The sequence below is a fragment of the Ochotona curzoniae genome, unplaced genomic scaffold (assembly GCF_017591425.1).
Source record: "Ochotona curzoniae isolate NIBS_2020 unplaced genomic scaffold, NIBS_Ocur_1.0 contig_523, whole genome shotgun sequence".
NCBI classification, from domain to species: domain Eukaryota; kingdom Metazoa; phylum Chordata; class Mammalia; order Lagomorpha; family Ochotonidae; genus Ochotona; species Ochotona curzoniae.
Window position 1 is genome coordinate 9,091,081 of NW_024466459.1, and position 66,443 is coordinate 9,157,523.

Consider the following 66,443-nt stretch of genomic DNA (forward strand, 5'->3'; position numbering starts at 1 on the left):
TGTTTTTTGTTTTTTAAGCATTGCTAATGGCTTTGAACTAAGCTGATGTTATAATCTTTAGCTTGGGCTCAACACATTAACTCAATTGACTAATCCTCCTTCTTCAAGTGCCAGAATCCCATGGGATCCTGCATGGGAGACCCAGAAGAAGCTTCTGGCTCTTGGCTTCAGATGGGCTCAGCTCCAGGCTTTGCAGCAGCTTGGGGAGTGATTCAGTCAACAGAAAATCTTCCTCTCTGTCTCTTCCTTTCTCTATATATCTAAATTTCCAATAAAAATAATTTAAAAAAAGATTTACAGAGAGGAGTACTAAAGATCTTTCATGTGTTGATTCACTCCCCACGTGATCAAACGGCTGGAGCTGAGGTAATCTGAAGTCAAGAGCTTTTTCTGGGTCTCTCCTGAGGGTTCTCTCATGAGGGTACATGGACAAAGTTATAATAGAAGCGAAGACCATTTCCCTCAGCTGCAGATAAGGCTTGCAAAACAGGCAGGCCAGAATCCACTACACTCAACTCCCATTTGTGCTGCAGAGTGAAGGTGGGTCGTGGGCCCTCCCTCAACGGAGAGATAAGCAGGACTGGGGGTGGGGGGAGCGGTGGAAGATGCAAGTTCATTGAAGCACCCAGGCTGGGAAACAGGCTGCCTGCTCTGAGATCTCCCAATCCTTGTGAGGCACTGGGAAAAGTCCGCAAAGCTGTGTCCTCTGGCTTTTTCTGACCCAACACTGTCTCCAGGGCAATTTTCCTCCTGTCAGAAAAAATGCTCAGGCCTACAACAGGATTTCTGCTCTTCTTTCACCACTCTGCAGCTAATTTTTAACTTTTGCTGTCTCACAAAATTTTTCCAAAGATTTATTTTTTTGTTGCAAAGACAGATTTACAGAGAGGAGAAGAGACAAGGATCTTCCATCCTCTGATTCACTCCCCAAGTGGCCGCAACAGCCAGAGCTGAGCAGATCCGAAGCCAGGAGCCTCTTCTGGGCCTCCCACGTGGATGCAGGATCCCAAGGCTTTGGGCCGTTCTTAACTGCTTTCCCAGGCCACAAGCAGGGAGCTGGATGGGAAGCGGCGCAGCCAGGACCCAAAACACCACTCACTTAGGATCCTGGTTCTTGCAAGGGGAGGATTAGGCACTTGAGCCATTGTACCAGGCTGCTTGTTTTAAATCTATTTTTAAAAGATTTATTCGTTTGTTTAAATTTGAAAGGCAGAGTTACAAAGAGAGCAGAGACAGAGAGCTGGATCCTCCATCTACTGGTTTACTTTCCCAAAGGCTGTAATGGCCAGAGCTGACAAACAAAGCCAGGGCTGGGAATGCCGGAGTCAGGCATTCCATTCTGGTTGCCCACATGGGTGATGGAGGGTCATGTTCTTGGACCATCATCCCCTGCCTTCCAGGCGCACTAGCAGGGAGCTGGATCCAAAGTGGAACAGCGAGGACCAAAACTGGTACCCTAGTAGGACGTTGGCACTACAGCAACGGCTTATCCTGCTTTTACCACAGCACTGTCCCCCTATACATGTTATATATACATATACATTACATATACATATTTAATGAAAGTATATTGATATTCCATCTTTCAGATAACAAGCCTTGGCAATCTTTTCCTATGAACACACAGAAGCTGAGTTTTTTTTTTTCTTTTTAAGATTTATTTTATTTTTATTGCAGTCAGAGATATACAGAGAAGAGGAGAGACAGAGGAAGATCTTCTGTCCGATGAGTCACTTCCCAAGTGAGCACATCGGCCAGTGCTGGTGAAGGCTTTGGGCCGTCCTCCACTGCTTTCCCAGGCCACAAGCAGGGAGCTGGATGGGAAGTGGAGCTGCCGGAATTAGAATCGGCGCCCGGTGCCCATATGGGATCCTGGCGCGTTCAAGGCGAGGACTTTAGCTGCTAGGCCATGGCGCCGGGCCCTGAGTTGTTTTTTAAAGGCTGTATAGATGGTACGTGACAAAGCCGGGAGCAGAAACCATGGTGGCCATGCACCACAAGGTGCAGCCTGGCGGGTCTCGCCTGAGGCTGCTGTGTTTCCGGCTCTTTCCCAGGGCCGAAGTCTCTGGCTCTTCACATAGGAACGCATCGTCGCCTGCTTACAAACAAGCTCTGAACCCGTGAGATTAAAAATTCACCACAATCCACCCTGGGTCAGCGGACAGCGAGGCCGGACACTCGGCCTTGGTGAATCACGAGCTTGCATGAGTCAGCTCGATGGTAAGCCAGGGTGTCTGGCTGCCGGGCTAGTACCGCGCCTGCTTTCAGTTATTCCGAAACTTGTTTAAATTTTCCTGTCAGCGGCCGGGATCAGCCGGACTGCAAAACCAGAACATTCTAGAGCGAACAGCGCCACCGCGAGGCCAAGCTGTGGCTAGACGGCGGCGAGGGAACCTTCCCTTTCCTCGCTCAGGGAATGCGGGCGCGAGGGGCACAAGCCTCACAGCCCACCCACCTCGGAGCGTCCGGGCTGACTTGCTTAAAGGGGCGGTTGTGTTTTCTACCTGACCCGGCCTAGCCCAGCACCGCGGCCCTGAGAACAGCTGTGGCGGGAATGTCGACTCCACAGTCTGTCAGTATGGACTATGAATACGCGTCCCTGGCCTTCAGGACCAATCCCCATGAAGAGAGGATAGACTGTTACTTCCTAGCCGTCGGGGACGCTCGCGAGCCGATTGTTTACCAAAGCCAGAAGCGTCAAGCCCCGAGAGACTACAGGTTCCAGAATGCATTTGTAGAATGCAGTTCTTCCAGTAGCGTAGAGAGAGCCCGGGGCGGAGGGGAGCATGGCCTCCTGGGAATTGTAGTCTTCAACTTGTTTGTGACGCAAGCGGAACCGGGAGGAGTCGACGGAGGGAGTAAACTATTACCACGTGACACCCGGCAATCACGTGTCGGCCCCGCCTCCGGCGGGAGCTGTGATTGGCTGGCTCTAATAAGAACGACGCCACTCGGGGCGGGCCGAAGACGGGCGCAAGCGTAGTGCCTTCTGAGCCTCGGGACCCCCGTCTCGGGAGAGACTATGGCGCTCAACAAGAATCATTCGGAGGGCGGCGGAGTGATCGTCAACAACACGGAGAGGTGGAAACTCTGCGGAGGGAGCCTGGGGGGATGAGGGCCGGGGGTCGAGGGGGTGGGAGGTGAAGGTGGGCAGGGGGAGGCGGCGGAGAAACGGGAAGAGACTGGATGGGGGTGCCGAGTGGGGTAACGGCTGGAGGCGGGGCCGCGGCGGTGGGGGCCTTGGGGCGGAGTTGTGGGGTCGTGACGGGCTCGGGGCGACCGCTGGCGGCCTAGGGGGGCTGACCCCACCCCCAGAGCTGGGAGGAGCCTGAAGCAAAAGTAATTGTAGTGTATGGAACCTTTACTACGCGTCCGGCGCTGGGCCTTTTCTAACTTCTTAGGGTGGAGTCTTGTGCGAGGAAGCTGTTACTACCCAGGTTTTCCAGGCAGGCAGGATGGGGGCGCACAGAGGATGGGTGATCAGATGTGGGCGTCTCAGGGAAGCTGTCTCGCCTCTGAGCTCCAGGGCTTCCCTTCCAGCAATCAAACTTGCATCGTATCCCAGAAGCTATGGCTCCAGGAAAGGAAGGAGTTGAGGGCCAGAGGTCAAGTTTGGCACCTACAGCGAGCACCCCTCCTCCACCCCCGTGCCTTTTGGTCCCGAGTGCCCCGTTGGCCTGGGCTCTGCCAGCAGGCGCCAGACTGACAGCCCAGAGAAGCCTCATGCTGCTCCTGGGCCCTCGCTGGGATCCGCTGCCTTCTCTATTCCCACCTCTGGGCTCCTGGATGTCTCTTTGGCCCAAAGCATTGCACCAGCCAGTGCTGGGTGGACTGGGCTGACCCTGTTTCCTCCTGTAGGCAGAAGGGGGGACGTCCCCAGAAGGGCCTTGTGCCTGTCCCAGGCCACCACCCAGCCTGCCGGGATAATCTGGCATCAGTGGGCCGGCTTTCCCTGCATCTTAGGGCTCAGTGCCTGGCGGTCACTGCTTTGCTCTGAGCTGCTCCCTGGGCTGGCCCAGTTCTTCCCACTGGCCCTTCCCTGGGTCAGGAAGGTTGTTCTATTTGGAGTGGGGACAAGGTAAGGGGAGAAAGGCACACGCAGCTGTGAGGACTTGGACCCTTTTGTTAAATCCAGTAATCAGAGTAGCCTCACTTGGCAAACAGGTTTGTTTTGTCTGTGTCTCCTGAGCTTAGGCAAACACTTCGGGTGTGTACTTGGCCTGTCTCTTGGGATTTTTTTTCCCCCTAAATTGGAGCTTAAAGATGTGTTTTTCTGGGACAAGAGTGTGGCTGTGCTGCGGGGCCTCGCACCTGCACAGGCCCCAGACTGCAGAAGGCTGTGTCTGCTGCTCGGCTTTGGGAGACAAGGAACTCCCACCCTCTGCTGTGTCCCACCTCTGGCCAGCCCCAGATATCCACAGTGGCCAGTGCTGGGTCAGACTGAAGCCAGGAGCCCAGGATTCCGTCTAGGTCCCTCCAGTCACTGGAGCCATCCCGGCTGCTGCCCAGGGTGCCCTGGAACCAGGAGGTGAATGCTGGCTGTCCCATGTGGCCTGCAGGTGTTCTAAGCCACGTCTTAACCACCACACTTAAAGCTCACCCCAGGAGGCTCATTTCTGGGGAAAAAAATAAATAAATAATTCATGCTGGTTAAATGTTTTGGGTTTGACCCTTGAGGGGATGAAGGCCTCTGAGTGCGGAGAGCCATGGGATCCTTCCAAACACCCCGCTCGCAGGACAGTCCTGAGGGCTTCGCAGGCAGCGGTCCTCCAGACGGACCCCTCGTGCTGTGGGCATTCATGCCCAAGACTAACCCTACAAGCATCTGTCTGTCGACTTAGATTACAAGCCGACAACACGAGACTGACCCGCAAAGGACTTTGCGTAGAACAAGAACCCAAATGAAGTGACCCAGTCCAAGGCTGTGTGAGCGGGAGCCCAAGAGCAGAGTTGGGCCCCACCTTGCTTGGCTGTGGGTTTGTGTTGCTGAAAGGACAGTGGGGACGGTGTGCCAGGCCCTACAGGTGAGGCGGGCCTGCTGTGTTGGGGTGAAGGACCCCAGCTCCACCCTGTCTCATTTGGGCCTCTTGTCTCACCACAGCATCCTCATGTCCTTTGATCATGTGGAGCTTACATTCGACATGAAGAACATGCCCGAGGCTTTCAAAGGCACCAAGAAGGGCACCATCTATCTTACCCCCTACCGGGTGAGTTGGGCAGCGGGACAGTTGGTCTGGGGCTCAGTGGTGGGCAGCTCTTGTCCTGGTCATGGATTAGCCGAGGCCCCCTGAGCGGAGTGGCCTCTGGGTCCTGTGCAAAGCCAGCTCCTGACAGCACCTGTCCTTTGTCACATGCTCCTAGCAGCCTAGTGGGCAACCAGGCTGTGATTCCGTGCTGCCCCTGCAGCCTCCCCAAGTCAGACATGGTGCTGGGGCACTGCCGGGGGCAGGGTGCTGGGAGAGTAGCCGGAGAGGCCTCTGTACACAGCTTTGGCGCTGCATGCAGTAAACAGGATGCAGTGTGTGGCCCAGCCTCCAGGCTGGGCAGAGAGCCAACAGGGCTGCAGGGTGAGCGTGCCAGATGGCAGAGTGGGCCCAGCCACCGCATCAGCCACGTGGACTCGGAGCTGTCAGGGGAGCTCTGCGAGGCTGAGATGGAAGGACAGCCATGAACTGCAGAGCCAGGGGGCTTAGTTATTTATTATTTACTTTTTTAAGATTTACTTATTTTTATTGGAATGGCGGATGTACAGAGGAGGAGAGACAAAGAGGAAGATCTTCTGTTTGATGGTTCACTCTCCAAGTGACTGCAATGGCTGGAGCTGAGCCAATCTGAAGCCAGGAGCCAGGAGCTCTTCTGGGTCTCCCACACGGGTGCAGGGTCCCAAGGCTTTGGGCCGTCCTCGACTGCTTTCCCAGGTCATAAGCAGGGAGCTGGATGGAAAGCAGGACCGCTGAGATTAGAACCAGCGCCCAAATGGGATCACGGCGTGTTCAAGGCGAGGACTTTAGTTGCTAGGCCACGCCGCCAGGCCCTGTTATTTACTTTTTATTGTTCATTTTCATCCACTTAAAAAGCAGAGCCCACATGCATGAAGAGAGAGGTCTTCCATTTGCTGCCTCGCTCTTCGATAGTAGGACCAGGTCAGGTGGAACTCACACGTGTGTGGCAGGGGCCCAGGCACTTCCACCATACCTGCTGGCTCCCAGGAGGCCTCAGTGGGCAGCGGCACCAGAAGCCAGACAGCGGAGCCTGGAACCAGGGCTCTAATCCGGAGAGTGGGCCATGTTCCTAAGTAGCGGCCCGACCCACAGCACCTGCCCTGGGTGTTGGGGCTGTAATTGCCCCTGGCTTGGCAGAGCCAGGGGAGGCTTGAGACCCCATGTGTGGAGGCCAGAGTATTTGGTATGAGCTCCAGGAGGTTCTGCATGTGTGCACAGGCCAGCAGGGCCCCATGGCTGCATGGGCCGCAGTGTTCACAGGGAGGCCCTGGCGGCTCAGCAGCTGCATCTCCTCATCTCGGAGCCCCTGTGGCCCTGATCTACTGGCTGAGGCCCAGGGCTCTTCTTGGGGCTCCTGCCCCTCCCCTCTAGCAGTATACCCTCCAACCCTTTAATTGCTTTTATTTGTGGGAAGGAGAGAGACTGAGTGAGTGCTTGCCGGTCTGTGCTGTGCTCCTCGTGTCCACAGCAGTGGGGTTGAACCACTGGGAATCTGTGAGCTGGGAACTCACTTGGGTCTCTCGCGTGGGTTGTCAGGTGCAGGTGAGCAGAAGCTGTAGTTTTGAGCAGAGCCTAGTCTTTAAAGGTCTTATTTTTATTTAAAAGGCAAGGTTATAGAGAAAGAAAAAAATCTTCCATCCCCCCCAAATGGCTGCAATAGCCAAAGTTGAGTTGGTCCATCCAGAGCCTGGAGCCTCTTCTGGGTCTCCCACATGGGTGCAGGATCCCAAGGCTTTGGGCCGTCCTCCACTGTTTTCCCAGGCCACAAGCAGGGAGCTGGATGGGAAGTGGAGCAGCCAGGACATAAACAGGTGTCCATATGGGATCCCTGCACTTGCAAGGCGTGGATTTAACCATTGAGCCGTTGCGCCAGGCCCTCTGGTGACATCTGCTGTGATACGCACCTGCCCCTCCTTGCCTGTCCCATTTGAAGGACAGTGGTGTGTCCTGTGTGCCCTGCCCATGATGGGCTTGCTGTTCTTGGGAGACAGGTCTCCAAACCCCACCTTAGCCATCTGCTACAGAAACTGCCCTGGTTCCTTCTCTGTCTCTCCTTCTCTCTGCAAATCTGATCTTCCTTTCCAATAAAAATAAATTCTTGAAGCTTCCCTGGGAGTGTGTTGTGCAGAGAGAGCCCTGGTGCCCTGCAGTGTGCACTCCCTGCCCCCACCCTAGAGCCAGCAGTGACGACCCTCGACCCTCGCCCTTCGACCCTCAGGTCATCTTCCTGTCCAAAGGGAAGGATGCCATGCAGTCCTTCATGATGCCCTTTTACCTGATGAAGGACTGCGAGATCAAGCAGCCCGTGTTTGGGGCCAACTACATCAAGGGGATGGTGAAGGCCGAAGCTGGAGGTAGGTGATGGGGGCGCTCGGGCATGGCTCTGTGTGGTCACCTGGAGGCTATTCCTTCCAGGCCCTTACTTGCCCAAGCCCTGGCCTCTCTTGCTGGCCGTAGGTTGGTTTCCAGGAGAACACCTGGGCTACCAGCTGGGTGGCAGAGATGGACTTGTGGCTGCCAGGAGCTGGGCACCTGCTGGCACCGCAGTTGGCAGCTCTGTCCTCCTTGCTGACAGTGGACTCAGCAGAGCGGCAGGGGTTTATGGGCCAGGGAGGGGGCACACGGGTTCCTTTTGTGTGGGAGAGGCCTGCCTTGGGGGCCCGACTGTTCAGTCAGTAGGCAGCTCCGTGTCCCACTGGTCCTGCTTGCATACCCAGCCAGGCTGTAGCCTTGTGGGGAGGCCCACCTGGCCCTCTGTGGACGGAAGCCAGTCCAGAGGGGCCTGGTGTGATGGTTAGGCCCCTCAGAATGAGAGCTGTGCTCTGAACTTGAACGTCAGTTAGTGCCGAGTGTGCCTCCCCCACCCCGTGGTGCTGCCGGGATTGATTTGGCAGTAGCCACCTTGGTGTGGCTGTGTACCCTTGATGGGCAGGCGCCCAGGACAGCTTCGTACCACGAAGGAAAAATCCCCTTCTACAGAGAGGGCAGTCAGTGCTGAGTGTTCTTTGGGCAGCAGGCAGAAGTTTCCACATCTCTGCGTGGTACGCTGCCTCCTTGCAGCCTCCAGGCATTGCTGCGGACCTGGTGGGCTGTCTTGGGGGCAAGGCCTGTTACCTTCTCTGTGCTGTTTGTTCACTAACTTTGGCCCTCCTCAGGTGGCTGGGAGGGTGCTGCATCCTACAAATTGACCTTCACAGCGGGGGGCGCCATTGAGTTCGGACAGCGCATGCTCCAGGTGGCATCTCAAGGTATTTGACTGTAAACCTCAGGGGCCAAGGACACACTGGTCATTGGGAATTTTGTTGCTTCTCTGTTTTGTTTTGTAAGTTCTCAAATGTCCAGACCCTGGACTTGGACTTGGGGCCTGGGCCGGGAGCTGGGAGGGAGCCTGTGGCACAGGTGTGTGGCTTCTGACAAGGCTGTTGGGACTGAAGGATGTTATCCTAGAGCTTCCTAAAAAAACAAACACCTAACCATCAGCATGCCCTCACACCCTCATTTCCGGTTAAAACCCGGGGCTCGGCCGGACCTCAGCAGGCTGCGTCGTAAAACCTTCGTCCCTCCAGCCACCTTGCCCTTCCTTGCCCTGTCCCCAGTCCTCTTGGCTGAGGAGGTAGACCTGGGTGCGAGTGGAGCATGGCGTGGGGTGGTAGGCAGCGGGCCGCCCTCCCCGACCCCTGGACAGCCCCATTCATCTCTCTCTCCCCTTGTGCTTGTAGCGTCCAGAGGTGAAGCCCCCAGTGGAGCCTATGGGTACCCTTACATGCCCAGTGGGGCCTATGTCTTTCCCCCGCCAGTCGCCAATGGAATGTACCCCTGCCCTCCTGGCTACCCCTACCCACCGCCCCCACCTGGTGAGTGTGTCCCCTGCTGCCCACCCCCAGGCCAGGGCCTTAGGAGGGGTCCCAAGGAGCCAGGCCGGGCGGCTCCCTAGAGGCAGCTCCTGTGGGCGCCAGAGCTGCTCCTCACAGGGTCCCTATTACTGTCTCTGAGCAGAGTTCTATCCAGGACCTCCCATGATGGATGGGGCCATGGGATACATGCAGCCCCCACCACCACCCTACCCTGGGCCTATGGAACCTCCGCTCAGCGGCCCCGACGTCCCCTCCACTCCTGCAGGTGAGTGGGCTGCAGAGAGTTCTGGAGGATGCCAGAAGCCACTGGAAGCTTCCATGTGGCCAAAACCCCAGCCTGGGGATCACCCATGGGACTGGTGGGGCATTGGCCTGGTAGCTGGTAAGGGTCCAGGCCCCTCTGTCCTTCTACTCCCATTGCTTCTCTGCAGACATGAGCTCTCATGGCCACTCAGTGGGCTTGTGTCAAGGATTAGATGGGGCAGGATTGACAAGGACTTGGAGGGACCCTGCCAGCACATGGCAGATGCTCAGGAACCTTAGATGGTGCTTTTGTTGGTGGCACTGGGTCCCAGCACCTGCCACCCTGGACCTGTGGCGTGGAGGGTTGCCTGGCTGAACACAATTCCTGGGAAGCAGCAGGGGATAGGGGCTGGCATCGTGCGGCACAGAGGATAAAAAAACAACTTGTGTTGCAGGCAGCCCATAGTAGATGGCTGGTTTGATTCCCAGCTGGTGTGTTTCTCATCCAGCTCTCTGCTGATGCATCTGGGAAGGCAATGGGGGATGGCCCAAGTGCTCGGGGCCGCTTCCACCCAAATGGGAAACCCTGACGGGGTTCCTGGCTCCTGGCTTCAGCCTGGCCCACATCTGGCTGTTGTGGCCATTTGGGGAAGAAACCAACAATTGGAAGACACATCTCTCATGCTCCTTTTCATAGAGAATGAATAACTCTTAGAAAGAGTGAGGGGGGCTGTCATTAGCACTGTTTGTTTTCGCAGCCGAGGCTAAAGCCGCAGAAGCAGCTGCCAGCGCCTATTACAACCCAGGCAACCCGCACAACGTGTACATGCCCACGGTGAGTGCCCAGGCCGTGGGGGTGGGGAGATTGCCTCCCTCTGAGCCTTCTAATGTGTTTCCTCTTTTTTCCCTTTTCAGAGCCAGCCCCCCCCACCCCCTTACTACCCCCCAGAAGATAAGAAGACACAGTAGACCCCGCCCACTTCCCTCCCCCTCCCTGCCCCCTGCTCTTTCCCACCGTTCCAGGCGGCCTCTGGGGTGAGGGAGGGAGGGCCTTGGTCTTCCTCTAGGTCTGATTATAAACAGTTCCCAGGAAGTGCTGCTGCCGGAAGGGCGGGGCCCTGGCCTTGGACGGCGCCCCAACTGCCCGCTAGCTCCAAGCGCAGGGCTGACCAGCCTTCAGCCCAGCCTGCCGCTCCCAGCCCTGGGGCTTTCCTGGGGAGCGGAGAGGGCCCTGGTTCCTGTTCCTCTCCTTTAGCTCCTCCCCATGGAGGGACTCTCTGGCCACCTCCTCCACTTCAGTCCAGCTCCTCTGCTTCGCTCTTGACCTCCTGGGCTCTGTCAGACCAGCTGTGTGTCTTCCCCACCGGGCCCTGCAGGGCCTGTCACATTCCCCACGCTGGTCTGTCGTGCAGCCCTGGTCATGCCCAGCCACATTGCCTTGTCCTTGCTTGTTCTCTGCCAACCTCTGACTTTGGGGGCCCAGTGGCCCAGCAGACAAGGCCACTGCACCTGGGGAGGGAGCTGCTCTGCTTCCTACTGGCACCCCTAAACCTGCCTTCCCGCCAGATGGGGCTTCCTAAGGGAGTTGGAGAACGCATGTGTCCCCTCAAGCTGGCAAGCAGAGCCTTGACCCCGTGCGCTGCCCACAACCTGCCACCTACCCTCAGCCATCCTCTGCCCTGTGCCCTCCGCCCCTGGATGCACTAACATTTTGCTTTACATTTGTTCCTGGACTGGCCACTAAGTGAGGAGATGGTTATTTAAAGAGAATTCCCTATTTATTTGACAAAAAGAATCCAGTTAATATATTAATGTAAAATAAACCCTGTTTGCACCTTGGTTTGTTTGCTAAAAATGTGAAATAATAAAAATGAAGTAACTGGATGCTTTGGAGGACTGTGTGGGGTGATCTGTGGCAGGGAGGGAGGGGTGGTTGGGAGGAGACCCTGCTCTCCAGGGCAGCGTGATGCCCCGGGCTGCAAAGGAGGTGAGCTGCAAAGGAGGTGACGCCAGTGGCAGCCTGCCCAGCACCTCGCCTTGCCCCCTGCTGGTTGCTCTTGGGATTGCAACTTTGCCCTGGACCAGGCTGGAGGAAGCTAAATTCCCTCCCCCCAACACACACACAGGGTATTAGAACTTGTGGGGACTGAAACACTCCCCACCCCCGCATTGTGGCCTGTCGGTTACTCTTGAACCTAGGTGGGAGGGGTGGATGGGAAAGAAGTCCTACTAAGCCCTTCCTCCCCGTCAGACGCTAGGCACGAGGCCTGCGGGTCACAGGGCTCTGAGAAAGACTGACCATGAGTGGGTTTTCCTGTCCCTGGCAGAGATGGACAGTGGGCCCTTTTCCTTCAGCTGGCCCTGCCCCGCAGCCCTCAGGGGTTCAGCTGCTCCCCCCAGAAGGTGTCTGCAGGAGCACCTTCCCCCACGGGGGCGGGGTGTTGAGGGCTGAGGGCAGGGACTGAGGGCCAGCCGTGGCCGGCACAGCCCATTCTGTCACCTCCATGGAATGTCACCTGTGAGGTGGAACAGGCTGTGCAGTTGGCTGCAGGCTGGGCGGACATAGCTCACACTCAGAGCCCAGCTCCACCCCTGCCCCAGGACAGGGCCAGGTCCACGCTGGGCGGGTGTGGTGCTATGGGTGGAAGGGGCTGTCCCGCCCTGCCTTCTCAGCTGGGAGTGGCAACCCCTTCCTTAGGGCCTTTAAAGGAGAGTGGGGTGAGGCGGGCCAGCCCATAGGGCCCACCTTCTGTGCCAGCCTAGGGGAGAATCCTGTAGGATCGTGGCTGGAGCAATACACAGGGCCCTGGTGAAGGCGGTGACACCCTGGCCCTCCTGCCCCGCTCCTGCCCGCCCCTCCCCCACCCCGGCAGAGGTGGCAGCCTGGGCGTCTTTACATCATCCTGCGGCTTTGCTGTTGTCACCCAGAGCAGGGCCACTGCAGAGGGAAGGGCAGAGGGGCCACCATGGCCGCACACCCGGGCCACCCCCAGCGGAGGGCCCCTCTCTTGCGTCAGGCGATCAAGATAAGGCGCCCCAGGGTCAGAGACCTGCCCCAAACGACCCAGGAGGTAGGAGGGACCTCAGTGGGCAGAAGCACCAGCCCGGGACAGGGAGGGCGGGTGGCTCTGTGGTCTCGGGCCTTGGAAGCCCCGGTGTCAAGGCCCACCTCCATGCCAGCTCTGCTCCAGGTGGGGCCTTCTGGGGCAGCAAAGAGGGGGGATGCCTGACCGAGCTCTCTAAGTCACTGTGAGCCCCCTCGCTCTAGTGGGGCCGACCCCCACAACCCTGCTCCTGCAGCCCCAGAGTCCCTGGCTCCCTGAGGGGATGGGTCCGCGTTGTTAGCCAGGGGTCAGAGTTGGGGCTCCTGCTTGGGCACCAGCCCACCAGCCCCCGGCATCCCCCTTCATCTCCCACCTCCACTGCAGGGCCTCGCTTCCGGCACTGGGGTGAGGAGCTGAGACCGCCCGATAAACTGAGCTGCTTCCTCTGGGGCAGGAAGGGAGGGTGGGGGCCAGCGCCGGGTGGGAGGAGGACTCGTGCCGCCAGGTCAGCTGAGCACCCATGGACCCCAGCGGCAGCAGGCCCGGGGAGCAGCTGAGTGGCCCCCTGGTAGACCTGCTGCAAGAACAGGTGCAGGGCAGCAGGGGTGGGGCTTTGAGGGCCAGCCGTGGGGCGGGGGCCTGGTTGCCTAGACCTCAACGTGGCCAGTTCAGGCCCGGAAGGACACCCGTCTCTCCTCTGTGCTCCTCAGACAGAACCTCCATCACACCACTTACCCCCAGAGGAGGTAAGTATGGGTGGGGACAGGCACCTGATGCAGAGAAGCAACTGGTCTTCTGGCTGGGGCTGGAAAAGGGTCTTCCACTGCCCGAGGGGTGCTTGGCTGAGGCTGGAGTGGGCGCCTGAGCTGCTGCTCCTGCCCCAGCGGGTCCTGCTCTACGAGGAAGCGCTGTACACAATCCTGCACCGCCTGGGGCAGCCAGAGCCAGACCACGTGAGTGAGGCCTCGGAGCTGCTGCACTACCTGCAGGAGGTGAGCCCCCTCCTCCTGGCAGCCTGCCCCCGAGGGAGGGCCCGCTCCCATCCTGGCCCCCAGTCTCCCTTAGCCCCAATATCTGGCCTCCCCACCAGGCCTTCCACATAGAGCCCCAGGAACATGAGCAGCTGCTGCGACGGGTCCAGGAGCTTGAGGTAGCCCCGGGCCGCCCTGTCTCATTCTGGGTTTTGGGAGGGGAGGGGCGTGCCAGAAGCCCAGCTGGTCTCTCTGGGACTCAGTTTGGTCCCTCCTGACCCTTCAGAAGCCGACATTCTGTCTGAAGGCCACAGTGAAGCAGGCTAAGGGCATTCTGGGCAAGGATGTCAGTGGTGAGTTGGGGCGTGGTGCCACCCCATCGCCCCAGGGGCTTCTCCCTGTCTGTGGCCTTTGCCCATCTCAGCCTGAACCCCAATCCCCTGGGGCTAGCCCTGTCTTGGCAAGGACTCCTGCAGCAGTGGGTGATGTCAAGGGACAGTCTGTGTTGGCGTGGGTAGACTGACTCCCCTCCTCCCCAGGCCTCAGTGACCCCTACTGCCTGCTGGGCATAGAGCAAGGGGTGGGCGTGCCCGGGGGCAGCCCCACCTCTCGGCGCAGGCAGAAGGCCGTGGTGCGGGATACCATCCCAGAGGACCAGACCCACCGCACCCAGGTCATCACTCAGACGCTCAACCCGGTTTGGGACGAGACCTTCATCCTGTATGTGTCTTACCCTGACTGCTGCTCCAGGCAGGGTCTTCCTGGCTGACTGCGGGGTGGGGTGGGGTGGGGAGTGGGTGTGTTGGTCCCTTGCGCAGACAATGGGGTGGATGGGGACAGAATGATGACACAGATGCCATGTGTGTGGTGAGGCAGGAGGGATGTGGTTGCTAGGGAAGGTGGATAGGGGCTATTGCAAACACTGGATCTCGCAGCTTCTGGGGACAGGATTGGGCTGCTGGAGACGGGTCTCCTCCCTCAAGACTCTTCCTTCATTCCTTTTGTCCCTTCAGGGAGTTTGAGGATATAGCCAGTGCCAGCTTTCATCTGGACATGTGGTGAGTGCTGGCCCACCCTAGGGCTGGGCAGGGCAGAGAGAATGGGGGGTGCTCTGCCACACCGAGTCCCCAGGAGACCATGCCCCCAGCCTCCAGCTCTGCTTCCTTTTCACTAGGGACTTGGACGCAGTGGAGTCGGTGAGACAAAAGTTGGGCGAACTCACAGACCTACACGGGCTGCGAAGGTAGGTGCTGCTGGGGCCTGGGCGGGCTGGAGCTGGCGGAGGCCAGCCTGACCCTCAGGCACTGAGCCCAGCACCCTCACGGACTCCTGAGCAGGATCTTCAAGGAGGCGCGCAAGGACAGGGGCCAGGACGACTTCCTGGGCAATGTGGTTCTAAGGCTGCAGGTGAGGGAGAGGAGGCGGGGCTGGAAAAGCAGCAGCAGCAGGCAGGGATTGAGGGGAGTAGGAGGGGCTGCAGGGTTACCCCCACTGTCTCCAGGACCTCTCAGCCACAGACCCAGCCTTCCCTCCTCCCCCAGGACCTGCACTGTCGTGAGGACCAGTGGTACCCCTTGGAACCCTGCACCGAGACCTACCCAGACCGTGGCCGCTGCCACCTCCAGTTCCAGCTCATTCACAAGCGGGTAGGTCCCGGTGGTGGGGGGCGAGAACAGGGGACAGACCTGGGGTCCAGCTGGGCTGGAGTAGAGGAAGGCTGCAACTGGAGTGGGATCCCCTTTGCTCACAGCCCTGGGGTCCCCATTGCAGAGAGCCACTGCAGCCAGCCGCTCCCGGCCCAGTTATGTTGTACACCGCCACCTCCTGCAGCAGCTGGTATCCCACGAGGTCACCAAGTACCAGGTACTGGCCTTGCTGGGCAGGGCACAGCCGGGGCTGTCCTCGGGGCCTGACACCACTCCCTCCACCCCCATACTGTTCCCCTTAGGCGGGCAGCACCTCCTGGGATGGATCCCTGAGTCCCCAGGCTACTACCATCCTCTTCCTCCATGCCACGCAGAAGGACCTGTCCGACTTTCACCAGTCCTTAGCGTGAGTGTGCAGCCCTGTGCAAGGCCCTCCCCCACCCTGTCTGCCCCCTGCATGCTGGCAGCCCCCGAGCCTAGCCCTCTAGAAATAGGGAAAGAATTTCTTAGCCCAACCTGTGTGTTGATTTCTTTATTTGGAAGTCAGTGGTACAGAGAGAGAAGTGAGATCTCTATCACTGGATCACTCCCCAAATGGTCACAATGGCCAGAGCTGAGCTGATCTAAAGCCAGGAGCTTCTTCCAGGTCTCCCACTTTGGGTCCTCCTCCATTGCCTTCCCAGGCCATAAGCAGGGAGCTGGATCGGAAGTGGAGCAGCCAGGACAAAACCACTATGGGATGGCAGTCCTGCAGGCAATGATTTTACCAACTCCACCACAGCATCAGTCCCAACCAGTGGGCTTTAAGTGTGAACTTGGAGACTTTGTGCCCTGACTGGCTGCTCAAGACATAGCACTGGGATCACAGAGTGGCCAGAGCATAGCCATGCATCCTCCTGTGCCCCTTCCAGGCACCCACCCGCATGTTGGCCACTCCTGCCCTGGGCCTGGCCCCACTTCCAATGAGGTAACTTCAGAGCCAGCCAGACTCCGTGCTGATTTCAACAAGTGCATGTGAGAATTGGTCACATGCCTCCACGTTCTGTCACATTCCAGGAATGCCACGAAGAGGCACGCAGACATGCCCAGAGCGTGTGAGAAGTGTAGCAGTAGGGCACTCCCAGGCTCCTGGCTGGAAGCTCCATGGGCCTGGACGGAGACTGCTGCAGGGGTGGCAAGGATGGCATTGTGGCTAGTGGATGCCCTTAGGCAGATGATACCAGCTAGAGAAGGGGATCTGGAGACTGGCCATGGGACGGAGATAGGGCGTGAGGCTGCAGATACGGCAGGCAGCAGATGGTGAGGGGTCCAGCTTGCTTACAAAGCCAGAGCACGTGATGTAGGTGGCAGCTGTGTCCGGCTGAGCCCTTGGCTTGTCCCCAGACAATCCTCTCTCCCCATCAAGTCCTTCCATTGTGCAAACAATACTGAAATTTTAAACTCACCAATATCCTGTCAAACAGGCAATTTGAGAAGCACCTGCGGGTGCCCCTTGGTGCCAGCCTGGGCTGGTCGGGGTGGCTCTGCAAGGTGGCTGTTCCTCCTGACAGGCTGCATCCTCTCTGTCCCTGCAGGCAGTGGCTGGCCTACAGCCGCCTCTACCAGAGCCTGGAGTTTCCCGGCAGCTGCCTTCTGCATCCTATCACCAGTATTGAGTACCAGTGGATCCAGGGCCGGCTCAGAGCCGAACAGGTGGGCGTAGGGCAAGCCGGTGGCTGTTGCGCAGGCAGGTGTCAGGGAGGGGCAGGGCAGGGGAGGTTGTTTGGACCCCATAAAGCTGTTACTCCTGCTGGCATCTTCCTGGCCCTGCAGCTGGAAGAGCTGGCCACCTCCTTCAGCTCCCTGCTGGCCTATGGCCTTGCCCTCATCCGGAAGTTCCGATCTGTCTTTCCCCTGTCCATCCCCGACTCCCCAGCCCGGCTGCAGTCTCTCCTCAGGTTAGTGGCTGCCCCTGCCACTTCTGCAGAGGGCTTGGGGTGGGGTTGGGGGCCTTGCTGAAGGAAGGAGGGTAGCCACAGGGAGGTGGGATGTTGGCACTGTCTACCAGGGTCCTGGCACAAATGTGCAAGATGAAGGCCTTCGGAGAACTGTGCCTGGACAGTCCCCCATTGCCTCAGCTGGTGACTGAGGCCCTCCAGGTAAGGCTCATACCTCCAGGGGCAGGAAGGGGTGGGCTTGCCTGGGCCCGCCAGCCTCTCCCTCTCACAGCCTCTGTGCCCACAGACAGGCACAGTTGAGTGGTTCCACCTGAAACAGCAGCATCACCAGCCCATGGTGCAGGTGAGGGGCTCCCAGGCGGGAGGGCGTGGGAGTGCCTGCCTGTGTCGGTTCCCACTCAACGTGCTTACACCCCACCAGGGCGTGCTGGAAGCTGGTAAGGCCCTGCTGAGCCTGGTGCAGGATGTCCTTGGCGACCTGCACCAGTGCCTGCGCACCTGGAACAAGATCTTCCACAAGTGAGACCAGACCACTGGGGCGGGAGGGAGGGGTCCCACGAGCTGGACCCAAGGCCCAACTTCCTGCGTGCGTCCCTGGTCACGCCCATCCCTTTTTTTCTCAGTGTCCTCAGAATCGACCTCTTCTCCACGGCTTTCTGGGAGCTGCAGGGCCTGGTGAGGCCTTGGTCCCTGGGCTGCGCCCTTGCCCAGATCTGTCACCCTAGCCCACCTCACCCACCGTGCCTTGTCTTGCAGGTGGCCAAGCAGGCACAGGACCACATGGCGACCGTGTGCCCCCCTGTGTCCCCAGAGATGGGCGAGAGTCTCTTCCAGCTCTATGTCAGCCTCAAGGAGCTCTGCCAGCTAGGCCCACTCCCCTCTGAGAGGTGGGCAGCAGGCTGGCACATGAGGAGAGGGAGGAACCACAAGGACCTGAGGCCTCACCCAGGCTGAGTCTCAATTCTCCCCAGGGACAGAGTCCCAGCCCTAGATGGCTTCCACTGCTGGTTTCAGCCAGCCATCCCCTCCTGGTTGCAGAAGACGTACAACGTGGCCCTAGAGCGTGTGCAGCGCGCCGTGCAGATGGACCAGGTGGGTCTAGGGGAGGGGCTGAGGCCCTGGGCGGTGGGCGAAGGTGCCAGATGCTGTCTTTTTACATCCTTGGTTGGGCCTGATGGGGAATTCTGAGTAGAGCCTTGCTTGCTCCCTTGGCAGCCCCCTGCCCAGGTCCCAACTTGGCAGCAGTAGCTACTCTGAAGGGGAGAAGAGGGTTGTATTTAAACTCTTCTCCCTTCCTTATTTATTTGACTAGGATAAATATATATATACATAAAGTAAATATATATATATTTTATATTATATATGTGTATATATATGCATGTTGCTTTGTTTGCTTTTAAGATTCATTTGAGAGTTACACAGAAAGACAGGGATCTCCCATACCACTGTTCACTCCCAGAGGGTGGCAATAGCATGGTCGGGCCTGGCCAGAGTCAGGAGCTTCTTCCAGGTTCTTCACATGGATGCTGGGGCTCAAGCACGGCTCATCTTCTGCTGCTTTTCGCAGGCATATTCGCCCATTTAGCTAGATCAGAAGCAGCTTGGTCAAGACCCGAACCGGTGCCCATGCCGGCTCCGGTCTCTTTCTTTCTAAGTGCTCTCTTCTCCCCCAAGCTTGTGCCCCTGGGTGAACTGACCAAGCATAGCACATCAGCCGTGGATCTGTCCACTTGCTTCGCCCAGATCAGCCACACTGCCCGGCAGCTGGACTGGCCGGACCCAGAGGAGGCCTTCATGATCACAGTCAAGTTTGTGGAGGTACAGTGTCTCCCCTATTCCCAGGACAACCATGCTGTCCCCTCACCATTGTTCCTGGTCTGGACACTGGCAGGGCTCCAATGCCTGTGTCTGAAGCCCTCTAAATGCCCTCCTTCCACCTGCTCTTCCTGGATGCCCTCCCGCTGACAGACCCCCTCGGTCCCATCCCATCCCCTCCCAGGACACCTGTCGCTTGGCCCTGGTGTACTGCAGCCTTATCAAGGCCCGAGCCCGGGAGCTGTCTGCAGGCCAAAAGGACCAGAGCCAGGCAGCCGACATGGTGAGGGCCAGAGTTGGGGGTGCAAGGCACGGGTGGGGCCTGGCCGTCCTGGCGCTACACCCCATTCCTTTGCCCTGCCCGCCCCAGCTGTGTGTGGTGGTGAACAACATGGAGCAACTGCGGCTGGTGACCAACAGGCTGCCCTCCCAGCTGGCCTGGGAAGCCCTGGAGCAGCGGGTCGGGGCTGTGCTGGAGCAGGGGCAGCTACAGAACACACTGCACGCCCAGCTGCAGAGTGCTCTGGCTGGGTTGGGCCATGAGATTCGTACAGGAGTGCGCACACTGGCTGAACAGGTACATTGTCCCCGACCCCATTTCTGCCTCCAGCCTGGTCCCAGTGGGACTCAGGCTGTGTCCAGTGACGAGCACTCTTGGCCTCTCGTTCCCTGTCCCCAGCTGGAGGCGGGCATCGCCATGCACATCCAGAAGCTTGTGAGTGTCCGGGACTCTGTCCTACCTGAAGATGTGAGTGTGCTTCCTTCTCCATTGCCCTACCAGCTCTGTGTGTCGGGGTTTGGGCCATCAGACGTCAGTCCCCCAGCTTGGGACGAGCCATGTCCTCTCCGAGCCTCAGCGTCCGCCTTAGATGCTCAGGGAGGCGGCTGGGTCACCTCATAGATTCTCCTAACATTATCAGTTACCGGGATGACAGGGGCAGGGGAGGCTGTGGCCTTGCAGCCCCATGGGCCAGGGTCCTGTGTCCCTCCTGGCAGCTCTGTGTCCTGTCTGTCCCCTCACTGGGAACATGCACACCCTGTGAAAGAGGGCTGGGTTATTCATGACTTGTCAACTGCTTAGGCAACACCCAAGTGGTCCCAGGCAGTGATTTCAGCAACTGGTGCTTGATCCATGGACAATGTCTAGACAATATCTAGCTAAGCTGCGGTCAGACAGGGGTGGAGCAGGAGAGCTAGCCTGAATCCTCACAACAGTGGTGACTGGAGCAGTGATTGTGTCATAGAGTGCAAACGCAAGCACGCTAGAGGAGGGGTGCTGCAGAGGGCTGTGAGTGTAGACAGTGGTTGGGTGGCTTGCCTCTTAAGAGACCGGGAGCCCAGCCAGGAACCCCAGGACGGAAATGTGGAGCCCTGGGGATTTCCATGGGAAAAACCAGCAAGGGCAAAGGTCAGGGCCTGGCAGGTTCAAGGGCTGGACCAGTAGTCTAGTCTGGCTACAACAGCTGGAACCAGCTGGAGAGGAAGGCTGAGAGGCAGGCAGGGGCAAGACCTGCAAATGGGAAAAGCCCGTCCACACAAGCTCTGAGCTCCTTGTCTTGTTTCCTGACCCCTTCCCAGGCCATCCTGCCTCTGATGAAGTTCCTGGAGGTGAAGCTCTGCTACATGAACACCAACCTGGTGCAGGAGAATTTCAGCAGGTGCACAGCAACCCCGCCCCCTCCCACACACTCCGCCTGTATTCTGGCTCTTAACAGTGGACTCTAATTGCATTTGTGTGAGATTTCAAATCACTCTCAGGCCACTATCTCCCTGCGCAGTGGCACATGCTGTGTCTGCTGTTTCTGGAGTGGCCATCCTGTCCCGGGGAGACCACCTGCCCCTCCCTTTGAATGACTACTTGTTGGGGCTCCGATGTTCCTGAAGAGGGTTCTGCACCCATGTTGAGAACATGTTGGAAGGAGGCACCTGCCCCCTGCTTGCCTCCCATCTCCATCTGTGGGGCACATGGAGGAGCAATGAGAGGAGGTGGGGTGGGCCTGGGTTCCCTAGGTCTCCCCTTTCTCAAGACCCCTCCCTCCTCCCTTTGTCACCCTGCCCTGTGTCCGGCATCCCTGTCCCTAACCCAGCCTCCTGAGCCTGCTGTGGACTCACACCCTGGTGGTGCTGGTGGAGGCCGCCACCGCCCAGCGCAGCTGCCCCCTGACTTCCTGCAGGCTCAAGACTGCCCTGCAGGTAATACTGGGCCAGCCTCCCTGACGCGTGGGGATGGGGACTTGCAGCGAGTGCTCAAGGTCACCTCTGCCGTCCTCCATCCCGCATCCCCAGAACCTGGAGATTTGTTTCCATGCTGAGGGCTGTGGCCTGCCGCCGGAGGCCCTGCACACAGCCACCTTCCAGGTAGGGGGTTTGGGTGAACTTCCAGGTAGGCGGTGGGGACAAGAGAAAAAGGTGTCCCCTTTAGTCAAAAACGAAAAACGTCACACTTTAGAGCTGGGCAGTCATCCCAGCGCGGGGGCCCTGAGCGCTTGCGCAGGTGCTGACGGGGCTTGCCCAAGAAGCCGGGAGTGGGGGTGGAGGAGAGGGGGGTCAGGGCCCCAGCCCGCCTGTGTGCTTGGGCATTCCTGAGGAGGGCGCAGGTGCTTCCGTGAGCGTCTGTGGACGCAACGACTCAGGTAGATTCCCGGCCGCGCCCGTCCCCAGGCTCTGCAGAGGGACCTGGAGCTGCAGGCGGCCTCCAGCCGGGAGCTCATCCAGAAGTACTTCTGCAGCCGCATCCGGCAGCAGGTGAGGCAGCCTTCCCTTTCGCGGCTCCGCTGCAGCCCGGGGCCCCGCCCGCTCGGGCCCCAGCTGACCCTGCGCATGCTCCTCACCCCAGGCAGAAACCACCTCTGAGGCCCTGGGGGCGGTCACGGTCAAGGCCTCCTACCGCGTCGCGGAGCAGAAGCTTCGCGTGGAGATCCTCAGTGCTTCCAGCCTGCTGCCGCTGGACTCCAATGGTGAGTGTGGGACCAGGGTGGCCCTCCTGAGGGGTGGGGGTTGTCTCATCTCCGGGTGCATTTCCTCTGGGTGCCAGGAGGGGTCAGTGCTGCTGAGCATGAATTTTTGAGTAGTGGGGCTAGCGTGACCCCGGCCCCCAAGTCCACCTTTATGTATTTGAAGGGCAGAATGGGAGAGGGTGTCCATCCGATGGTGAACTCCCCAGACAGCCCCACGAGCCTGGCCGGAGTCAGGCACTTTATCCAGGTCTCCCATCCCTGTGTCACGGCCCAGGAACCCATCTATGACCTTCCCCCCAGGGGTGTGGTGGGGGAGAGCTTAACAAAGGAACTAGGCAGTTAGGACTCCAACCGGTGCTCCACACAGAATGCTGGTGTGGGGCGGCCCGACGTGCTGCAGCACGCCCGCCCCTCAGCCAACGCTGTTCTCACAGGCTCCAGTGACCCCTTCATCCAGCTGACCTTGGAGCCCAGGCATGAGTTCCCCGAGCTGGCCCCCAGGGAGACTCAGAAGCACAGGAAGGACCTGCACCCTCTGTTTGATGAGACCTTTGAATTGTGAGTGGGTCACCCCTCTGTTGGCTCTGTCCTCGAGTCTGTTGCTCCCAAGAGCACATCTGGACTGAGGGGAGGGGTCCGTTGGACAAGCTTTTGCTTCCTATATTTTGCACTCAAGGCTTGCAGGTAATGGTCCTGTCCCTAGGTCCCCAGGAACCTGGGGTCACAGGCGTCACGTGATGTGGCCAAGAGTTCTCAGCAACCCCTCTCAGGCTTGTTCTGTTCCCTGCAACCAGGGATGGGGGATGGCAGTAACCGGGCAGCTAAGGCCAACTCTGTCCTCTAGTTTGGTGCCAGCTGAGCCTTGCCAGAAGGACGGGGCATGCCTCCTGCTCACCGTGCTGGACCATGACACGCTGGGTGCTGACGACCTGGAAGGGGAGGCCTTCCTGCCTCTCTGCTCAGTGCCTGGGCTGAGCGGCTCCGAGGAGCCTGGTGAGGTGCCTCAGACCCGCCTGCCCCTCACGTACCCTGAACCCAACGGTAGGCTGGAGCCCTGGGGTGGGCAGGGACGGGAGCCTGTGCAATGGTGGGGTCTAGTTCAGAGAAACATCTGAGGCGGAGCACAGAGATGCTGCTGAGGAGTGTGGCCAAACTCAGTCAGGAGACCATGGGGAATCGAGGTGTTAAGGGGATGGGGTTCTCCCAGGAGCTGGTGGAAGGCCTGTGGCTCTGAGCAGGGGTGCATCTGTGATGAATGCTCCCATGTGCGCCTCTCACACATTGGCTTGGTCCATCCTTAACCAGCCAGTGAGGTCGATGCAGTATCACAGCCACTTCCAGTGAGGGAACCAGGCAGGGCCACCAGCCAGCTTCAGGCCCATAGGACACAGCAGCAGGCACCTCTCAGCTCTCTCGGCAGTGGCTCAGTGTGGTGGCTGTTTCTGCTTCGTGCTTTTGGATTTTGCTCTTAGGTCAGGTGTTGAGAGCTTGGCTGGTGCTGTGCACCGCCCCCCTATCCTGCACCCCTTCCCTGAGGCTGAGCCCCATCCCTCTCTCCGTCTCCACAGGGGACCCAATCCTGCAGCTGCTGGAGAGCCGGAAAGGTGACCGCGAGGCCCAGGTCTTCGTGCGGCTGAGGCGGCTGAGAGCCAAGCAGGCTTCCCAGCATGCCCTGCAGCCAGGGCGGTAGCAGTGGAGGCTGAGGGGAGGGCGGGGGCCTGCCAGGCCATTTGCTTGCCCTCCGAGGTCCTCCTGCAGAGCAGAGCCCCTGCGACGGAGCACCAGCCGCTGTGTTTGTACTCCTTCCCTGCCTCCCCACCGCAGCCCTGACCTGGGTGCCCTGGGCTCCTCTTGGAAAAACTAGTTTTAGCGGAATGGGGTCTTCTAGTCCACCTGTTTCAGGCTCTGGAGGGGGCCAGGCCCGCAGAAGTGACAGCTACAAGGGACAGGAGCCTGGAGAAGCCCTTGTGGCTCAGGACAGCAGGGGATATGGAGGGACCAGGGAAGACAGAGCGACGACAGCACTTGTCACCTAGGATCCTTAGCAAAACTAATAAACCATCCAGTCACCTCAGAAAGTACATTCTTGGCCTGCAGCTAGTCCCCAAGGCTGGCCAGGCTGGAACACCTTCTCTTGGCCCTCAGACGCAGAGCTGCCCCCACAGCAGAGCACGGAGGCAGTGTGAGCCTAACCGCCCCGGCACGAGGCTGGAGGGAGGCTGGAGGGAGGCTGGAGGCGTGCGTTCACCTCGCACACGCATTCCTGGCTGCTGCTCAGGATGGGGTCCCAGGCTGTGGGTCAGACGGTGCTCTACTGGCAGGCACAGCAGAGCCGGGTGCTGTCAGCTGTAAACCACTCAGCCTAGCCTGCACACAGTGCCGGCGAGGGGTTGGGCGAGTGCCCCTCCCAGCACACCACCTGTGGCCCACTGAGACAGACCCCTGCCAGGGTGTTTCCTTGCCAGGCAGGGCTCCCGGGGGAGGGCTGGCAGGAAGGCAAGTAGACCACCCCTATGTCTTCTGAGCAGCATTCCAGAACCACAAGTAAACCCATCCTAGTGGATAGGCCCTGACTACAACCTGGGGAGGGCTCAAGTCTGAGGCTCCAGTGCCTACCTCAGCAGCCCCCAGGCTCTTACCACAGCTCAGTCGTGGGCTAACACAGGAATCCTGGCCCACCCCGGATAAACAAACCACCACTGAAGTTCCTATTTTATTTCCAATAGGTTTGGAGCTTTGTTGATTTTTGCATTTTTGTAAAAAAGGAGAAATTCTTCACTTAATTCATTGAAAGCCCTTTCGTGCTGAGCCCAAGAGAGGAGCAGGGACTGGGCTGGGCCAGACCTTGGCAGCCTCTCGAGGACACCGGTGCTGGGAAGTGCTGGGAACACAGTGGCTTCCCTCCACCCCGCACCCCTGCTGCATCTCTCTGTATAGACAATTTAAAAATGGAAGCTAAGACACAATACACACGGGACAGGCACGCACACACACACATGCACACAGGCGTCTGCCCACCACGGGCAGGGCGTCAGCTGCACTCAGAGAGCACCAAGGAATGCATAAGAGCCCCTCCTGGCCAGGAGGGCGGGGCCTGCGCCCCCTTGGTCCTCAGTTCACACTCCTCCCCACCAATTGTCCTGCTAGCTGCCAGGGGGAGGGGTGGACAGCACACAGGCAGGCCAGGGCAAAGGGGAGGGGTCGGTGACAGCTCAGGACGGTGCCCACAGAACAGGGAGGCTGTTCTGAGGGGTCCAGGAGGAGCCAGGTGGGCCCCAGGCCTCTGGACCTGAGCGATACAACAGGCTTTGCCCGTGCGCTTCAGGAACCCAGTTGTGGGCCTGGGCTAACCCTGCAGCTTGGGCCTGCCAGGCCCTGCTGTCCTCCCGGGCAGTAGCTGGCCCCTCCCTCGGTTCACAGCTGGGAGAAGGAGGGCAAGCAGGGCCTGCCCTGAAGGCTTCTCTCCTCCCCCTCAGCCTCTTCCCCTGCGCAGGCCCAGGAAGAAGTTAAAAATAGTTAGTTTCTACATTAAAAAAAGAGAACAGAGGATCTGTCAGAGGCGTGGGAGGACAGGGGAGGCCTGCCAAGTAGGTCTGTAAAAAGTGCTTGGTAAGTCTGCTTTAAAGTGTGTGTCTACATCTATGTACAGATATACACACAGACACTGCTCACACGGCGGCCACCACGCATACCCACACAGCAATGTATACATATATATAATCATATACATATACACACATACATACGTACATACATACATATATATAGATAGATATATCCTTTAAAAAGTCCTAGAGGAGGAGGGATGGGCTGGCCGGGCCAGGCCGGGCCAGGCCCTCAGGGTCACGACTGGAGGGCATGGGCCCGGCTGGGCTGGCAGACAGGACACTCGCTGCCCTCTGCGCAGAGCTCGCACAGGACGGCGTGTTGGCACGGCAGCACCGCCCGGTTCTGCTCTTGACACTTAAGGCATTTCACTGACTGCATGTGGAACACAGCCTGCAGGGAGAGTGACACTGACATCAGGGCTGTGGTCTAGCCTGCCAGCTCAGCCCCAAGGCGACAGGGAGCCACCCTGACTCTGACTGTAGCATCTTGTAGCCAGGGGATCTGGTGGGTGCTCACAAGCACCCAGCCACAGAGGGCCACTATCCCTGCTGTGCAGCCCCATCCCTGAGGGCTCATCCACAGAGGATTCTGCCTCCTTACAGGAGAGTGAGGCCCAGAAAGGACTGTGACACACTCCAGGATTATGTGGCCACCCCGGGGGAACTAAGGGACTCAGGCCCCAGTCACCTTCCCAGGCACCCAGCAGGACACCCCTTGATACCACAGCCATTCTGGAATGACAGCTAGCTGTGGAGAGCTTAGTGAAGGAAGCCACTTGGGACTCAGCTACAACATGGGTCAGCCCTGGATCCCTCCCTCCATCAAGGCCCTCCTGGGAGTGTTGGCTCAGGGCTGGGTAGTGGCTCTCAGGAGTGTCACGACACCCAGAGCAACCTGGGCCGGGACACCCCCAAGTGCTTGCTGAGGCCACCCTACAAGCCCACCCGGTGATCCGTGACCTTCTGGGCTGACCTTGTCCACCTGCTCCAGGTGGGCTCGCAGCTGCTTCTGGAGGGAGTAGAGGGTGGAGAGAGAGAGGGCCTCCAGGTCCGAGAAAGGGGGCAAGCTCTGGGGCTCGGTGCCCACATGAAGCCGTCCTAGTTCCTCTTGTAGCTTCTTCACCTGCACCTCCAGCGCATCCCGCTGCTCCCGGGCCAGCTCGCACTCAGCCCCTGCGGCACTGGCCCGTTCCCCAGCTTCCTCTGCCTCCTTCTTCCAGGCATCACAAGCCTGTGGGCCCAACACACAGCACCTCGTCACCGTGGCCCCCGTGTGTGCCTCCCCCTCCCTGAGAGCAACTCCAGCAGCCTGTGTGGGCGCTCTGGCTATAGGGCCTGCTGGGAAGCTGGGCTGGCTGGCGGGGAGGGGCAAGCAGAATGCTGCCTGCCAGGTTTCTGAACCTGCAGGAGATCCTCTGGCAGAGGAAGGAGGGGATAGGGCCTTGCCCTGCAGGGGTGCAAAGCCGACCGGCATCTTGTGAGGACCCTCTGCAGCTGTAGAGGCTATGTCATGGGACCTGGACCCCTGGGTGGGGGTGGGGCTTCCAAACCCAAGCAGGGGTCCTGGGTCTAGGCTACACAAGCTGCTCACAGAAGGCATCCCATGCACGCGACGCCAGCCACGCAGGGTCCTGAGTGGCAAGGCAAGTTGGCTGCAGGGGTGATGAGGACAGTGGACAAAACTGAGATCCCATTCTGTTCTTATGGCCCCTGCTCCCCCCACCCCTGTGCGTACTCTGAGTAGGACAGGCTTGGGCTGGATGCCACCAGGCACTGGGGTCGGCAGGTGGGCATGGGGCCCAGTACCTGCTTGGCCTGCTTCCAGGACTCCTCCCACTGCTTGATGGTGCCGTTGGCTTCATCTAGCTCTTGCCGAAGCCGGGCCAGCTCAGCAGCCCCTGGCCCTGACAGGAAGGCAGGGGAAGTGCCCGGGGAGAAGCTTCCAGAGGCAAAATGCTCCCAGATGCTGCTGTTCATCCCGTTCAGACCTGCCCCAGGGAGGGGGGGACATCAGCTTGGGAGGGCTTTGGCACAGGCCCTGGCCAGTCCTGCCTTGGGGCTCTCAGGGGCTGGCTACACACTAGGTCAAGGTATGCCCAGGGATGGGAGAGCAGACAAGGAAGGTGCCATTGGCTGTGGCAGACCAGTTCTGCTGCCACCTGCCACTCCCAGTCTCAGCATCCGCTTCTGCAAAGTGGGGCTCCCATGCTTGCCTCACAAGGAGATTCCGGGGCTTTGGGGAGTCCCCGCCAGGGGCCACTTATGCCATGACTTCACTCTTAGGCCAGGGTTCAGGCCCAGCAAGCCATCCTGTACTGAATGTGAAGTCTGGATACCATCGTATGTGAAGGGAGCTTGGGCACACTCCCTTTGGTTTACAGAGGAGGACATGACTGGCAATGTGTGGGGCAGGGCACAGTGGGCACTGGCCTCCAAAGGCCTCCAGCTCCTGGCGCCTAAGCTGCCTGCTCTCCCCCTCCCCCCTCCACCCTGTGCTCACTCAGGGAAGGTTCCTGAACTCCACAGGCTCTGCCCTTGCTCCTGTGGGCACTAACATCACCTCTGGGATCGTGCACACATCCACCATCTTCAGACTTCGTAGTTATCACTCCCTCAGCTGGGACATGCTCCCCTCTGAGCAACATGAGCACAATGACACACGCGGGGCACCATCTTGTGTGGAGCCACCTGTCCCACAGGGTCTCACGGAAGCTTCAGGGTCAGGGAGGCCTCCCCGGTCCTTCCGGCTCAAGGGTGTTGACTGCCTCGGAGAGGAGCCACTGACTTGTGGGCCCTGTACTACTGGACTCATGCCTGTACCTGGAATAATGCGAGGACGAGGTCCTGATGATTCCTGAGCCAACCTTACACACAACAGAGGGCAGCTCCCACCCTGCAGTAGGGCGGTAGACGCAGCTGTGCCTGCTGTGTTGTGCAGAGGCCCCGGGCCCAGCCCCTTGGAGGCTGTTTCTGACCTCTGAGAAGCTGCAGGGTGAGTGGGAAGTAAAGGCCACTGCTGCTTAACAGGGTAGAGCCATGCAAGTGACCTCCGGCCATTACTTCCAGGATCGTCCTCAGCCCTCAAGCCCCCACGTGGGGCCGAGCACCCTGGCTGTAGTGCCAGAACCCACAGGCCTCCACATATGCCAAAAGATCCTTTGAGGTCTGGGTCCCTTTGCTTAACTGTACGCTGGCAATAGGCTTCTGGCTAGACCTCGGGTATCCCAGCTGAGCCTGTGCTCAATCTTTACCCACTCTCCTACAGGCCTGGCTGGTGTGCGCAGTGGCGGGAGCTCCGGTAACTGCCAAGGGAGGGCCGCACTGCTCCAGACCAAGCCTTCACCTTGGCGAGTCTGCTGCGTGCAGCACTGGCCTGTGCCTAGAGCTCCACCGCCACCTTCCAGCCACCCCAGGGGGTGGGCTGTTTGGTGGGTGCTGCCATCACAACCATTCCTTCAACACACACAAGTGGGGGCAAGGGTGGAGCCTCCAGCCCAAGTGATACACGGTGGACACTGTGGACACCCACGCCAGCACCCACGCCCCGCCATGTCCTCTGAGCCATGCTCCCTCTTACCTAAAGATCCATGTGATGCTGAGGTGCCCAAAAATGTGTTTTCTGACTGGCTCAGGTGGGCCTGGGGCTGCTGCAGGAAGTGTGAGGAGAGGCTGACGGGAGGGGACGGGGATGCAGAGTGGAAGGAGGTAGAGCTGCCCAGGGAGCCGGGGATGTTGACGGGTGCAGAGCTCTGCAGCAGACTTCCACCTGCAAGAAAGGGTCAGGGCCGCTGTGAAGCCAGGCAGGCTGCACTGGCCACAGTGAAAGGGGACTAGGTCACCTGGGCCCCTGAAAGGCCCTCCAGCCACCCACCCCCTGCCCAGTACCGATTGTGATGCTGCCTGGGTGTGGGCCAGTACTGCTATCAAATGTCTTCTCCAGGGCAGCCACCCCAAACTCATTCAGGTCCAGGTCATCCAAGGCGGACTCTAGGGGCAGAGAAGGACATGAGCCTGCCGGCTTCCAAAGGGTCCCAGACCACCCTGACAATCTCTTCTCTCGGTCACTCATACCTTCTAGCCATACTGGGCAGGGTTCTCTGCCCACCTAACCTCCAATGCCACCTGCCAAACCAGCCCACAGGCCTCTCTTCTGTAAAGCCACCTCTGGTACTTCTGGTCCAGGGTCCTGCCTCTGACAGTCTGTCGCCTGCTATTGCAGCTCCTGGGTCTCACTGAGCTCACTGGGGTGGTGGGGTAAGGGGTATTTCTTGGTGGCTTAGTGCACAGGGGTGTGTGTTGGGCAAGTGCAGTGCCACCTGTTCCAGTGGACTGCAGGTAAATAATTCTCCTAAGAGGCAGCAGCAAGCCCTTATCTGCCTGTCCAGTGCGTGCACAGACTGTCTAAGGATCCCTAGTAAGAACGTGGGCACTGGTTTACACAAGTCTTGGGATGAAGGCAACTCTAACACCAAAGCGTGGCAAGAGTTGGTTCTGGCTCTTCCCCTCACACTCCTTTCTCCTTCGGCTGAGGACCCTACCTCTGACTGCCTGAGGCAGAAGTCGAGCTGACCAGCTTGCTGACCTAAGCCTCACTTCATCAATGTGACTGTTTCTGACCCCTGACCCACTCCTGTGCCTAGCAACTTCATCAATTACCTATGACCGACTCTACTGTGTCACTGGTAGGGTAGAAAGGCAGAGCATTTGCATTCATGCCAGGAACACTGCTGGTGCCCACAGGACTAGGGGGAGTAGCTGCCAAGCTGGAGGTGATACTAGAGGAGATGCTGGAAGTCAGGGGGCTGCCCACAGGGAGGATGCCCAGCATATCCTGCAATGAGACAAGGAGGGGAAAAGGCAATGGGAAGCCTGCACAGGAGGGACCAGGGACATACACCCCCAATTCTCATCTGACGCTCACATGCCCTGCTGGACTACCCACCAGTCTGCAGGCTGAGACTAGAGCTAGTTGAGTGGCTTGGAGAATGCCAGGCCATCAACTCCCTCACGGCTATCAAGGAGGGAAGGTAGGCACACTGCCTGGCCCGGGACAGATGCCAGTCAGTGTGCTCTCACTGGATGAGGAGTCTGGGAAGTGAGGGGCTCCAGGACCTGTCCCCCACCCTCCTTGTATTTGGGGCAAGCCCCAACTAGGTCCCTTTTTGCAGTTATAGGAAGTGGCACTTCCTAAACACTCTTGGGGGCTGAGCCTGGCCTGTTCACAGCAGGTGCTGGAAGGTAGGAGAACAGAGGGCTCGGTACCTGTTTGGGCTGAAGCATTGGTTGCTCTTGACTCCTGGGCTCTAGTGAGTGGGGTTTTAATTTGGCCTAGAACAGAAAGGCAGGGAGCTGAGGTGAGGGTGGAGCTGTGGGCCTCCAAAGCCAGAAATCCACTGAGACCTGCATGGCTCAGTGATGGCAGATCCATCACCTGTCATGCCTCCCTTTCCTCCTCCCCAGCCCTACTCCCCTCCTAAGCAGGGGACTGCTCCTTCCACATGACTCAGCCCAGGTAAGCCCAGAAGGTTCATCTCCAGGCCCAGTTGGAGACCCTCTGTGCTGCTCCTCAAGGCCCTCCTGCTCCCTTCAAGGAGATCCAAGGCAGGGGAAGGACCACACCCTCATGCCGTCCCCACTCCTCCCTGCTCTGTGACACTGACAAGCTGCTAGACCCTCCTCCTGCCTCCAACTGCAAGACAGCTTCCTCGACCTGCTCAGTCCTGAAGAGGTGATGAGAGGAGTCCTAGCTCCGAGGCCTCCACCCAGACCTGGGCCAAAGGCTCCTCCGAGCCTTGACTGCTAGCCTCACTAGGCGTTAGATATCTTGCCCCTCCCATCCCTTACCTGGCATTTGAAATTTTTCAGGTACTCAGCTCCCACCTGGTCTTCCCGTTCAAAGCCAGGGGCCTTCTTATAGCTGCCAGGGGCGAGGCCCGACTCCCCAGGGAAGACCATGCCCTCGAGGTTTGGGGGCTTCCTGATGGAGCCTGGTGGGGAGCCACAGAGATTGGAGGGGCTGCCTAGGCTGCTGTTCCTGCAGAGGAGCTGCAGAGAAGGGGAGTGGCTGGTGGGCATTTGCAGGCTGAGGCACAGCCCATCTGCCATCCCTCTGCAGCGGGAGCCTCTTTAGCAACAACCACCTGGGGACCCTAGAATCTCATGAGGGAACTGGTAGGCATGGGACAGAAGAGTGACAGGGGCCTTCTTTTACCCAGCCCTTCCCAGCTTGGTTAGCACAGGCTCTGGGGAGCACCTCCAGCCCTCCCTCCCCAATTTTGACAGAACAGAACCCTGAGAACTTTGGGGCATAAAGGAAGAACCCCTTGGCCTGAGGACAAGAGGCTGGAATGGGCTCTGGGGCAGGCATTGGTGCCCACCCCTCCCTAGGTAAGGCACGTACGGCACTGAGGTCAGGGGCATGCGGGCTGGAGGGGCTCACAGGCACCGAGTCTCCGGCAGCAGAAGGCATGTACAGGATGGGACCTGGCTGGGTGGGGCTGGACACAGCTGAGGAAGGCTGGAGGTCATCACTTAGGGGTGGCTCTGCAAAAGATGGGGGCAGGGGTCAGCAGGCTTCTAAGCCAGTCCCAGAAATGCTCTTCCACATTGAGGGACGGTCCCTACCTTACTTCTATCACCCTGGTCCCAGCACTGGGCATCAACCAGGACTCTCCACAGTAACTAAAGATACAAGAAACATCAGGCTCTTCATCTCACAGGTAAGAAAACAGAGGCAGAGAGGTAAGTTAAATCCAGCAAGCCCTTAGAGCTAGAGTTGGGACACAGCTCCGACTCTACAGCCTGAACCATCTGCCTGGGTCTGCTGTGGCAGGGTGTGCCAGTGCCAAGAACACGCTTTCTCCTCCCAGCACGCTCAGTCTGTTTTGTACTCTTGACAGGCTGAGCTCACAGAGGCATGAAGAGAATCAGAGCAGTGGCCTGGGGAGGAAGCAGGGGTCAGGGGTACTACCTTGCACCCCATTGCCAAGATTGGGCGTGGTAGCGTTGAAGATCTATACTCACACCACCCTGCATGGTGGCCACAAGCCATGAGTGGTGACTAACCCCTGAAATCCGCTGGGCTGAGCTAGAATGTGCATTAGGTACTGGCTTTCTCAGGCTTAGCAGACACAGAAATTATCTTGATATTCTCCTACACTGATTACATATTAACATGCTATTTTACATTGGGCTAAATAAAAATGTTGTCAAAATGAGCATTTCTTGTTTAAAAAACAAAACAATATGTAAATTTTAGAAATGGTACATGAGTATCAGGACCAAGCACAAGGGCAGACCTGGTGAGATCTGTCTGCCACCAGGTCCCAAGTATGCGGTTTGCGATGTCAAGTCAAGGCTGAAGAACTTGCCCCAAAGCTGGGATAACTGTGTACTATCAAGTTCCTTGCACACAACGGTAAAGATTCTGCTCCGAAGGAAAGTAGAGGCCTATGGGGCTGCAGTGCATTCTGCCCGAGCAGCTCTGTTCTAGAGGCCTGAGTAGGGATCAGAAGGGAAGAGCCTCACAGGCCGTTAGTGATGTCTGCCAGGGGTGATGTGACATGCTGGCCAGGACGACAGTCCCTACTAGTCTCACAGACTTGCAGGGAAGGGGAGCGCCCACTGGACGAGGCCCCTGGTGGGTAGAGGGTGCCTGTGAGCGATGTGTTGCCAGTGCCCACTCCTCTGCCTGAGTCTCAACAGAAGGGCGGGCCACCACCCTAGGGTCAAGGAAATGGCATACGTTCTACGTGGGCAAAGGCGCAGAAGGGTCCTCGGGGACAGCTGCCCGACTGCTGCATGTCGTTGCATTTGGTGGATTTGTAGATCTGGAGGGGACAGAGCAGAGACAGAAATGGGTCAGGTTCAGCCACAAGAATCAGGCAGGCTCCATGTCCTGACATGGGTGGACCAGCTTAAATCATTTTACCCCATGATTCACTTGCTCCCCTAAGTCCCTTGAACTCTAAACTCCCAAGGAAACTCACTGCCAATGCCCCCATCCTTTCTGGGCTCCAGGCTTTCCCAGTCTTCACAAAGGGATCTCCCCTCCCCCAGGGTCTTGGGGTCTGGGTAAGTCTAACTTCTGCTGACACGGACCTCACTTTGTGGGGTCCATTTCAGGTTTCATGGTTTCCGTGGAGCCAGGGCAGGGATAGTAGGTGCCTTTCTCTGTCCTCCAGACTAGAACGTGGGGCACAGGGCCGCAGGAAAGCACCAGTGGGCTTGAGTCGGTATCAGGGAGGACATGGGGCCCTAGACTCCAACATCACTAGATCACTCACAAGCATCTCAAATGTCACAAAGCCCCGACAGGCCCGCTCCGCACGCTCAGTCCATGGCTCCCGCCATCACACAGCCTGGGTGGGACAGCAGCAGGCAGGGGGCTGTGTGGGCTCAGGGCAGAGGCCGCCGGTGGGGGCCGGTCAGGAGAAGCTGTGCCAGCACTGCCCTGTCCTCTGTGCCTCCCAAAGGGGATATGCTAAGCTACCCCCACCCATCCCGCCCAGGACCCGACAGCTCCCCAGGCCCACCTCCGGGTGGAACTGCTGCTCCGTGCGCGTGTGGCAATACTGGCAGCTATCTCCATTCTCACACTTGCCAGGGTCTCCCCATTCATCCCCGTGTTTGACGTTTGGACATGGAGATGACCTGACCCAACAAGTGGGGTAAGATGGAGGAAAGAGCAGGTAAGATCAGGGCCTGGGGGTGCCACCAGGATCCCTGCTCAGGGTCCCCTTTCTGTCTCCCCACCTCACCGGGGCAGGCACAGAACTGGGAAGGAGAGGCTGTGGAGTGTGGCCTTACCAGGGCTAGAAGGCAGGCTGTTTCTCTGGCCCAGCCTGGTCACCACACCAACCAGGCCCTCCCACCAGGTACCACACAGCCCAGAGTCATGCCACAGCCATGGCCACAGTGTCCACACTGTGGCCTGGCTTGTTCCACACATACCCCAAAGGGTCAGAACTGGAGAGGTGCCAGACACGGTCTGGTCAGGTTCTCATTCATGCAAAAATCCAGTCACCTGTCCTGTTTCCTCCCCCTATACCAAGGCCCTAGGATTCTGTAACCCCAGGGCTGGTCACCCCACCGCCCTGCCACAGTGGCAGTAACTTCTGCAAGATCCCTTCCCTGCCACATCACATCTCCCACCCACGGCCGGCCTCCTGGGACCAAAGGACCTGTATTTGTGCTTCCGGGGGCTCCGCCGCCGGTCCTTGCTGTTGTGGTAGTAGGGACAGGCATAGCCCTGGCGGCACAGCCGTGGGGGCTTCTTGCACGGCTCTGTCTTATAGTTCCCCAGCACGTAAGTGGTTTCTGCACAGGGGCCGGAAGGCAGGGGTCAGGCAAGTGGGGGTGGAATACCCCGAGAACATCAATAAAGTGGAGGGAAAGCAAGGAGAAGCCATCAGGAGGGGGCCCCAGAGTGACACTGCTAGCAGGGGTCAGCAGTGCCACCTCTACACAGGCCACAGGCAAGCTGAGGATGCCCAGACCAGAGCTGGTCCCTCCCTAGAGACACACACAGCTCACAGAGCCAAAAAGGCACTGCCATGAGGGAAGAACACACATATGTGTGCAAATCAGCGCCGTGTATGCAGATATGAACACCTGCAAGCCCTTGGGAATAGTGCATCTGAGTGAACTCCCCCCAGAAGTACTTTGTGAAGAAAGGTGTAAGGTGGGAAAAGGGGGCTGGGCACCACCCAGCAAGGAGGGAGCGTGGGTTGGAGAAGTCAGGAGATGGTGGTGAGCCAGTCCTCAAGGCAACTCTGGGCACGGGGGGAGGGTAGGCCTCGGGCCCGAGGGGCAAGGCTGCCCCCATACCTTGCCACCGAGGCTCCTCACTGAGGATCTTTTCTATCATGGCGTGGCTCGCGGCTCCAGCGGACTGGCCCTCTATACTGCCCTCTACTGTGCTCTGGCCATTCTGTAGGGCCTCCATGGCCTGGAGTTCCCTAAGAGAAGAGAAAGGAAATGGGAGTGGGCATGACAGCGGGCAGAGAAAGCGCACCTATCTTCGCCATCCTCGCCGGTAGCCGAGACCCTGGCCCCCAGCGCACCTGATGTCGTAGACCGGGGAACGGAGGTCATGAGGCCCATGGGCAAAAGCGCAGTGCAAGCCGTTTTTGGTGCAGTTGCCTTTCGAGTCTGTCTCGTGGATGCAGATTCCAGTTTTGTAGTAGCGCAGGTGGTACCTGCGCTCAGTGTCCCCTGTGGTCCTGTGCAGGAACGGGCACCTGGAACATGGTAGCACAAGTCACTCTGCTTTGCTTCTGGCAGCCTAGATACCCGCCCCCCACCCCTTCCCAGCCATTCAAAGGCTTTCTCCATGACCCCAAGGTGCCTCAAGGTGAGAATGCCCTTCCCTTGGGTGCTGTAGCCTGAAAACACCCATCAGGCCTGACACAGCTGGACTGTCCTGCAAGGTGCCCAAAAGGAGGCACCTGTGGACGGGGAAGATTTCTGGGAGAATGAATGTTGTCAGCTAGGTGTCCTAATTGGCTGGAAGCCTGGGCATGCCCCTCCTACCCCAAGTGCTTTATCGTGCAAGCTTTTGACCTCTGCAAGCAACAGGGTGGATTCAACAATGGCTCAGTAAGCTGTGTCCACAGAACTCCACAGCACTTCCTGTGCCCTCTGCAAGGTCAAAATAAATCATGAGCAAGGCCAGAGTTCCCTCAGTGGTGTCACCTCCTAATGCCTATCATTAGTGTTGTGCCCATTTCTCCAGAGATCTGTGGTAGAACATACAGGTTCAGCCTCGGCAATTCTGAGGTACAGTGTGGTTGCTAGTGGGACAGGGCGAGGGCCCCTATGATCTCAGGGAGCCACTGGGCTTCAGATCTGACCCCTCAGTGGAAAAAAAAAAAAAGCCCTTAGGGTTCCCGAAAGATGGCCAGAAAGAAAGGCTCCAGCCCATGACAGGGCTTCTTAACCAGATCTGGGCTGGAGGAAGGTGGCCCAGGCTGCAGCTAGTTCTTCCCAAAGCAGCCTGACTGGCTTCCTACAATCTGTGGCCTAGTCTGAGGGCATCTGACCAAGGAGACCTGGGGTTTCTCTGAAAGCAGGCTGGGGAACTCACTCGTCGCCCTCCGGGCAAAGGCCTGTAGCCTCGTCGTACTTGGTACAGTAGACGTCAGGACTGTAGTTGAAGGTGCCGTCCCGACGGCGAATGGACCGGCGGCGCCGCTGGTTCACAAAGTGCCAGTGGAAGCAGGTGTAGGGCCGGTGCTGTGTGCATTTGTGCTGCACAAAGAGTGGACACTGCTCCGTGCGGAACTCCTTCAGGTACCTGCAGACAGAGCCCCATGGGAGTGAACTGGAAGTAGAGAGCCAAGTCCTTTGTGCCCCAGCAAGAACTTAGCCACCAAGTCCCTGAAGGCCCCCTGGGGAGAGCAGTTCCACTGGGACATGAGGAGAGACCCACGACTAGGCTGACCCAGAACCCAAGCTAGCCCAAATGCTGGCGCCTGTCAGCTGACTGGCTTCAGTTTACTTCACAGGCCCGAGCAAAAGGCTCCGACAGGAACACGGGCAGTCTCTGCCAAATGTGACATGGGTTCCTGCCACATCATGAGCAGGGCTAGCTATGAGCTGAGGGCAGAAATCTGCAGACACGCAAGGTGCTGCCCGGAGCTGAAAGGCCAGGTCCTTAGATGTCCCTGGGGACTACTGACTCTGCTGGGTCAAATGGCTGCCCATGTTATCCCAGACATTTCCAGCCCTACTGAGGCCATGCCAGGAAGGAGGTCCCCAACAACCTCACAAGGCTGAGGAGATCCAAAGGAACTGAAGACTGTCTGAGGGTATCTGACCAGGGAGACCTTCCTCCCACCTTCACTCATCTCTTCCTCACTTAATATATTGGTGAGATACAAAACTCTTCTACCAAATCCCATCCAGTGAAAGGAGGACCCCAGCCCCACTTAGTCCCTTACAGAACGTTCCATCCATCTACACTGTGATTCACTAGTGGGTCCAGGCTGGGGGGCCTCAGACTGAGGGACCCCACAGGGAGGATGGATAGTTGGTGAGCTGCTTTTTTTTTTTTTTTTTTTAAATTTTATTAGGAGGTCCTTTTATTCCAACAGAATAGGAACGGAAGTGGAGGTGGAGGGGGTTCAGGAAGGGAAACATCTGCCATGGTGGCAGGAAGAGGGCTGCCATGGCAGGGGAAGGGGACAAGATGGAGGACGGGGGACAGCCAGGTAAGAAGGGAAGAGAGGGCGAAGGAGAAGGGAGGGGTGTGTGTAGTTGGTGAGCTTTGTTAAGTGCTGCCCTTGGAGCGTGGCCTCTATCAGGAGGGTGTGGAACAAAGACCAGAGGTCCAGCCTGCAGCTTTGGTTCTTGCCCATCAACCTAGGACCTTACTACAAAGGCCCTAAGGAAGGGGACATGCGGCTCCAGGATTGGGACTTTTCCAGGGGGTTTTCTTCAAAGCATTGAGATATATCTGCTGAGTGTTCTGGAGGAAGGGGCCTCCTGGATGCTGCCCAAGGTACCCAAGTAGGTGCCAGGGCAGTGAAGCCTTCACAGTCCTGCTGCACAGTTCTTATTGCATGCAGGCTCAGAATGGAGGAAGGAAGAGGTCCTGTCCTTAGGGTTCAAGCTAGCACGCAATAGCCAGCATTGTAGTGTTGTTAAGACATTGCCTGCAGGCCCAGCACCGTGGCCTGGCAGCTAAAGTCCTCGCCTTGAACGTGCCGGGATCCCATATGGACGTCAGTTTTAATCCTGGCAGCTCCACTTCCCATCCAGCTCCCTGCCTGTGGCCTGGGAAGGCAGTCGAGGATGGCCCAAAGCCTTGGGACCCTGCACCCGCGTGGGAGACCTGGAAGAGGTTCCTGGTTCCCAGCTTCAGATCGGCACAGTACCGGCCATTGTGGTCACTTGGGGAATGAAACATCGGATGGAGGATCTTCCTCTCTGCCTCTCCTCCTCTCGGTTTATCTGACTTTGTAATAAAATATAAATCTTTAAAAAAAAAAACACACATTGCCTGCGATGCCAGTATTCTGTATGGTCAACCAGTTTGAGTTCTGGCTGCTCCACTTCTGATCTACCTCCCTGCTAATGTGTCTTGGCAAGCAATGGAAGATAACCCAAGTACTTGGGGTCCTATGCCTATTGGAGACTTGGAGGAAGCTGTTGGCTCTTGGCAACTGCCTGGCTGAGCCTTGGCTATTGCCGCTATTTGGGGAGTGAACCAAGTGGATGAAGCTCTGTATCTCCATTTCTTTTTTCTTTGGGCCTTGGGACCCTGCACTGATGTGGAAACCCGGAAGAGCTCCTGGCTCCTGGCTTCGGATTGGCTCAGCTCCAGCTGTCGCGCTCGCTTGGGGAGTGAATCATCAGATGGAAGATCTTCTTCTCTGTCTCTTCTTCCTCTCTGTATATCTGACTTTGTAAAAAAATAAAAACCAAAAAACAAATAAATCTTAAAAAAAAAAAAAAAAGATGGATAAAGTCCTTTACCAGGCTAGGTCAGAGCAACCATTGGCACGTGAGGGATCTGTAGATGGGAATAAACCTGGTTGAAGAGCTTCGGTAACTCTTGTCAGGACACACTCCCTGCAGGTGAATGCAAGAACCAGGACCGGGAGCAGCCCAGACAAGGCCAAAATACCCACCAGCATACACTTAGTGTAGTTTGGAGCAGGCCAGGATGGGTCAGTTCACATCACTCACTAGAGAATCTGAGCAACAGAATGCAGTATGGGTTGGGATGCAATACCAGTCAGTCCACATTAGGGCTGGGACTGGGGACTGGCAGGGCTGGGCTAGGCTGTAGCCCTCATCAGCGTAAGCTGAAATTGGGGTGGGCCAGGTCCAGCCAGACTATAACACCCACTGGCAAATACCAAAGTGAGGCAGGCTGTGCCAGACTGGGCTGCAGCACCCAACCAGCACATGTAAAACCCAGAGTTGGTGGGGATGGCCCAAGAGGTGGGCTGCGAGGGACCCCCTATTGGGCCACTACTCCCTCTGGTGAGCATGAGAGCTGAGATGAGGACAAAGCAGGCCGGGCAGGGCCACCACATCTGACGGCCTACATGTGAGCTGGATCAGGGAAAGGCCAGGCTGGGCTGACTGTACCTTCTGGTACATGCATAAGTGAGAGTGGGTGTGGGGGGTTGGGCTTTGACACAGTCAGCTGGCAGATACTGGCACGGGGGATAAATTCTGTCTCTTGCAGGCATAGCTCAGACAGATGGTGGCACCTGCTGGCACCAGTGTGGACTGGATAGTAAAGCTGGTTAGGATGAACTGAGCTTCAATGCCTATTGACATGTATGACAGCTAAATGGGATATATGTCAGACGGGACCAGTCAACTGTATGTGCTGGCAAACACTGGAACCAGGGTAGGCAGTGGGCCTGGTGGGAGTTATTGTGGGTCACTTAGACTAGACTGCAGCTCCCATCGGTTTGCGTGAAGGCCAAGTATGTGGTGGGTAGGATTGGGCTGCACATCAACATCGTATGGTTTATGTAAAACATGGGACCGGAGATAGAACTGACCCAACAATTACAACTACCATTGTGTGCGTAGGCTGATTTGGGTGACAAACTGTGTCAGACCCCGTATTAGCAAGCACATACAAGAATCAGGTCTGGGATGGCCTCAGATGAGGTTTCTTTGGCAACTCCCTACCAACTGAACCCCAACCATGGAGAGAATTACAGTTTCCATGGTCTGAACATAGAGTGCATGTGTCAGAATGGGCCTCCTCAGTGGCTCAGATGGAGCACTGGAAAGCATATCCAAATGCACATGGAGGATACAGCAGTACATTGGGGCGTCCAGAGGATACCTGGTACCATGGCAGAAGACAGAGGGCAGAACAACTTAATCAACCACTCCAACCAAGTATTGGTGGTGAATATCTGGGCAGACTCTAAGGTGGACCATTGAAGCCAGGAGATTCTCGAGAGATTTCATCGTGATCAGAGTGACGGGATTGTCAGCAATTCAGGACTATTGAACTATCAAAACCTCTTGAGAACTTGATGGCGCAGTAAATTTCTATTTTTCTTTTTTTTGTTAATTTTTGTATTTTGGCTTCTCATTTAAAGGGATGTGTGGTGACTGTGTAATGGAGATTAACATGTCCAAATGTAAGGATGCATTGCAGTGTGCATCTCTACTTCCGGAGTAAAGATGGACTCCAAATGAAACTGTTAACTATATCTTGACAATAGGATGCTGGACTCTCCGCCATTGTCCATGCCACAATGATAGACATATGCCTATTTATGAAGAACAATACTATACTAACAACATAGGGGAACTCAGTGGGGAAGAGGGACTTAAGGTGGAGATAAGGTAAATCCCAAGGTAAATCCCATCATAAAAAGACGACGACGATGATGATGATAACAACAAGTAGAAGAAGAAGAAAAAGAAATCCATAACATTCACAAAACAAGACACAGAGGCAAGGCGCCATTGTTGCAGCCCAGGAGGGCGTCCCATACAGGTGTAGTTTGGGCCTCAGTGGCCCTCTTCTGACCCAGGTCCCTAGTGGTGCACTTGGGAAGGAGGCCTTTACACTGGGAAGAACTGAATGGAGTGCGAGGCTCCTGACCCAGCCCCAGCCCGAGGTCATCTGAGGAATGAACCAGCAGACTGACTGGCTCTCTTTTTATTCCTCACTCTGTAATTCTGCCTTCCAAAAAGACAATTAAATGTTAAAAACAAACCAAGAGGCAACAGAACTCTGGTCCCCCAAGAAAATGCTCTGCGAGGGGGCTGCAGACACCCCAGCCCCGGCCTAGCTCTACAGTGAACACATGACTTAAACTGGGTCAGCGCTGTGGCCTATCGGCTAAAGTCCTCACCTTTCACGCCCCGGGATCCCATATAAGTGCCAGTTCTACCCCAGGCAGCCCTACTTCCCATCCAGCTCCCTGCCTGTGGCCTGGGAAAGCAGCTGAGGATGGCCCAAAGTCTTAGGACCCTGCACCCCCAAGGGAAATAAGGAGAGGATCCAGACTCCTGGCTTTGGATTGGCACAACTAATCAAATAATCTTTTTTTAAGATTTATTTATTTATTGGAAAGTCAGATATATAGAGAGGAGGAGAGACAGGAGATCTTCCGTCCAATGATTTACTCCCCAAGTGAGTGCAATGGCTGATGCTATGCTGACCCGAAGCCAGGATCCAGGAATTTCTTCCGGGTCTCCCACACGGGTGCAGAGCCCCAAGGCTTTGGGCCGTCCTCGACTGCTTTCCCAGGGCACAAGCAGGGAGCTGGATGGGAAGTGAAGCTGCCAGGATTAGAACGGCGCCCAAATGGGATCCCGGCGCGTTCAAGGCGAGGACTTTAGCTGCTAGGCCATGCCGCCAGGCCCAAAAATAAAATAAATCTTAAAAAAAAAGAGGGACCTACACTGCCCCAAGAGTTCAGAGTAAAGGAGATGTGCCTCAGCTGGAGGCCTCGAGCAAGGATAAAGGACGAGGGCTGGCGAGAAAGGCCTGCTCCCGAGGAACCAGCTGCTTTCCTTGCCTGGGGCCCGGCGGCGTGGCCTAGCTGCTAAAGTCCTTGCCTTGAGCGCACCAGGATCCCATATGGGCATCGGTTCTAATCCCGGCAGCTCCACTTCCCATCCAGCTCCCTGCTTATGCCCTGGGAAAGCAGTCAGGGACGGCCCAAAGCCTTGGGACCCTGTACCCGTGTGGGAGACCTGGAGGAAGTTCCTGACTCGTGGCTTCGGATCGGCACAGCACTAGCCATTGTGCTCACTTGGGGAGTGAATCATCAGATGGAAGATCTTCCTCTCTATCTCTTCTCTCTGTATATCTAACTTTGTAATACAAATAAACAAATGTTTAAAAAAATTAATGTTTATAAATGTAAACTTAAACAATTTTTAAAAGATTTTATTTATTTCCATGGCAAAGTCAGATATATAGCGAGATCTTCCATCCGATTATTCATTCCCCAAGTGAGCACAACGGCCAGCGCTACACCAATGTAAAGCCAAGAGGCTCTTCTGAGTCTGCTATGTGGATGCAGAGTCCCAAGGCTTTGGGCCGTCCTCAACTGCTTTCCCAGGGCTCAAGCAGGGCAGCCTGGATTAGAACTGGTGCCCCTATGGGATCTTGCTACATACAAGGGGATAACTTCAGCCAACAGGCCACAGCGCTGACATAAAGAAATCTTTTAAAAAAAAGTCACTGCTTATAATTCATAGTATCTTTCTAGGAGTAACATTAAAAAAAAAAAAAAACTACAAAGAGAATCCGTAAAAGCACATGAGGGGGGTTTTCTCTTTCTTTCTCCTGCCACTAAGGTAGGAGTTATGGGTCATTTACCCCTTGAAGCCCCCTTCCGTCACTAGGCCAGGAGCCTCTTTTCTCAGTCTAACATTAAACCTTGCTTTAAAACTGAAAATGCCACTATTCACTCTAAGAAAAAAAAAAAAAAGCATATGAGCAGTAGATTCTAACTCTAAATGATGTATTTCATACACTCTGGTGAAAGTCTTTCCTCATGCTTGAGAAGCCGATGGTGAACGACGAACCAGTGTGGTTCCATTGTCTACAGGGATATTCACATACATCATTTTAATACCAGGCATGATACGGAAACTGTGTAACTTTTTGTTCAAAGGTTTATTTATTTATTTATTTATTTATTTATTTATTTATTTAAAAGATTTATTTTATTTTTATTGGAAAGGCAGATATACAGAAGAGAGGAGAGACAGAGGAAGATCTTCCATCCAGTGATCCACTCCCCAAGTGGCCGCAACAGCTGGAGCTGAGCCAATCCGAAGCCAGGAGCCTCTTCCGGGTCTCCCACGCGGGTGCAGGGTCCCAAAGTTATGGGCCATCCTCAACTGCCTTCCCGGACCACAGGCAGGGAGCTGGATGGGAAGCGGGGCTGCCAGGATTAGAACTGGCGCCCATATGGGATCCCGGGCGTGCAAGGCGAGGACCTTAACCACTACACCATCACACCGGGCCCTGGTTTATTTATTTTTATTACAAAGACAGATATACAGAAAGGAGAGACAGAGAATAAGATCTTCTGTCCATTGATCATTCCTCAAGTGACCTCTACAGCTAGAGCTGCACCGATCCAAAGCCAGGCACCAGGAGCTTCCTCTGGGTCTCCCACACAAGTGCAAGGTCCCAACACTTTGGGCCATCCTCAACTGCTTTACTCGACCACAGGCAGGAAGCTGGATGGAAAGTAGGGCTACACGGATTAGAACTGGTGTCTATATGGTATCCGAGCACATTCAAGGCGAGGACTTCAGGCACTAGCCCATAGCGCCGGGTCCCCCCAAACAGTTCTCATACACCAAGAATGTGGCTGGCATGGTGGGTTATCAAGCGAATCATCTGCCAACAGCACTGGCACCCACATGGCCGCAGCTTTAAGTCCCAGCTGCTCCACCTCCCATCCAGCTCCCTGCTTGTGACCTGGCAAAGCAGCAGAGGATGGCCCAAAGCCTTGGGACCCTGCACCCGCGAGAGAGACCCAGAAGAGGCTCCAGGCTCTTGGCTTCTGAGCAGCTCAGCTCAGGCCATCGCAGTTTCTTGGGGAGTGAACCAGTGGAAAAAAATTTTTCTGGGGGCTAAACTCCTCACCTTGAACGCCCCCGGGGATCCCATATGGACTCAGGTTCTAATCCCGGCAGCTCCACTTCCCATCCAGCTCCCTGCTTGTGGCCTGGGAAAGCAGTCGAGGTCGGCCTAAAGCCGTAATTAGCACTTCTACAGTGAGGGAAGATGAATAAAGACATTAAATTCATAGGAAAGTGGGAACCAGCACAGTAGCTTAGCAGCCCTCCTATGTCAAGCCATTTTATTAAAACTGGTGGTGGTCTGGGCCCAGCTCTAATCCTGGCAACCCCACTTCCCATCCAGCTCCCTGCTTGTGGCCTGGGAAAGTAGCCGAGGGCGGCCCAAACCCTGGGACCCTGCACCCACGTGGGAGACCTGGAGGAAGTTCCTGGCTCCTGACTTTGCATTGGCGCCGCTCGGGGAGTAATCAATGGATAGAAGAGCTTCCTCTCTGTCTCTCCTTCCTTCTCTCTATATCTTACTTTATAATGAAAATAAACCTTGGGGGCCCGGCGCGGTGGCGCAGTGGTTAAAGGTCCTCGCCTTGCACGCCCAGGATCCCATATGGGCGCCGGTTCTAATCCCGGCAGCCCCGCTTCCCATCCAGCTCCCTGCCTGTGGCCTGGGAAAGCAGTCGAGGACGGCCCAAAGCTTTGGGACCCTGCACCCGTGTGGGAGACCCGGAAGAGGCTCCTGGCTTCGGATCGGCATAGCATCGGCCGTTGTGCTCACTTGGGGAGTGAATCATCGGACGGAAGATCTTCCTCTCTTCTCTCTGTATATCTGACTTTGTAATAAAAATTAAACATCTTTTAAAAAAAATTAATAAATCTTAAAAAAAATGTTGGTGGTCATATGGTATTTAGCACAAAGAAACCTGGGAATATGAAAAGCAAACTATGATATGGGATATAAAAACAAGGAAATGTGGGCCCAGTGCGGTAGCCTCATGCCTAAATCCTTGCCTTGCATCCACCAGGATCGCAAATGTGCAGCACCAGCTTATGTCCTAGCTGTCCCACTTCCTATCCAGCTCCCGGCCTGTGGCCTGGGAAAGCCGTGGAGGACGGCCCAAAGCCTGGGGACCCTGCACCCACATGGGCGATCCCAAAGAGTTTCCTGGCTCCGGGTTCAGACTGCATCAACTCCAGCCATTGAGGCCAATTGGAGAGTGAATCATCAGACAGCAGATCTTCCCTGTATCTTCCGCTTTTTCCAACTGCACAAGGAAAGGGAGGAAAGGCTGGCATAGCTCAGACTGGACATGGTGACTGTCACAGGCCTTAGTGTCCCTTTATGCCCTGCGTAAACTAAGCCCAAGCGCTAAGGTCCTCACAGAGCACGCTGTGAGTCGCTTAAGCTGCTAGAATCCTTTCCATCTTCTTTTGTTCTCAGCTCGATACTGCTGTCAAATTCTACACAGGCAAAAAAAAAAGGGGGGTTGAAAGTTGAGGGATTTTACAGACAGAATAAAACACGCTGATTACTTGTATGAATACAGTCACCGACGTCCCTTTTAACTTTTGCAACAGTCTGTGCTTGAAGCAAGCTTCAGGCAGGTCGGACGGCACAGTGTGAGAGAAGGTCGGCAGCCTTCTTCCAGCTCCCGGCCAGCCCGGGAGGAACCAGCGACCGGGGAACCAACCTGCTGATTCTCTGCAATGGCTGTCAAGCACGGCAACACGCAACGCTGGAGCGCCATGCTGCCTCAGTGTCCCCTGCTTAGCCACGTCACCGCCAACACCGGGGCACTCGTCCTGAATGGACGCTCAGGGCCTGAGCCGTGATGTGGCTGAGACAAGGGCACAGAGGTGCTTTCCCACAAAGCACAGGCTTTCTCAAGCTCGGCTGCTGCGCCTGCCACGCCTGCCATGGGCACGCACCCCGAGCCCAGCCCGCCATGGCGGAGGTTTACACACACAGATGTCAAAATCCAGAGGGATGAATCAGACAATAGGAAAGCTTGCTATGCAAAGCATGCATTTCAACATTAACATATTCGCTATTTGGGCAATCATCACCACTACCTAGTTCCAGAACATTCCTATCACCCCAACAACAAGCCCTAAACCTATTTCCGCATTTACCGACTCTGGAGAGATCTGGTTGCCCAGACACTTGCCTGACTATTGCCTGAGCTGAACCTATGAATTAGCTATTTCGTAAGAACATAAGAAAGCTATTTTGTTCTCAAGGATGCTAAACCCAAAAAATTTCTATCAATTTAGCTAAAATAAGTTATACATATTGGCCAAGAACAGCAAAGAAACTTACATGGAACATCCATGTTTACATAACACATGAATGTGCCCCAAATTCATCCAACATGTTAACAGAAGGGGAGTCAATCTACTAGCATGAGCCATAACTGCCCGTAGTTGCCATTTCAATACAGAGGATGCTAACTGCACAACGGGAAAACTTCCAGCAATAGCAAGCACAGCTAGATGAAAAAAGAGTTGGGCCCAACGCAATAGCATAGTAGCTAAAGTCCTCACCTTGAATGTGCAGGGATCCCATATGGGTGCTGGTTCTAATCCCAGCAGCTCCACTTCCCATCCAGCTCCCTGCTTGTGCCCTGGGAAAAGGCAATCCAATCGAGGATGGCCCAAAGCCTAGGGACCCTGCACACGCATGGGAGACCTGGAAAAAGCTCCTGGTTTTGGATTGGCACAGCTCCAGCGGCCACTTGGAGAGTGAATCAATGGACAGAAGATTTCCTGTCTCTCCTCCTCTCTATGTATCTGCCTTGCCAATAAAAATAAACAAAACAAATAATTGGGCCCCAAGTAGTAGACTAGTGGTTAAAGTCCTCGCCTTGAACATGCCAGGATCACATATGGGCGCTGGTTCTAATCCCAGCAGCCTCGCTTCCCATCCAGCTCCCTGCTTGACCTGGGAGAGCCACTGAGGAAGAACCAAAGCCTTGGGACCCTGCACCCATGTGGGAGACCCAGCAGAGAGGCTCCTGGCTCCTGATTTTAGATCGGCTCAGCTCCAGCCGCTGAGGCTGCCTGGGGAGTGAATCAGACAGATCTCTTCTCTCCTCCTCTCTCCATATCTGACTTTCCAATAAAAATAAATAAACATTAAAAAAAACCACACATACAACAACAAAAGACTTCACTAAGTAAATATTTTCCAGTTCGGGAAAATAATCACTAGGTCAAGTGGACTGCTAGAGGAAGGTGTCATTAAATACAACCTTGCCTATCACTCTTCCAGCCTTGGGTCTCTACTAATGAGACGCACCCCCTGTGTGGAGGCCAAGGTCTGGCAGGAGAGCCGGAGGTGTGTGGTTCAGGCTGACCTCCAAGGTGTGCATGCGGCCTCTAAGACCGGGCATCAAGATCCACGGCTGTCCGCAGGTACCGATCTGGGGCGCTCTGCGGAGAAGCAGAACAGACCAGACAGATTCTCCTAAGCTGCCCTCACCGTAAGTCAGGGCTTTCCAGGACGACAAAGTGGCTGTATGGAGTGTGGGGAAGCCTTCCTTAGAGCCTAACATGCTGAATCAAAACACAAAACCTTAACCATTAAGCAAATTTCAACTTTTGTTATTGGCTTATATTACAGCAAATACCAGGTGTTAAGCTAAGTGTCTCTCTCCCTTTAACATGGGCATTTAACACTCATCAACGGGAACTCCGTGGAAATGAATCAAGGCCTGGAAGGAATCGGGTGTACTTGATACACAGGTAAATAACAGCCAGGTTTGTTTATTGGTCATTTAACTCATTCTCTCTGAGGTTGCCAAGTAACACTGCCAGTGACTTCTGTTTTGTGACAAGTAGTACTCTTACAACATATTTACAATTTTACTGCAATTTGCAATAATGACTTAAATACATGTTCATTTCCTGGATTTTTCAAACCACAATCAGATGCAATCAAGTGAAATTTGTGACATTTATGCAATGTGTAAGCTCGCAGAAAGTGCCTCAGATGAGGTACTCACGGGACTCCTGCCACACTACATTCACTCAATGATGTCCAGGGGACCAGCCTAAACAAAACTGACTCCTGGGCAGACTGGGCTCTAAGGCTTTTATCTGCCAGCTTCCTGCCAAAAGTTACCTAGCAGGGCACGCACTGTGGTACAGCATATTAAACTGCTGTGGAGATGTCTGCACCCGATGTGACAATGCCAGCTCCGTCCTGTGACTACAGTCCATTCCGGCTTTCTGCTCACGTGCCTAGGAGAGCAGCAGAGATGACATTGCTGGGATCGGGTCCTCGCCATCCAGGCCTAAGACCTCCATGGAGTCCTTGGCTTCTAGCTGCAGCCTGGCTCCAGCTGCTGTGGGTGTTTGCACGTTGAACCAGCAAATGGAAATGCTCTTTCCCTAGGTCGATCTTTTAAATAAAAAGAATCCATAACAAAACAAAACAAAAACTAGTGGCCAAAAAGCTGGAGGGAAAAAAAAAACTTCTTTTAAGTAAAAATTCATTTCTCTCTTTTAAAAAGGATTTTTATTTCAAAGTAAGAAACCAGGAAAGATCTTTGATCTGTGGAATTAGAGCCATAGCTCAATCGGCAACTTCTCCGTCTGCAGGATGCTTGTCATAAGCATCCCATTTGGAAGGATTTTTTTTTTCAAGATTCATTTCTTGGGGGCCCGGTAGTGTGGCCTAGCAGCTAAAGTCCTCGCCTTGAACGCGCTGGGATCCCATATGGGCGCTGTTCTAATCCCGGAAGCTCTACTTCCCATCCAGCTCCCTGCTTGTGACCTGGGAAAGCAGTGGAGGACGGCCCAAAGCTTTGGGACCCTGCACCCACGTGGGAGACCTGGAAGAAGTTCCTGGTTCCTGGCTCCGGATTGGCACAGCACCGGCCGTTGCTGCCACTTGGGGAGTGAACCACTGGACAGAAGATCTTCCTCTCTATTTCTCCTCTCTGTATATCTGACTTTCCATAAAAAAAAAAAAAGATTCATTTATTTTTTATTGGAAAGTCAGAGAAGAGGAAAGACAGAGAAGAAAATCTTCCGCCCGTTCATTCACTCTCCAAGCGGCCACAATGGCTGGAGCTGAGCTTATCTAAAGTCAGGAGCCGGGAGCTTCTGTGCTGGGTCTCCCACGCGTGTGCAGGGTCCCAAGGCTTTGGGCCGTCCTCCACTGCTTTCCTAGGCCACAAGCAGGGAGCTGGATGGGAAGAGGCACAGCTGGAACACAAACCGACACCAGGGGATGCCAGCACTACAGTCTGAGGACTAGTCTAATGCACCACCACCACGCTGGCCCCTCTGCTACACACTTTCAATAATAATTATCTTTAAAAATTTATATAATGATTGTATCGTAAAATTGCTACAATTGTGGCTTGCATTTGGCCAGCAGTCTAGATGCCCACATCCCATAACAAAATGTGTGGCCTCCATACCCAGCTCCTCCTCCGGACTCCAGCTTCCTGCTGAGCAGAGGCAGAGGCGAGGGCTCAAGGGGTCCCCCACTGCCACAGAGGCAAGCGCTAGACTGACTGTGTCACTGGCTTCTCCTCGGGCCAGTCCTAGATCGCCACTACAGTCAGCTGGAAACGAAATGACCAGAGAACTCTTTCTCAAGTTAAAAAGGCAAAAAACCTCAAAATTGTATAGTTTAAGATATAATTCTGCAGCACCCAACCAACACACGTGAGAATCAGGAAGGGGGGCATAGCCAAGAGGAGAATAAGGGGTGATTTCCTTGTTGGATAGCTAGTCCACTGGAGAGCATGAGTTGAGACCAAACTAGGCAGGGCCGCAGCACCTGTGCGCCTTATATGGACCAGATCAGGGAAGAGCCAGGAAGGGCGGGACTATTCCTACTAGTGTTAACAAAATGGGAGGGGGCGAGAGCCGTGGGGGCTTAGCTGTAGCAGAAGTTGGTACTAGGGGCCATTACTGCAGGTCCAACCACAGAGCCACCTGGAGAGAGCACAACCCAAGAGTGAGAGGGACCTGGGAGGGAAATAGTGGGTTCCCCCTCTTGGGTCAACACTCCCATGGGAGGGCACAATAACAACTAGGACAGGGGCTGGGATGGCTAGACAGAGAGGCACTCAACAGCAACCGTGAGGGCTGGACAGTTGAGCTGTTTGGATGGAACTAAACTCCAATACCCCTCGACATTTACGAGAGCCCAATGGGATATGGAGCAGACTGAACTAGGCTGCTATACATGCTGGCAAATCAGGGCAGGGGCAGGCCAGGTGGGGTTATCGGGGATGGCTCCCACTATGCTGCAGCTCCCAGTGTCTGGTGTGATGGCCGAGTATGTGACGAGCAGAACCAGGACAGACTACAACACCACTGATTCCAGTGGAAGTCGAGGCTCAAGACATAACCAACCCATCAATTGCAACCACCAGCTGATCAGGAGACCAGAGAAGGTCTCCCCAAGAAGCTGTTAAACTTATCTGGACTATAAGATGCTGGACTCTACGCTTGGTATATGCTTGCAATGAAAAAAATCTCAACTGAACTTGAACTGTGATTATGCAATAAGGTGGAGGAATCCACCATGGGGGGAGGGTTAGAGGAGGGGTGGGGGGAATCCCAGGACCTATAAAACTGTGTCATAATACAATGTAATTAATAATTAAAAACAAAATAAAACATTTAAAAAGATATAACTGCTACAACGTTTCCCATTTTTAAAGTCTGTCTACACAAAACCTTTCTAATATACAAACTTAACTTGTCATAAGCAAAACCAGATTACAATTAGTCTTTGTCAAGTAAAAAAGATAAACTGTCCAGCAATAGGATGTCATTGTGGACCCAGTATAATGGCCTTGCATACACTGGGATCCCAAATGGGTGCCGGTTGTGTCCCAGCTGCCCCACTTCCAATCCGAATCCCTGCTGGTGGTCTGGAAAAGCAGTAAAGGACAGGCCAAACTCTCACTGCACTGTGTGAGACCCTGAGGAAGCTCCTGCCTCAAGATCAGCTCAGCTCCAGCTGTTGCAGCCACTTGCGGAGTCAACTTTCTCTCTACAAATTTACCTTTCCAATAAAAATTTTTAAAATGTTTTCAAAAAGGATATCATTGTGGTTCTTGTATTGGTATTATATATATACATTTATTTATTTATTTATTTATTTGCTGAATGCTAATCAATTACTTGGAGCTGCACACAGGAAATTCCAACATGATTGACTTTTAAAATGGGTGGATTCCTTAAGTCTAACACAAACACAACTGCTGAAAAGATTAAACAAGATTACTCAAGGGGTCAGAAAAAAAGACCAACAATATAATTATTCCTCAAACTAGGAATAATCCTAGTTTGGAATAATCCTCTTGGTTTAAGAAAAGGAAGACTCAAACTCGAAGAACTTGAATTAATTATATTACAAGAAAAAAGGGTAGGCCCAGTACAACAGTTACTTCTCCCCCTGCAGGAGCCGAGGTCCCAACAGAGCAGTGCTTTGCGTCCCGGCTGGCTGCTGCACTTCCCGGGCAGGGAAAGCAGCCGAGGCCAGCCCAAAGCCATGGGAGCTGCGGGCAGAGGGAGCTCCTGGCTTCGGATGCGCTCAGCTCCGGCTGTCGAGGCCATCTGGGGAGGGAACCAGTAGACAGCAGATCTTTCTCTCTGCCCCTCCTATGCTCCGTAGATCTGTCTCTTCAACAAAAATAGGTAAATCATTAAAGAAAATTAAAAAGGACAAGAGAAGCCAGCCTTGGAAAAGCAATACGGATTCAAGTGCTTGCCATGACTGCCATCACGATCTCTCAGATTCTGTTTTAATACAAGTTTCTCTGGATTACAGCATTTCACAACATTGCAAATAACATCAGGATAAAAACACCACAAAAATTAGGTCAGAAACAAACATCAGGGGTGGCAAAGGAGGTTAAGCCTCTGCCTGCAATGCCAGCATCCTATATGAACAATGGTTCAGGTTCTGGCTGCTCTCTGCTAATGCCCCTGGCAAAGCAGCAGCAGCAGATGGCTCAGTGCTTGGGCCCTGCCTCCACGGGACACCTGGAAGAAGCTCCTGGCTCTGGCTGCTGTCTCTCTTCGGGGAATGAACCAGAAGAAGGGAGCTCTGTCTCTCTAAGTCTGCCTTTCAAATAAATAAATGACAGAAAATAAAGTAATAAAGAACAAAAAGATCAGGTAACAAAAAATATATCAACCTTATAAAAAATGAATAGGAGGGGTCCAGCGTGATAGCATAATGGTTAAGGGGTCCTCGCCTTGAACCTGACAGGATCCCATATGGACGCCGGTTCTAATCCCAGCAGCTCCTCTTCCCATCCAGCTCCCTGCTTGTGACCTGGGAAAGCAGTGGAAGATGGCCCAAAGCCTTGGGACCCTGCACCAATGTGGGAGACCCGGAGGAGAGGCTCCCGGCTCCTGGCTTCGGATCAGCGTAGCACCGGCCATTGTGGTTTCTTGGGAAGTGAATCATTGGACAGAAGATCTTCCTCTCCTCTCTATCTCTCCTCCTCTCTGTATATCTGACTTTGCAACAAAAATAAAACACATCTAAAAAAAAAATGAATGGGAAGGCAGACTTAAGAGACATAAAAAGGTGGCATTAATTAAAACAAACCACGGACGGGCCCATTGCAGTAGCCTGGCAGCTGAAGTTCTCACTTTGCACGCACCAGGATCCCATACAAACACGGGTTCTAATCTCAGCAGCCCCACTTCCCATCCAGCTCCCTGCTTATGGCCTGGGAAAGTAGTTGAAGACGGCCCAAAGCGTTGGAACCTTGCACCCACATGGGAGAGCCCAAAGAATTTCCTGGCTCCTGGCTTTGGATCAGCTCAGCTCCAGCCACTGTGGCCACTTGGGGATTGAACCATTGGAGGGAATATCTTCCTCTCTGCCTTTCCTCTTCTCTGCCTTTCCAATAATAATAAAAAAAAAATACACACAGAGAGCGAGCTGGCATTGCGGAGCAGTGCTGCTGCCTGCCAACTGGCATTCCACACCAGAAGCAGTCCCAGATGCTCTGCTTCCAATCCACTGTCCTGCTAACACACCGAGAAAGCGGCAGAGGGAGGCCGGACCTTCTCCAATCCCAATGACCCGCAGCGTGTGGACCCTGAACCCCAGGATGGGAGATCTCTCTGCTTTCCAAAAAAACACATAAATCTAATAGGAAAGAGTGGGGCTCCATCCCAGAGACAAGGCCATATCCAGATCTGAACAAATCCGGGGAACTCATGCTGCAAGAGGCAGCTCCAAAGTTTACAGAACATTAAGTAGCAAAGCAAGTGCTCCTGTCCCGTTATCCCTGGAGTCAACAGTCGAGCTCATCTGCAAACAGCAGCGCACAGGGCGCAGCACACTGGGGCCAGCAGGCCTCCTGGGCAGGTAGGACTCAGCCGCTCCATCAAGTCACAGCGACAGGGGCTGAGCGCCCAGCCCTCCACCAAGACAACTAACGGAGATGAAAACACACATACTTACAGGGGAACACCAACCACGTCCCAATCCCCAGCCAAGCTCATAACTCCATACTTAATCCACAAGGCATAGGAAGATTTTAAACAGATGACAAAGAGCCAGGTACTGACAGTCACACAGACGTTGGCTGGATCCATCTGTGCGTGATTCCGAAACGGGCAGAGGGCTTTCCTAAGGCAGGTGGCAGTTAACCCCACGGACAGCACACACACGCTGCTGACGCCCCGACTTTCAGTACTCAACATGGGAGAAAGGTGTCACTCGAGCAACAAGTCCCAGGAGGTGACACTTGTCCATTGAGACCACACCAGGAAGCTTCAAGCCCTTCGGCCACAAGACAAACCCAAACACTCCCACGCCCCGCACGGGCTCCTCCAGTCTGCTGCTGCTCTTGGGGTCACCGTTCAGGCCCACAGGTCCCCAAAACCGCCGGAAGCGGGAGAGCCTCCCACTCAGGGCCCAGGGAAGCCGACAGGAAACGACTGGGGGTCATCCTCCTCCCACAGCCCCCCAGGCTCGGCCGCCGGGATTCCATCGGGGCCCCTGTGCGTGTGGGTGGGACACCAGCCCGGACCCCACCGCCCTCCTCGGGGCGTCTGACAACGCTAGCTGGCTCGGGCCTGCTCGGCCTTCGGGTGTTTATATCTGAGGCGACTGTTTAGACGTGAACTGGGCCAAGGCCTCGAGGAGCGCCTCGTGCGCGCCCGGCACGGCGGGGGCGGAGGGCGGCCTCCCCCTCGGGAGCCCGTCTCGCTCGGGTCCCGAAGGCGTCACGGCCTGGGAAAACAGCCAGGCCTCGAAAGGCCCGGCCTCGCGAGCGTGCACTGCTCAGCCCGGGCTCCCGCCTTCCCCACATCCACAGGCTGGGACCGAGTTTCCCGCCCCTCGGCCAAATCAGAGGTTGGTGGCAGTTGCAGGCAGTTGGGACCGGCCCCAGCAGGTTGGAACCGGTCTGGGCCGGGCCGGGGGAGGAGGGGGGAAGGGAGAGGCCGCCTCGCGCTCTCCCTGCGCGCGTGACTCACGCTGGCCGCTGACGTCAGGCGTGCGCGCGCGGCGGGGGGGGCTCTACGTACGTGTAGTGCTGCGGTTTCTCGGGCTGTGCCTGCAGCACCTGAGCGGTAGCGGCCGGGGGCGCCGAGGAAGCTGCGGAGCCGCCGGGCCCGGGGCCCTTCGACATGGTCCTGTCTTCCTGCCTCTTCGCCGCTCCCCTTTTATTATTCAGTCTGCGCGGTCCGCGCCGAAGGCCCAGTGCGCCTGCGCCGCGCCACGAGAACGTGAAGACCCCCCGCACGGCAGCAAGGCTTGCTGGGAATTGTGGTCCTGTGTCTGGCGGGAATTTTACCGCCGACAGAGGGCCGCTGCTGAAGCGTTGGACTACAATGCCCAGAGATGCGTGCGAGCCGTGTCCCGGATGGTGGGAGTCCGCGACGGCTTCTGGGAATTATAGTCTCGTCGCGTTATCCCCCGCCTTGTCAATGGTGCATTTTTGGGTTCGCAGAGGGGAACTGTTGGTTGGAACTGGAGCTCCTGACGTGGAAGTGATCCAGGAACGAGGAGTGACAGCACCTACGTCACTAAAACAGTTCCAGGGGGGCAATTTCCCTGCCAACAGTGTAATCCTTACCTGGGCTCTACACTCTGTGTACCTGGACACAGTTGTAATGCCTTCACCCGTGAGTTTAAGGATCTGTCCGGTCTCCCAACACCCTCAGGCCCTCACGGCGGGACTCCCCGAGGCCTGGCTACAGATGGAACTGCTGTGTTCCCACGCCCCTGCCCAGGCACCGAACCTTGGCCGTGCCTGTACCTGGAGCCCAGGACTGGAGTAACTAGCCCCTGGCCTGTCAAGTCTTAATGTTTGGAAAAATATCTTCCTGCACCGCCCCAACACCCGACCCAGTAAAAGAAACCAGTTACCCCTACACCAAGGCCAATGATTCTGTGAGCCTTCAAGCATTCCTGATTTTTGTTTGTTTATTTGCTTCGTTTTCCATATTGATTGTATCCCAAATCCATTCTGTGTGGGTTTGTTTTTTTTTTTTTTTAAGATCCATGTAAATCTTATTAGATGAGAAGAGATTGTACATTTGGCTCATTAACAACGTACATTCCAAATAACCTTAGGGGCAGGTAGGGTGGGGCAAGTGGGAAATTGTTTGATATGTATTTCATTCAGTCCCAAGTCACCTCACATTACAAGCCAAACTGGCAGCTCACATAGTTGAGGAACTGGTATTTCTCTAAGCAGGCCAACCCACTCGACCAGCCATGGCGGACGCCCAGTGCTTGGGTATATTCTTCGTAAAACATGATTCAATTGAAGAAATACACCCCTCAGCCCTTCGCTGTCAACCACCGATGGATCCCTCAGGTGTCAGAAAAACTGTCAGGAGAACTGGAGGAGAGTATCATTGAAGCTGCTGAATTTCTAACAGGAAACCAAAACTTAGAGAAGTTAAGTGACTTGCACAAAGCTACCCAGCAAGTCCGTCCACGAAGGAAAAGCAGCTAGGCTGGCCGCCTACACTGCGTGACATGCGGCATTGTGCTGTGTAGACACTGGCCAGTTCCCCCCCCCCCATCACCACCACACACATGCTTTCTGTATTGTTTTTTGTCCTCTGTATGGAAAGGAAAGAAAAACAGCTGTGTGACCAGCAAATAAGGACAAACAAGTCCTGCTCACTTTGATTGATGAGTGTACCTCTCTGTCTTCCACAGCACTTTTAATTTATTTCTTTGGAAAAATAAAGCATTTATTTGTTTATTTACTTATAAAGGGCGTGTGTGGGGAGGAGATCCAGACATCTTTCTACTGGTTCACTCTGCAGCTGATCACCATGACCAGTGCTGGTCCGGTAGGAGTCAGGGGCTTCAGCCTGGTCTCCTGAGTGAGTGCAAGGACCCACACACTCAGAACATCTCCCACTGCTTCTCCTAAGCGATTAACAGCAAGTTGGACCAGAAGTGGAACAGCCAGGGACACAAACTGGTATCCATATGGGATGCTGGTATCTCAGGCAGCAGATAGAATGGCTATGCAACTGCACTGTCCCCCATGCCCACCATGCTTTTTATTTCTGTTATCACAATGGGAAGAAAAATGCCTGGCCTGTACTGTTCTTTGCAGACACGGAAGTGACAGGCATTTGATCTTCCAGAAAAAAACAGGGTGCTGGGGAAGAGGGTTCTGCAAAGGGTGGAGTAGTCCCTTCTGCCTTCAGGCGGTTGGAACAGTGTTTCCCCAGAGCCCCCTGTGTGGCCTCCTCTTCCATGGATACAGCTCCCTGTAGCTGAGCTTGGCAGAGAGTCTGAGAACAGAGCCTCCATCTTGCTTTTTCTCCTAAGTCTGACAGGAAGGAGTTACTTTTGCTAAAGGCAAGAATTACAATTGATTCAATGATCCCACGGAATTGAGGATAATTAAATCTGCATTGTGCATATGAAGATTGAGGATGGCTGTGATGTGGCCAGGGATGGGGTCCCTAGCTCCTGGCTTCAGCCAAGGTTCCAGCTATTGTGGGCAATTGGGAAGAGAAGGGAACCGACAATGAAAGATCACTCTCTCCTTCGCAAGTAAGTGGAAGTTGGCCCCGAGTTACAGTTCTCCAACATACGTGGAAAGACAGAGGGCTGGCGTCATGGCAGGAATTCTGAACCACACAACGGGTCAAAGATGTTTCTGTCGGTTTCTTAAATTGTGCCTCCTTTGTGTGTGTGTTTTCTAACTGTTGATACAGAGAACAGACCCTTGTGTGGCAAGTAAGTCTTCGAAGAGTTACTTGCTTGAAAGAGTTAGCCAGAAAGAGAAGGAAACAGGGAAGAGAGAAACAGCACTTCCATTCCTCACTTCACTCCCCAAATGGCTCCAGCAGCTAGCACTAGCCAGTCTGAAGCTAGAGGCCAGGAGCTTCTTCCGGGTCTGCTGCATGTGTGCAGGGTCCCAAGGCTTTGGGCCAGCCTCTACTGCTATCCCAGGCCACAAGCAGGGAGCTGGATGGGAAGCGGAGCACCTGGGGCTTAAACTGGCGGTGCCCACACAGGATGCCAGTACTGCAGGCAGCGGATTTACTCTCTATGCCATAATGCCAGCTACATCACATAAATCCTGATGTGTTTGTATTTGAGTGCAGTAATTCTCTGAGTTGAACGCCATATGCACCTGGCCCTGCTACTTATAAACTGTAATAATTTCAAATATGTGGTGAAACTAGAGTTAGTGTATGGAGCAGAATCAAGCCATTCACTTCTCTGGACTTTGCCTGACCACACTGAACTTAAGGCAGCTCCTTGAATATTATATATATTTGACATACTTGGCAAACTGAACTAGTGCAGTTCCTCCAAGAAGTTTGTTTGGGCAGGGGTAGGGCTCAGCATTTTTACATGGTGGCATGGGTTTGGAAGCCTGCCAGCAAGCTATCAATGGAAAAGTCACCTATTTGGTTTTGTTATCTTTGATTTATATTTGCAGCCATGCAAACACTAGAGTAAGACTCTCTCCCTTTCTAGTTGCAGTCATCTCATTCAGTTCAATTACATGAGTCTAAAGACTCTGTTGGCCAGCTGGTAATGTCATGCTTAACAAGAACAACACTGGGGCCCGGTGCGGTGGCGCAAGTGGTTAAGGTCCTCGCCTTGCATGCCCGGGATCCCATATGGGTGCTGGTTCTAATCCCGGCAGCCCCGCTTCCCTTCCAGCTCCCTGCCTGTGGCCCGGGAAGGCAGTCGAGGACGGCCCAAAGCTTTGGGACCCTGCACCCATGTGGGAGACCCGGAAGAGTCTCCTGGCTTCGGATCGGCATAGCATCGGCTGTTGCACTCACTTAGGGAGTGAATCATCAGATAGAAGATCTTCCTCTCTGTCTCTCCTCTCTGTATATCCACCTTTTCAATAAAAAAAAAAGAACAAAACTGAAATGACATAGTATTTTGTGACGACCTAAAAACCTATGAGAAACACTAGTTCTATGGCTCAATTGACATTTGTTTCTTTTCTTTTTTTAAAAAAGATTTATTTTTATTGGAAAGGTGGATATACAGAGAAGAGAGACAGAGAGGAAGATCTTCCATCTGATGATTCACTCCCCAAGTGGCTGCAACAGCTGAAGCTGAGCCAATCTGAAGCCAGGAGCCTCTTTCAGGTCTCCCACGCGGGTGCAGGGTCCCAAAGCTTTGGGCCATCCTCGACTGCTTTCCCGGGCCACAGGCAGGGAGCTGGATGGGAAGTGGGGCTGCCGGGATTAGAACCGGCGCCCATATGGGATCTCGGGGCGTTCAAGGCGAGGACCTTAACCACTGCGCCATCGCACTGGCCTGACATTTGTTTCTTTGTATCTATTATTTATCCCCTCTCTACTCCCCCAAATAAAAGAACTGCTATTTGATTTTTAAAAATTATATACATGAGATAAAATATTGTACTTAAGAAAACAGTGTAGGACCCGGCGCGGTGGCACAGTGGTTAAGGTCCTCGCCTTGCACGCCCCGGGATCCCATATGGGCGCCGGTTCTATCCCGGCAGCCCCGCTTCCCATCCAGTTCCCTGCCTGTGGCCTGGGAAAGCAGTCGAGGACGGCCCAAAGCTTTGGGACCCTGCACCCACGTGGGAGACCCGGAAGAAGCTCCTGGCTTCAGATCGGCATAGCATCGACCGTTGCGCTCACTTGGGGAGTGAATCATCGGACGGAATATCTTCCTCTCTGTCTCTCTTCTCTGTATATCTGCCTTTCCAATTAAAAAATAATAAAAATAAATCTTAAGAAAATGAAAACAGTGTAGGACCCGGCGCGGTGGCGCAGTGGTTAAGGTCCTCCCCTTGCACGCCCAGAGTCCCATATGGGCACTGGTTCTTATCCCGGCAGCCCTGCTTCCCATCCAGCTCCCTGCCTGTGGCCCGGGAAAGCAGCAGAGGATGGCCTAAAGCTTTGGGACCCTGCATCCGCGTGGGAGACCCGGAGGAGACTCCTGGCTTCGGATTGGCTCAACTCTGGCCGTTGCGGCCGCCTGAGGAGTGAGTCATAGGACAGATCTTCCTCTCTGTCTCTCCTCTCTGTACATCTGTCTTTCCAATAAAAATTAAAAATAAAAAAAGAAAAAAGAAAACAGTGTAATTGGGCCCCGCGGCATGGCCTAGCGCCTAAAGTCCTCACCTTGAACGCACCAGGATCCCATACGGGCACCGGTTCTAATCGCAGCAGCTCTACTTTTCATCTAGCTCCCTGCCTGTGGCCCGGGAAAGCAGTCGGGGACGGCCCAAAGCCTTGGGACCCTGCACCCATGTGGGAGACCCGGAAGAGGTTATGGATCCTGGCTTTGGATTGACATAGCATGGGCTTTTGCGCTCACTTGGGGAGTGAATCAGTGGACGGAAGATCTTCCTCTCTGTCTCTCCTTCTCTCTGTATATCTGACTTTCCAATAAATAAATAAATCTTTCAAAAAAAGAAAGAAAGAAAGAAAACAGTGATTGCCTGAAATCCAGTCTGCCTTACACTACATGCTTAATCAACATGTTAGGAAAAAGTAACTATCCAGAAATCACTTTCTGTTTTACAGTGGAAAATATTTACAAGACTTTCGTTAAAGTAGCCTCTCCTCCTGAACTACAATAGTTTGTCGGTCCTTCTGTCTCCTTTGCGGACTTGGTAAAAGCCTTGACAGCGACCAAACGCCAACCATTTTCATCAACTTTCTATTGTGGAGCTTTGGAACCAAGGGAAGGATCCAAACATAGCTTCATTTCGTCCAATCAGAAGAGCCGCTGGCTGCTAAACTCTGATTCGTCTATTCCACTTTGTACTCATCCAATCACGCGGCCCCTTTAGCATCCAATCAGAGGCCCGGATGCCAGCCAATCAGGGCCCGGGGCCGAAGCACGGCCTTTGTGTCGGGGGATGTCAGCGCGTCGGCGAGTGCGCCAGCCAATAGCAGAAGTCGTTGGTGTATGCAAATGAGGGCGCTGTGACGCAAGCGCGCAGCGTGAAGCGTCGGTATAAAAAGGCCGGCGTCGGGGGGGCCAGGAGCACAGAGCGGTTTGGTCGTTGGTGCGGAGCCCGTCGTTAGTGCTCTCGGTGCTCGGCGCTCGGCTCTGCGGCTCCCGGGAGGCAGCGGCTGCGGCGATCGGAGAGGCGGCCTGAGGCTTCGCGGATAGGTGAGTGTGGGCCGGGGCCGGGGCGGCGGCTGGCGGCCGATCGCCGGGGGGCGGCGGGCTCGGGCGGCCGGGGGCGCGCAGACCCTCCCCGGGCAGGTCCTGCCCTCCCGGGGTGCGCGCTCCGGAAGCGCGTTGGCGGCGATCGGGGCGGAGGGAGGCGGGAAGTGGCTCCTCCCCGCGCTCCCGGGGGAGGCGGCCGCCTGAGTCACCGGGGAGGGGGAGGCGCCGGGCTGCCCGCGGCCATCTGCCGTGCGCCCGACCCCACCCCGGGGAGGAGGGGACCCCGCGCCCGGCGCCGCGCCCGACCTACCCGTGTGTCAGGCTCGAGACAATGGCCCGGACCAAGCAGACTGCGCGCAAGTCCACCGGAGGCAAAGCCCCCCGCAAGCAGCTGGCCACGAAGGCCGCCCGGAAAAGCGCCCCCTCGACCGGCGGGGTGAAGAAGCCGCATCGCTACAGGTAGGTCGCGGGCCGGGAGGGACGGGGAGGCCGCGCGGCGGGGTGCTCGGCGGCCCCGCTGACCGCCCTGCGCCCCAGGCCCGGCACCGTGGCGCTCCGGGAGATCCGCCGTTACCAGAAGTCGACGGAGCTGCTGATCCGGAAGCTGCCCTTCCAGCGGCTGGTGCGGGAGATCGCGCAGGACTTCAAGACGGACCTGCGGTTCCAGAGCGCGGCCATCGGCGCGCTGCAGGTGAGGCCCAGCCCGGCCGGGCCCGGCGTGCGGCGTGGGGTCGGGGCGCCCCGCCGGCAGGCGGCTCACGCCGGCTTCTCGCCCTCCGCAGGAGGCCAGCGAGGCGTACCTGGTGGGTCTGTTCGAGGACACGAACCTGTGCGCCATCCACGCCAAGAGAGTGACCATCATGCCCAAAGACATCCAGCTGGCCCGCCGGATACGGGGAGAGCGAGCCTGAGTGGAGGCGGTTTTTATGGCGTTTTGTAGTAAATTCTGTAAAATACTTTGGTTTAATTTGTGACTTTTTTTGTAAGAGATTGTTTATAATATGTTGCATTTGTACTTAAGTCATTCCATCTTTCACTCAGGATGAATGCGAGAAGTGACTGGTCTCGGGCCTCGGTCACAGGCTGGGGTTGGGGGGACACGCTGCTCATGCGCAGAAGGGATGGGTGAACTTCCTGCTTCTCATGATGCATGTTTCTGTATGTTACTGACTTGTTGGGTAGCTATTAAGGTACTAGAAGTGATAAATGTGTACAGGGTCCTTTTGCAATAAAACTGGTTATGACTTGATGCGAGCGTTTAGCAGTTGGGGCTGTTAAGTCTGACCATACATCACTGTGATAGAATGTGGGCTTTTCCAAGGGTGAAGGTGCAAGTCTTAACCACAGTGTAACTTAGTTCCTTAAAGAAAAAAAAAAAAGTAAACCTGGCAGCTATAGAATACACTATGTGCATTTATAATAGCTATTTTATATATTGTAGTGTCAACATTTTTAAATTAAATGTTTTGCATTCACAAGTGGTGGGGAGTCTTGTCATTAAGATGTGTTGTAATTAGAGTTGAGTCGGTCTTTCCTGACTAGACTGCACTTGTTTTCGTAGTAGTGAAATGCTTTGTGCATTATACCTTGCATAAGTCCTCATTCTACCACATGCTAACTAACCCTCTAGCTGATAATGCAAACACTAATGGGGAAGTTTTATTTATAAGGGCTCTAGAATAAAGTTACTCGCACCAGCATCATCTGTTACTAATCTGAGCTAGTTAGTGCAGCTTTGCCTCGTGTTGTGGTCGGTCTCGTCAATAGGTTTTCTCTCCTCCGCCAAGAGGAAGCTATGTTGTGGAGTTTTCTATTCTAATCCCGTAGTGTATGCCTGCTGTGGGGGCGGCACCCTGCTCACTGGACCTTTGCCAAGTTAAGATGGTGTCTGGTTAGGCTACATCTGGGTCCTGTCCTGTCTGGGAAAATCACTTTTATAGAGATGGCCTTCGAAGTGGTTTTTAAATTTATCCTTCTATTGAAGTTTTTAGGTCAATTATGTATGTTGACTAAATTTACAAATAAACTTGTTTATCCAACTGAGTGTCAGAAAGCGCCATTGACTGTACACACCTGCTGCTGTGCCCTTCTGGGGGCCATAGATGCTTACGGTTGAGCTTAAGTTACTTCAGCTGTTGCTTGGTGTAGACAGTCTGCAGAGAGCTGTGGGAAGCCGCGAACGGTAGGGTACTGCCACGCGGGCTGCAGGGCCTAAAGCCTTGCCTTACTGTCGGGATGAGGTGTCTGGGAAGTGTTTCAGGTCCTGTGTGAGACTGGCAGGTGAAGCCCTTAATCCCTTTCTGCTGGTGCCCTGGTGGGGCAGCTGGGAGCCCCTGCAGGCAGGGCACAGCCTGGGTGGCTCCAGGGTGCTGAGAGGGTGGTGGGATACTGTAAGGGTAGTGCAAGCTGGAGCTGGTGCAGGTGTCTTGGATGGATGAAACAAGTATGCAGTTGAGGTTCTCAACATTTCTAAGGTCTTTAATGAGATGGGGGGTTGCAGTCCAAAAGCTCTTGGACCTGAGGTAGGAAGGGGGCCTTGCATGAGTCACATCTCCAGCTCCTCCAGAAGTTGCAGGTGCAGAAATAAAGGGGGTGTGGTGGACGAGCTGAGGTGGTTGCGAGAGGTGGGACTCCCCATCCCTGGTGTTGGTAACAAAGGCTGTGGGTGGCTGGGTGAGTGGGCAGGCTTAAGTGGCCTGTGGCCGGGGTGTGCTGGGACCTTTGTCTACTGGGAGGAGGGCTTTGAGGGTCCCTGTTTTTGGTGGATGCACTGGACCTGGGGCTTCTTCCCGGAGTTAGTGCTTGGTGCCATGCCAGTGTATCAGGCAGAGGGGCAGGATGACCTTGGGCCCGTGAGCCCAGAAACCTACTGCAGACTGCTCCTGCCGTCACCTAGCCCCAGCTGTGTCCACCTTCAGTGTTTGGGCAGCTGCAGGATCAACTGCCAGCTCTCCAGACAGTGGGATATGCCAGAAGAGGCTGCTGCAGCCCCTGAGCCAGCAGCCTCACCTTTTGGGTCTGGATTTCATCCCAACAGCAAGGCAGCCAGCAGGTTTGAGGACTGCAGCTCCAGTGACAGGCCCAGAAGATCTTGCAGTTGATGTCTCGGTGGACGATTTGAGGCTGAGGAGGTGGGAGAATCCCCCAGCATTTCAAAGACAGGTGTCAGATCCCACTTGCCCCTGGAGTGGAGCTTGGCACACACCAAGGGTTCCAGGCATGTTTGCTGAGCAAACCAGATGGCCCTGGCAACTCCATAGGACCGTTGGCTGCCTTCCCTCCTGGTGTGGGTAACAAAGAAATCAGTCTAGTTCCCAGGAGCTCTGATTTACAGCCTGGCTACCAGATTGGGGATGTTGCAGAGTACAGGAGCTGGGACTCCCTTGTCCCCACACGAAGGAGGGTCTACATGTTGACATGCGTGTTGAGGCTGTGTGAACATACACTGGTCCAGGGGCCGAGGCAGTGAGTCTTCTCGACGAGTACCTTACTCCATCTGTGCCTCTTTAGTGGGAATAGGAGTAATAAACGCACACATCCACGAGGCTTGCAAGCAGGTAACAAGAATGTTGTGCCCAGATTTTCAGATCCCCAGAAATCTTCAGGAGACAAAACAATCCCAAGTGAACATGGATGGTTTATTCAAGCTCGGCATGTCTGAGCTTGGGTTCTTTGTTGAAAGCAGGCAGCTGGCTGACCGACAGGCCAGCCAGCCGGCCGGGACCAACAGCCCTTACTGGGAGTGTGGCCCTGAACAGAACATTATAGGGTTTTTATAAGGGCAGTCCACAGTAGCTTGAAAAGGGGCAATTCATAATAACCTGCGAGGTGAGAGGAACTGCCACACATTCCCTACCTGTCTCGGCTGGGCAGCCCAGGCCTCCAGCAACTAAGGTAATACCCACTTGATTACTTGGAGCCACCTGTGAGCTAACCAGACTTAGGTGGGCCTTGATTCATAAGAATTGGGGCCCATCAGTGCTAAATGTCACATAGGCTGCTAAAGGTCGCATAGGCCTTTTAGCCTGCAAGCTCACACAGTTTCTTAGTAGCACTGAGCCATGAACAAATAATGGGATTTTGATACTGAGGTTCTTAACATCTGTGCAAAGCTCTCATCTGGTAAGCCCTAGGGATGACCTGAAAAATATTTGACCACGGAAGTCAAGGGTACTGACCGATCACAATTGACCTGGGTGCTTGAGAACCCGTGATAGGCCTCTCAGGGGCCCTCTGTCTGGGCGTGAGCCCGGAGGTCAGGGTATCCTGATAGCTCTTCGTGCTATCACTGTTACAGAAGCAGCCGTCAGCCACATTGCAGAAGGGCAAAGGGCGTCGTGTCGGGAGGCGTTCAGATCCTCTGGGCCCCTTGTGAGAGCAGAGATTTTTGGGGGACAGCTTGGGAGTGGTGGGCCAAGTTCCATCAAGGAACCCAACCTTTGACGGCCACAGAGGCCATCAGATGGAGTGGAGCACGTCCAGGTAGGAGCAACGGGTGCAGAAAAGGGGCTTCAGAAAACATGTGCACCTAAGCAGAAATGCATCCCAGTGCTGGCCCACGTGTCCGCCAGCACAGACAGATGACTTCTTGGTCACTACCTCCAACTGGCACAGGCCAACTCGCCACTGGGCTGGCAACAGTTGTGCTGATGCAAGCATATCCTGGAGAGCAATGTCCCCATCAGGTGCCACCTCCCTCCCAGTCCTGCAACATCTGGCCAGGAAGTGAGAGGAGGGATCAAAGCTCAAAGCAGATGACAACTTCTGAACAAATTGCATGCAAGGACACTCGCTGCGCAGGGCTCACACAGGAGATCCAAGTAAAGGCAGCATTGCCGAGTCTCAAGTAGGGAGCTTCCCTTCAGGCCAGAGTCCAAGAAAAGCAATGCGAGGACCAAGGTGTGTGTGTTCATGGCAAGGGCGTTGAGCCGCTAGGTGGCCCTCTTTCTGGCCATTTGCATGCAGGTGAGTGTCAAGCAGAGATTTTCCATTGCTGGTTTACTCTCCAAATGGCCACAAAGCCCGGGCTGGACCAGATTGAAGCCAGGAGCCTGTGGGTCTCTCACATGGGCGCAGGGTTCCAAGCACCTGGGCCGTTTTCCATGGCTATCCCAGCCCATTAGCAGGGAAATGGATCAGATATGGAGCAGTCAGGAATTGAATTGCTGCCCACATGGGGTGCTAATGCTGCAGGTGGTGGCTTAAACTGACATGCCACAGAGCCGGCCCCTGCTTCACTTTCCACTCCTAGCTTTGACCTGGCCCAGTCCAGCCTGTCATGGTCATCTGGAGGGTGAACCAGCAAATGGTAGAGGTTCTCTCTTTCTTCCTCACCCTCTCCCTCTTTTTTTGTAATTTTCAAATAAAAACAAGTAGATATTGGAAAGTGTACTAGTCTACTTATTTACAATTTTCAGTTATTTGAAAAGCAGGCAGCCAGGAGCTCGACATCCAAAAGTGCCATGCAGGGCCTGGCGGCGTGGCCTAGCGGCTAAGGTCCTCGCCTTGAACGCACCGGGATCCCATATGGGCACCGGTTCTAATCCTGGCAGCCCCACTTCCCATCCAGCTCCCTGCCTGTGGCCCGGGAAAGCAGTCGAGGATGGCACAAAGCCTTGGAACCCTGCACCCACATGGGATACACAGAAGAAGTTCCTGACTCCTGGCTTCGGACCGGCATAGCATCGGCTGTTGCACTCACTTGGGGAGTGAATCATCGGATGGAAGATCTTCCTCTATGTCTCTCCTCCTCTCTGTATATCTGACTTTCCAATAAATAAATAAATCTTGAAAAAAAAATAAGTGCCATGCAGATAGGTGGCAGGATGGTGAGCTATCCTGGCTGCGTCCCAGGACAGAGTTGTAGGAAGCTGGAGTGAGGACCATCACCAAGACACAGACTCAGGCGTCCCACCTGTGCCAGATGCCCATGCTGGGAGACTGAGAGCCATGGTCAGGGGACCGTGACCTCTCACGGGTGCTGGCCCAGAGAACCCCAGTCTG

The 66,443-nt window shown here is 55.3% G+C and overlaps 4 protein-coding genes across 11 annotated transcripts; 3 read left to right on the top strand and 1 right to left on the bottom strand.

Annotated features, from left to right (window-relative positions):
* Positions 1-2,948: 2,948 nt before the first annotated feature.
* On the top strand, positions 2,949-11,203 carry WBP2 (WW domain binding protein 2). 2 transcript variants are annotated; one of them, XM_040989660.1, is made up of 8 exons: positions 2,949-3,081; positions 5,102-5,207; positions 7,441-7,576; positions 8,378-8,470; positions 8,942-9,076; positions 9,219-9,341; positions 10,078-10,154; positions 10,235-11,203. In XM_040989660.1, exons 1-8 carry the CDS (start codon positions 3,023-3,025, stop codon positions 10,286-10,288), a joined length of 783 nt encoding a protein of 260 aa, XP_040845594.1. In that variant the 5' UTR covers positions 2,949-3,022; the 3' UTR covers positions 10,289-11,203. The 2 variants fall into 2 exon arrangements, with proteins under 2 accessions (XP_040845594.1, XP_040845595.1); XM_040989661.1 differs by lacking the exon at positions 8,942-9,076.
* Positions 11,204-12,014: 811 nt separating this feature from the next.
* UNC13D (unc-13 homolog D) lies at positions 12,015-24,153 on the top strand. 5 transcript variants are annotated; one of them, XM_040989653.1, is made up of 32 exons: positions 12,015-12,390; positions 13,074-13,109; positions 13,248-13,355; positions 13,454-13,513; positions 13,621-13,687; positions 13,874-14,054; positions 14,348-14,392; positions 14,509-14,577; positions 14,672-14,741; positions 14,876-14,980; positions 15,105-15,197; positions 15,283-15,386; positions 16,555-16,672; positions 16,793-16,917; positions 17,028-17,118; positions 17,204-17,260; positions 17,339-17,436; positions 17,541-17,592; positions 17,674-17,804; positions 17,889-18,009; positions 18,592-18,735; positions 18,917-19,015; positions 19,103-19,309; positions 19,412-19,480; positions 20,311-20,390; positions 20,820-20,925; positions 21,019-21,090; positions 21,394-21,477; positions 21,569-21,689; positions 22,124-22,247; positions 22,534-22,730; positions 23,258-24,152. In XM_040989653.1, the coding sequence occupies exons 1-32, from the start codon at positions 12,286-12,288 to the stop codon at positions 23,377-23,379; spliced, it is 3,261 nt and encodes a 1,086-aa protein (XP_040845587.1). In that variant the 5' UTR covers positions 12,015-12,285; the 3' UTR covers positions 23,380-24,152. The 5 variants fall into 5 exon arrangements, with proteins under 5 accessions (XP_040845587.1, XP_040845588.1, XP_040845585.1 ...); XM_040989654.1 differs by having other exon boundaries at positions 17,204-17,254; XM_040989651.1 differs by having other exon boundaries at positions 17,204-17,436.
* A 1,010-nt stretch (positions 24,154-25,163) lies between these two features.
* On the bottom strand, positions 25,164-54,540 carry UNK (unk zinc finger). 3 transcript variants are annotated; one of them, XM_040989657.1, is made up of 16 exons: positions 54,362-54,540; positions 36,384-36,593; positions 35,362-35,538; positions 35,126-35,256; positions 34,480-34,615; positions 33,832-33,949; positions 33,042-33,126; positions 31,698-31,840; positions 31,142-31,342; positions 30,560-30,625; positions 29,954-30,128; positions 29,183-29,284; positions 28,875-29,063; positions 27,104-27,285; positions 26,271-26,528; positions 25,164-25,688 (listed from the first exon to the last, which is right to left on the bottom strand). In XM_040989657.1, exons 1-16 carry the CDS (start codon positions 54,463-54,465, stop codon positions 25,533-25,535), a joined length of 2,433 nt encoding a protein of 810 aa, XP_040845591.1. In that variant the 5' UTR covers positions 54,466-54,540; the 3' UTR covers positions 25,164-25,532. The 3 variants fall into 3 exon arrangements, with proteins under 3 accessions (XP_040845591.1, XP_040845592.1, XP_040845593.1); XM_040989658.1 differs by having other exon boundaries at positions 31,737-31,840; positions 54,362-54,536; XM_040989659.1 differs by having other exon boundaries at positions 36,423-36,593; positions 54,362-54,514.
* Positions 54,541-60,319: 5,779 nt separating this feature from the next.
* Positions 60,320-62,018, top strand: LOC121162563 (histone H3.3A). Its single transcript, XM_040989662.1, has 4 exons — positions 60,320-60,440; positions 60,762-60,899; positions 60,978-61,131; positions 61,223-62,018. The coding sequence occupies exons 2-4, from the start codon at positions 60,772-60,774 to the stop codon at positions 61,349-61,351; spliced, it is 411 nt and encodes a 136-aa protein (XP_040845596.1). The 5' UTR covers positions 60,320-60,440; positions 60,762-60,771; the 3' UTR covers positions 61,352-62,018.
* The last annotated feature ends 4,425 nt before the right edge of the window (positions 62,019-66,443 follow it).

Bases quoted from the DNA above. Each gene is read 5' to 3' on its own strand.
- WBP2 (XM_040989660.1), top strand. From the start codon at position 3,023: ATGGCGCTCAACAAGAATCATTCGGAGGGCGGCGGAGTGATCGTCAAC. The intron at 3,082-5,101 runs GTGGAAACTCTG...GTCTCACCACAG, and splicing joins ATCGTCAACAACACGGAGAG to CATCCTCATGTCCTTTGATC. The intron at 5,208-7,440 runs GTGAGTTGGGCA...TTCGACCCTCAG, and splicing joins TCTATCTTACCCCCTACCGG to GTCATCTTCCTGTCCAAAGG.
- UNC13D (XM_040989651.1), top strand. From the start codon at position 12,286: ATGGCCGCACACCCGGGCCACCCCCAGCGGAGGGCCCCTCTCTTGCGT. The intron at 13,514-13,620 runs GTAGCCCCGGGC...CTGACCCTTCAG, and splicing joins GACGGGTCCAGGAGCTTGAG to AAGCCGACATTCTGTCTGAA. The intron at 16,673-16,792 runs GTGGGCGTAGGG...CTGGCCCTGCAG, and splicing joins GCCGGCTCAGAGCCGAACAG to CTGGAAGAGCTGGCCACCTC.
- UNK (XM_040989657.1), bottom strand. From the start codon at position 54,465: ATGTCGAAGGGCCCCGGGCCCGGCGGCTCCGCAGCTTCCTCGGCGCCC. The intron at 29,064-29,182 runs GTACTGGGCAGG...CCTTTCTTGCAG, and splicing joins CCCAGGCAGCATCACAATCG to GTGGAAGTCTGCTGCAGAGC. The intron at 27,286-28,874 runs GTAAGAGGGAGC...TCCCTGGGGCAG, and splicing joins AGCATCACATGGATCTTTAG to GTCTGAACGGGATGAACAGC.
- LOC121162563 (XM_040989662.1), top strand. From the start codon at position 60,772: ATGGCCCGGACCAAGCAGACTGCGCGCAAGTCCACCGGAGGCAAAGCC. The intron at 60,900-60,977 runs GTAGGTCGCGGG...CCTGCGCCCCAG, and splicing joins AAGAAGCCGCATCGCTACAG to GCCCGGCACCGTGGCGCTCC. The intron at 61,132-61,222 runs GTGAGGCCCAGC...CGCCCTCCGCAG, and splicing joins CGGCCATCGGCGCGCTGCAG to GAGGCCAGCGAGGCGTACCT.